Source organism: Ipomoea nil, unplaced genomic scaffold (genome assembly GCF_001879475.1).
Source record: "Ipomoea nil cultivar Tokyo-kokei standard unplaced genomic scaffold, Asagao_1.1 scaffold3030, whole genome shotgun sequence".
Classification (NCBI taxonomy): Eukaryota; Viridiplantae; Streptophyta; class Magnoliopsida; order Solanales; family Convolvulaceae; genus Ipomoea; species Ipomoea nil.
This window is the reverse complement of record NW_017619458.1, coordinates 144,164-195,000: the sequence shown is the minus strand read 5'-3', so window position 1 is coordinate 195,000 and position 50,837 is coordinate 144,164. Positions and strand designations below refer to the sequence as shown.

The 50,837-nt window shown below is 36.0% G+C and overlaps 2 protein-coding genes, 1 long non-coding RNA gene and 3 other non-coding genes across 6 annotated transcripts; all 6 read left to right on the top strand.

Annotated features, from left to right (window-relative positions):
* Positions 1-18,256: 18,256 nt before the first annotated feature.
* On the top strand, positions 18,257-18,739 carry LOC109163502 (uncharacterized protein At4g02000-like). The gene has a single exon (XM_019312252.1). It carries the CDS (start codon positions 18,257-18,259, stop codon positions 18,737-18,739), a length of 483 nt encoding a protein of 160 aa, XP_019167797.1.
* Positions 18,740-19,562: 823 nt separating this feature from the next.
* LOC109163478 lies at positions 19,563-21,921 on the top strand. Its single transcript, XR_002051278.1, has 4 exons — positions 19,563-20,438; positions 21,106-21,223; positions 21,465-21,600; positions 21,701-21,921. It is a non-coding gene; the product is annotated as an uncharacterized LOC109163478 (long non-coding RNA).
* A 4,667-nt stretch (positions 21,922-26,588) lies between these two features.
* LOC109163501 lies at positions 26,589-28,532 on the top strand. Its single transcript, XM_019312251.1, has one exon. It carries the CDS (start codon positions 26,589-26,591, stop codon positions 28,530-28,532), a length of 1,944 nt encoding a protein of 647 aa, XP_019167796.1.
* A 7,464-nt stretch (positions 28,533-35,996) lies between these two features.
* On the top strand, positions 35,997-36,069 carry TRNAH-AUG. Its single transcript has one exon. It is a non-coding gene; the product is annotated as a tRNA-His (tRNA).
* Positions 36,070-36,298: 229 nt separating this feature from the next.
* On the top strand, positions 36,299-36,371 carry TRNAR-ACG. Its single transcript has one exon. It is a non-coding gene; the product is annotated as a tRNA-Arg (tRNA).
* Positions 36,372-36,519: 148 nt separating this feature from the next.
* Positions 36,520-36,592, top strand: TRNAR-ACG. The gene has a single exon. It is a non-coding gene; the product is annotated as a tRNA-Arg (tRNA).
* Positions 36,593-50,837: the final 14,245 nt, after the last annotated feature.

Genomic DNA, 50,837 nt, shown 5'->3' with positions numbered 1-50,837 from the left:
TTTCAATAATGTGTAAATATAATTGGTGATCTTAATTTTTTTTTAAATGAAAAAATTGCTATATATCTAGACAAAAAGATATATTTTCCATACAAATGAATAAGGATAGCAATTCATTTCTATAACTGAGTTGTTAGAGAACGAGCACATTTGCCTAATGTATGAAAATACTAAACAATGATAAATAAAATCTTCAAAATTATAGGACCGCATGCGTACATCTAGACACTAGCTATTAATTTGAGCAACTATTTGCACAAATTCAAGCAATGATAACATCAAAATATATAAACGATTCAAATTATATCTTTAGTTGCACTATATAATATTTGATGTTCTAATTTAAATAATTATATATCGATTCATATTTTCTTAATATATTACAACAAATCTATTCCGTGCATCGCACGGGTGCAAATACTAGTAGATTCTAAAATCTATTCCTGAGCGTTCAGTAATAGGCTAATACCAGGGGCGCCCTAGTAATAGCTATTACCTTATTTGAGGTAATAGGCTATTACCAGGAATATTATTCCTGGTAATAGAAATGGTTACCAAACAAAGGAATAGGCCTATTACTGGGAATGCTATGCAATTCCCGGCCTATTCCGTGAACCAAACGGCCATTACGGAATTACAGGGAGAGAGTATATATCATTTAATAGAGGTTGGTGAGTATAAATCATGATATTATTTTATATTCTAATGATGTGGTGACACTCTATTATGGTAAATTAAAACTGCGAGTCTAATTTTCAAATGAGGTTATTTTACATTTATTACACATTATATTGGAGTCTTCTTATTACATAAAATTAAATATAGAAAAAATTTAAAATTTTTTCTTCAATATTAAATATTAATAAATTTATGAGGACATGTATTAGGTATTTCTAATTTCTTCTTATTTAATGGTATATACTAAGAGAAATATGTTAAATGTTAGGCAACATATATCAAATTATATTGTGGTTCATGGTCCAAAACGATGTCGTTTTGTTTAAATTAACACATCATTTTTTTTATTTTTTATTTTTTCATTTAGTTTGATCAACATTCACCTTTGCAGTAGGTCTATAATATGTTAACAAGTATTAAAAGCTAAAAGTGTTTGGAATTTGAAAAGGAAAATGAACTCCAAGGCTAATTTAAGGAGAAACCTAAAAATAACAAAAGCTCCTTTGAAATTTCTAACTCTCCCCTTTTATAATTCTCAGATTTTTCTGCGTTACAAGGCCTATTACGTGATTAATGAGCGTGCCTCATAACGTATAACAGGTACATGATTCTAATGATGGCTATTACGTGAACTATTACAAGCGTAATGCTGCTCATAATTGCAAAATCAAGTTTATGATTATCTCCTATAGTCCTACATGCGTAACTTCATTTGTAGTATCAAATTTGGCTTTATGATGATTCTTGCTACGAACCAAGCTGCGAGCATAATAGTGCTCGTAATAGCAAAAATGGGTTTCTGATCACGAGTGCTACAAGCCGAGTTATGAGCGTAATGAATGTGTTCTTGACTATAAAGTCTACATGCAGAAGCAATTTTTTTTAAAACCAACTTAACTTGGACCCAATCATCTAGAAAGGAACACCATTGAAAAAAAAAAAAAAAAAAAGCCTAAATAACTTCCATAGTCTTCACACTCGATCAATAACCCCTTCAAGTTTAAATGAATTTTGTTATTAAAATCTCAACACTAATAATAATATAATCTTTTTATATATTATTGAAAATTTCAATTCTATTGTTTTTATGAATGTATGCATGCAATTGTTTTTATCACTTTATGACTTCTGGAAAGTAGGAAAATGACTTCTGAAAAATGTTTTCTAGAAAAAGAGTCATTTTTCGGAAAACATTTTCCTTTCCCATGTTTAGCTACGTAACAGAAAACTGTTTTTGTGCGTTTCGTTCAATTTCGAGAAAATGACAAAATCCAAAAAAAAAAATAAAAAATCACAAACATAATGGAATATAAAAAACATACAAGTGTCCAAGTGTTATTCAGCGGCGAAGCCTCCGTCTTCTCTCTGGAGGCAACATAAAATGGTGAAATTGATTTCCGGTGTGGACAGCAGATTCAACGGTGAAGCAACAGCTCTCGAACCTCTGTCTCTCTCTCCGGTGGCAACAGAAATGGTGGACGCTGTGGCTAAGCAGATCGACGGTCTTCAACGGTGCAGCTTCCCTTTCTGCCTTTCTTCCTCAACAGCAGCGGCAATAGAAACGGTGATATTGATTTCCAGTGTGGACAGCAGATCCGGCGGTGAAGCAACAATCCTTGAACCTCCTTCTCTCTCTTTGGCGGCAACAGAAATGGTGGACGCAGCTGAGCAGTTCGACGGCGGCGGCAGTCTCTGGCGATGCAGCTTCCCTTCCTGCCTTTCTTCCTCACCAATGGTTTTGGTGGTGGTTGGTTCTTTATGGTTTCTTGGATGTTGGAAAAAGTGCTTGTAATCTGTAATACATTTGAGATACAACAATAATACAGAATACAACAGGGAACAAAAACTGGATCATTTGATATCTTCAGGCGTGTAATCACTTTCCTATAAGCTTTAAATCTCCCTCTATAAAAGCAACAAGGTTCAAGATTTAATCTTATGGGATACAAGAAGATGAATGAAATTCTCAAGTTGCTTTGTTTGAGAATTTCCTGTAGAGATGTAAGCCTGTGAAGTATCTTGGTTTCCTGCAAAATAATTGCTTGTAAAATGCATGTCCCTATCAGATGTTTCTCCAATATATTTATAGATGAAAATATATCTGTTTGGAGAAGTTACATGGAAGTTGCTGTGATTTGAAACTCAACTTCCATAAGATAAGATATATCTTGATTGATATATCTATCACTGGAGAAATAATAAAATTATTTTGAGTCAGTAACTGTATGCAAAATTATATATATATATATATATATATATATATATATATATATATATATATATATATATATATATATATATATATATATATAGGGAGGGCTTCAAGTGAGAACTCATGTTTAGGTAGGAACATAAGAACTAATCCAAGCCGTTGAATTCCATCCAGGTTTATATTAATTAATTAGTAATAAGGAGATCATTAGTATAAGTAATTTCAAGGGATACAAGGGTAATTTTCAGCACCCAATAATTAATAATTAATATTGCATTTGAAATTATCCCAAGAATATAGGAGAAGTAGATGATTCAGGACTCTATTCTTTCTGCTATTCCGCGAACGACACCACTGCGACAGGGACCTCTCCGACCAACGCCTGTGAATCTCTCCAAACATGTGCATCTTGAAGCAGCCAACGGTGTGGACCAATTGATTTTCCCCCGTCGGAATAATGGCAACAGAATACCATGACAATAAGTTCTATATTTGAATACGTAGCCATGGTTGTGTTCATAATTTAAATTCATAGGGACAGGTAATAGAGTGTGTAATCATGCACTAATAGGCCAGTTTAAATCCCATAACAATGTGTGGAATCGCATGCGGCAACAGTAACGTTCATGCCCTCCCCAACTGTGTTCGCCCTACTAAACGGCAGCCCCTACAATGCTGAATTGCACACACTAGCCTCGGCATATGTGACTGTGTGCACCCACGTTTACGGGGCAGTGCACATACGGCACAAACAACACAATCTAAGTGCACACCCCAATGTTAACCGTCTTTTCATACACACACTAATTCTGCATATAATGGCACACAGTGCTCCACCAAAGTGCACAAGCCCTCATGCCACATCCACCTAATTCATATGGGGTAATGAGTGTGCCGCACAAGCCACAAGACCCTGTGTACATTCACACATCCCCTTCTCTGTAGTCATGAATTTCGTGTGTGCACTTATGGGGTAATGAATGTGCCACAATGGCCAAGGAAGCCTTGAGCTCATGTACCTCGATTGGTCCTAATGTTTTTAGAGCTTAAAAACTCTTCTTTAGTGGTTATTTGAGAACTTCAAAACTCTCCTTTTGGTATCCATTTCTTCTAGACGCTATTATGGGCATTTTGAAAATATGAGAAGTTTGGTTAATTGATTACGAAATGCTTTTCTCATGTGGTGTGCACTTTCATGAAAATGGTTGTGCCATAACGGTTGGAAAGACGAAACTAAATTTGGTGTGCTCCTAAGTTATACTGTGTGTGCCAAAATGTACAGTGGTACTGACAGATTGTAGCCTCAAAAACTAGAATGAGGTGATGCACTATGGTGTGCACTTAGGTTTCCTTGTGTGTGCCATATTGGGCGTGTTGAGTTTCTGTACGAAAAGGCATAAAAGAAATTGGTGTGCATGTGCGTTACACCATGTGTGCCATAATGTGTAATATTAATTGGACCATGTTCTCGCGTGCACTTATGTTGATCTCGGTGAGCCATAATGTGTAAAATTATTCTAGTCTTGTACTGGCATGCACTTATGTTGTTCGTTGAGTGCCATACTGCCATTATATATTAAGATTGTAATAGATTGAATACACGTAAATCATGATGATTTTATACACTTCTTTGTTCACTTGCAAAAGAATGATGTAGCCATAACGTAGAATATGAGCGTGTCCTAACATACAGAAAGGGAAACACTTATGTGGATCTGTGTGTGCCATAATGTGTAGAACTAATTTGACCTTGAACTGGCATGCACTTCTGTTGATCTATATATGCCATTATGTGCACAAATTCAAATAGATTGAATACATGCAAACCATACATGATGATGTTTTACACTTCTGTGCGCACTTGGATCAAGATGACGGTGCCATAACATAGAACATGAGAGTGTCATAACGTACACAAGGAGCGTTTGGATGAACAAACGAAAAACAAATTAAAAGTGTAAATCAACCAAGGATTAGCTATCAAATATCATAATCAGAATACATAAATTTACCCAAGTGAACTAAAGTAAAGTACTTATCAACTAGCTCCAAATGAGCACACGTAGCTACGAATGATCTTGAAATGAGCACATGTAGCCAACATTGATAATCCGTCTCATAGTATTCAACTGCGCTACGGATGTTCTTGGCTATGTCATGCTAAAGGCCTCCTACGCCGAGCATGGCCACCATCCGTAGCTTGCGTCCCTTATTGCCCACCAACCTCAACATGAGGCTGCTCCCCTGAACAATACATTACAACAATAACTCAAAATAAGCAAACAAAGCCTAAACCAGGTTGATGTGACAAACCAGGGTGTGCACATAGGTTAGTCTGTGTGTGCCATAACGTGCATAATTAATTTGTGTATGAAAAATGATAATACAGTTATCAGATTCAAATACAGGAAAATATCAAATCAAAACTAATAATCTCTCTAAGGAATTATGTCGAACACATGATGGGTATTTGAAACATAGCATACCCCCTTCCCAAATCTGATGCTTTAATTCACCAAAGCCTATCTTAAGAAAATTAATAGTCACCCACTACTTGTAAAAACACCAACATCCGCCATAGATTCCGGCCACAAACAAAACCAAAACCCCTACACAACTACCCATCAACAAAACCGAATAGCACAATGAAATTCAAACCACAACAAAACAAAAACAAAATGGCAAATAACTCTAAGAAGCAAAAATCGAAAGGGAAACATATGAAAAAAAAAAAAAAAACAAGAAAGAAAAATCTGCCATTACCTCCGGCCACAAGCAACATCGACACCATACACATCTACACACCCACAACAAAATAGCGCATGGAATGCATTAAAATGCAAAGGAATTTTTTTTTTTTTTTTAGAAAAAAAAAAAGAAAGAAAAACCAACCTCAAACGGACGCCCTTGTGGCCAAACAGGAGCGTTTGGGATTCCGGCCAACTACCTGAGTATAGAAGCAATGAAACGATCGAGAGGATAGTGGGAATGGTCCGCAGCAGTCGAGGAGTCCGAATGAATTTGAAACTAGCGACTAACTGAGAGAGAAGACCGAGAATAACGCTGAAACACCACACGCCTTGTTAAAAACCTAAACTACCCCTAATTACCTTTAATAAAATTGTTCCAGCGTAAAATAACATTAAATAACTTATTAAGACTACTAAAAATATGGACCATTGATTGATCAAGATAAAAGGCTAAGATTAGTTCCTAAGTTCTCACCTAAAGATGGGTTCTTATATGATTCTAATTCTATATATATATATTCCTTACGCATGAAACCATGCAAAGGATAAATATAAATAATATACATATATGTAGTTCAATAATCTCAAGCATACATCTACATATAACAAGCATGTTAAGTGTAACTTTGAAGCATATAGCTTCAAAATGCATAAAACCTTACGCATGAAAATATCCAAACATGCATTAATACTCTTAAGCATATTAGTTATAACTCTCAAGCATATTAGCTATATATCACAAGCATATAGCTATATACTCACAAGCATATTAATACTCTCAAGCATATTAGCTATAACTCTCAAGCATATTAGCTATATATCTCAAGCATATAGCTATATATCACAAGCATATAGCTATATAAATTTCTCCCAGTATTTTAATTAACTTTCTACCAAACTAAAATATTATTTACAACTTCACAACTCCAAATATTATTTAAGCTTTCATGGTAGTTCATCTGAAACATTAATCTCCATTACTATATAAATTTCCAACATTCCTCCTCCATTTATATAGTAAAGACTAATACTTTACCAAGATAAATCCAAAACTCATGCATAAATGAAAGTGTCTTAGAGATTGAACTTTCACATAGTATTATAAGCGTTACATTAATTCGGATTGCAGTGATGGACGAACCTTGAATCACGCAGTCTCTTTGAAGAAACGTAGATATAACACACACAAGTTTTACAGTCATTACAACTCACTATAACTTGACACTATTATGGCCATGTGTCCGTATCCTTTAATGAGCACATACCAAGTAAAGCCCAAACTTGTTTGAAGTGGCCACACTTCATGCTCACAGAGGCTAATCTTTTATCTCATGCACTGCATCTTGCATTTTTTCAAAAGATCAGTTAAGAGTAAAAACTCATCCCTACAACAATGCAGAACCAAGCATCACCTTTTCTTTGGATACAATTTTAATTAAACTTTTAATGCTTGCAAATCACAAAATGAAGTACTCATCTACATTGAACTTAAGGTCTAACGTAATAACTTAGACGTGAGTTGAGCTTTCCTTCACTTGCAATTTTAATTTAGGCTTTCCGTATCCCTTCCGATGAACCATGTCCCTTGCAAAGACTCTTGCAAACGGATCCGTTAAAACCGGGACTGTACCAAGTCCAGTGCTACAACACTATTACCTAGGATTTTCCACATAGCTAAATCTCAAGCCCATGTGCCTTCACTTGCCATTATAAACACTTGTTTATATGATATGGCCAGTGTAGTAGCATTGTCATAATGTACTAAACTGTGGACATCAGTTTTGGCCAAACCGGAATCTAAATAATTAAATTCCTTAGCCAATAAAATTCTTTCATGTCAAAGCCAACACAAGAAATTCAGATGTCGTAGTTGAAAAAGAAACTTTGCTTTTAGAACCCATAAAACAACACCTCCTCCAAGTAGAAATATCCATCTACTAAATGAGGAACAAGTTTCATGATTACACATTCAACTGGCATTAGAATATCTTTCCAGGATGAAAATATCTATCAAATATACCAAACCATAATTAATGGTTTTTTTCAAGTACATCAAAATTCCTTTTAATCCGATCCACTTAGCCAACTGAACATGATGATAGATAGAATTTTAATATTCTATTAAAGAACTTGTGAAATAAAATATTTAATGGATTATACCGGAACCCACTTAATAAGTTCCTAGTCAATAAATATTTATATCCTGCAAATTCTTCAACCAAGAATTTCAATCATCATGTTGAACTTATTAGCAGCGAGGACTTCTTAAAATAAAAATTTAACCTCCTCCATTTGAGACATCATCAACTTTGGAGAATAAACCTCCTCCATTCAGAGAACATCAACTTTGGAGAATAAACCATTTTGATTTTAAGCTTTTAACTTTTCATGTTTCTTCTAAACTGAAGAATCATACCAACTTAAATCATAATCCATGATTTAAATTTGAACTTTCTTTTCACTGCTAACTGTCAGTCATACTAGATAAACTAGTAAACTTTTTGGCTTTCAGAATTTTAACACATTCACAATATGAGAAACTTTGTGTTAAAGGCATTCATAAATATTATGAATTTCATTATGCATATCTCATGCATAAAAATTTATGCATCCCTTCATATGAAATATAATAGAGTATTTCAAAGGCATTATGGCTTTATCAGAAATATTAATAACATAATATTTCAAAAGCTTTCACAAGGATAAAAATCATCTGTGTGCTTAAATAATCAATAATTCCATGCATGCCATTGAAATTATTTCCAACTTACAATCATTAAACATTGTAACCATGCATAGGAAAACAAGAAATTGACAATACCAAATTAATCCAAATTTGATAAAATTTACAGCACCCCAAGATTCAACATATTATATATGTATCTTGTATACTATGCATGCAACTGAGACAAAGTCACAATATAAAAATATTTATATACATGCATAAACATATCCTTGTATTTAGCAGGCTATGCAAAATTCAAAAGAATCTCATGCATATCTTCTAGACATAAACCAGAACTTAACCAGTAAACAAAATAAAACTTACAATCATGCCGAGGCCGAGACAAATAAAAAGTATTGTACCGATCTCATCCTGTAACTTGTATTTGCTTTAATGGTCATCACTTCCGGCCTTTGACACGCTGAAACCACACACCCACTCTAGGGAAGTACACATCTTCTCATGCTAATTAATCATGGCTAACAAAGTGATTTACTTAAATAAAATCATTTTACACATCTCACTAATTATCTTGGCATCACTTGATGCCCCATGACTTTAAGTGAAGATGAAAACAAAACTTGCATAACATGAATTTAATCCACATGTACAACATGTACCCAGCATGCCATGAATAACATGCAAAAATCGCATGAAAAACCTTCTTGTACAATAGAAAGTGATTTCTGTCATCCGTACCACCAAATTCGAAATTCTCATTCGGAAATATTTCCGTGATTGGAAACTGTTCACGCCTGGCATCTTGTCTTCAAAACATTCAAGACAAGACCATGATCACAGATTTAGAAAATTTTAAAGCTTATAGATTGTTGGAAAAAGTGTTTGTAATCTGTAATACATTTGAGATACAACAATAATACAGAATACAACAGGGAACAAAAGCTGGATCATTTGATATCTTCAGGCGTGTAATCACTTTCCTATAAGCTTTAAATCTCCCTCTATAAAAGCAACAAGGTTCAAGATTTAATCTTATGGGATACAAGAAGATGAATGAAATTCGGTTCAAGATTTAATCTTATGGGATACAAGAAGATGAATGAAATTCTCAAGTTGCTTTGTTTGAGAATTTCCTGTAGAGATGTAAGCCTGTGAAGTATCTTGGTTTCCAGCAAAATAATTGCTTGTAAAATGCCTGTCCCTATCAGATGTTTCTCCAATATATTTATAGATGAAAAATATATCTGTTTGGAGAAGTTACATGGAAGTTGCTGTGAATTAAAACTCAACTTCCATAAGATAAGATATATCCTGATTGATATATCTATCACTGGAGAAATAATAAAATTATTTTGAGTCAGTAACTGTATGCAAAATTATATACATATATATATATATATATATATATATATATATATATATATATATATATATATATATATATATATATTCCTTACGCATGAAACCATGCAAAGGATAAATATAAATAATATACATATATGTAGTTCAATAATCTCAAGCATACATCTACATATAACAAGCATGTTAAGTGTAACTTTGAAGCATATAGTTTCAAAATGCATAAAACCTTACGCATGAAAATATCCAAACATGCATTAATACTCTCAAGCATATTAGCTATAACTCTCAAGCATATTAGCTATATATTACAAGCATATAGCTATATACTCACAAGCATATTAATACTCTCAAGCATATTAGGTATAACTCTCAAGCATATTAGCTATATATCTCAAGCATATAGCTATATATCACAAGCATATAGCTATATAAATTTCTCCCAGTATTTTAATTAACTTTCTACCAAACTAAAATAATATTTACAACTTCACAACTCCAAATATTATTTAAGCTTTCATGGTAGTTAATCTGAAACATTAATCTCCATTACTATATAAATTTCCAACATTGGAGGCAGAGCTTCATTGATGAGAGAATGGAAAATGACATCCCCTCAAAAAAAGGGGAAGTCATTTCCCGAAAAAATGGACTTATTTTCCATTGACCAGAGTTGTTTTCCTTTGACTTCTCATTTTCCTGCTTAGCCAAACACCAGAAATCATTTTCCGGGTTTCCAAACAAACCAGCCAAAACAACAACTCATAGAAGGTGATTAAACTCCTTCCTTACAAGATACATGAACAAAGAGTCAAATAATGTATGTACTACTTTTAAACTTTTACGACACCACTTTTAAATTAAAATTTGCATACAAATTCTTAAATTGATTTTTTATTAGTAAATTTTGTGTATAATTTGAATCTTATTAAACGTTTTTGGTAGAACATTTATTGTTTGATATAAAATTAATTGAAATTATTAATTATACTTATTAAAATTTCTAAAGTCATATTATATCTCTTCTTTTTTTTTTTTTTTTGTTAATATTAAAATGGTTTTTTTTTTTGTTTTAAATAAAATATTTAAAAAGAAATATTGATTTTTTCTATATGCTCAATTATTAGTTTTGTTTAATTTTAAAACCCATTTTAATACTAGAGAACATTAGTTTCATAAGGAATATGAATAAAATCAGAATTTCATAAAAAAAAAAAAAAAACCTAAATATAATTTATGAATATATATATAAATTAACGAAATGTATTTGTAACTAAAACATTACCACAACAATAAATATATTCTAATATTACTAGTGTCTCCTATATAGGTTAAGTAGCTTATTAAAGATCTTGCATATCTAGTGATTAATATACAACATATTCTATAACTAGAAACTATTCCTCGATGACAACAACTCATGAAATCGCTTTTCACAAGCTCACATGTTTGCATACATCAAAATTTTATGCAATAAACAATTAATGGTAATTATCTAATTATTTATCTTTTAGAAGAAACGAATAGTCTGTTGATTAAAGTTTTTTGTTGACTCTTTTTTTTTATTTTTTTTTTATTTTTATGTAACAACAATTAAGAAAAATATGTGTGACTATTTTTCCAATCACTTATGAATGAAAATCTTTGTCAGAACTCCAAATCAAGTCATTCCTCAGTTGCACTGGTGTTTGTTGGTCATGAAAAGATGTGATCAAAAGTCAAGAATCCATCCCCAAACACCTAATCAATGTCAAACTTGAGGGTGAGGACCATAATTCTTGCCTTCATGTGCATTGATTTTGTAAACCTAGGCAAGCAAAACTCATATGTTTATGAAGAAAATAATCGCCCTATGGATATACTTGCTAAGTTAAACAACCCTTTACCTAAAAAGAAAATTTTCAAATTGTTGGTACTAGTAAATAGTAAAGGCCTATTATGCTTTTCTGATAATCTTTGCAGTTGTTATGATAATGTGATTGTTTGGAATCGAATCGTGGTAAAATCTATGTATATTCCACGGTCAAACATTACTTGCTATTCTTGTTACAATGGCCATTGATTTGGATTCAGTTATGATTCGATTTAGAAGTACAATAAAGTGGTTAGTATTATATGCATGGAGAATGATAAGCATGTGGTTTAGATTTTTAAAGGTAAGCACGTACGCATGGGAGAACATAAGTGACGGGATACTTGAGCGCTTTAATTTATTGACCAATGGCCAAGTATATTTAAGTGGGTCACTGCATTGGATTGGAAATGTTAAGGCTAATAACAACAATATTGTAAGAAATAAGATTGTATTATTTGATGTGCATGAGGAGAGCTTCCATGAGATTGAGTTACCTATAACGTTGACTACATATCCACATAAAATGCAAGTTGCGGTATACATGGGATCATTGGCTATTGTTTTGGATGAAGCTATGGAATTTCTATATGGACAATGACAGAGTATGGTAATGTGGAGTTATGGAACAAACAAATTTGTACTTATCGTTCCCCGATCTGGTGACTGTGATGTGAATTTAAGAATTTAAGAGGAATGGTGAGATTTTAAGTATGAGGATAAATGGGGATTTCTACCTTTTTAAACCCATAGCAGAACGATACACCTTGTTCAGACAACATGTATTGATAGTTCGCCAATTCTGGTTGTCATTCTATGCAACTCCTTATTTAGAAACTTTAGTTTTTATTGATAAGGGTCTTGAGTTTTCTGATATTGCTACTATAGAAGAACTTGTTTGCTACAATGTGTTCTTCTGCAGTAGCAATATCAGAAAACTTAGGACCCTTATCAATAAAAGCTAAATTTTCCAAATAAGGAGTAGCATAGAGGCGCATCCAGAATGGGCAAACTGAGAATACACATCTTGTCTAAAAAAAGTTGAATCTTTATGTTATGGAGTTATAATTGTACAAATCCTCATTTCTCATCATACTTAAAATCTCACCATTCCTCTTAAATCCACAACACGACGACTTGGTCAGGGAACAATAAATACAAATTTGTTCGTTCCAGGACTCCACACTACCATACTTTATCATTTTCCATATAGAAACTTTCATAACTTCATCCAAAACAATAGGCAATAATCCCATGTATGCTACAACATGCATTTTATGCGGATATATATGTAGTCAACGTTTAAGGTAACTCCATCCCACGGAAGCTCTACACATGCACATCAAATAAAAAATCGTATTTCTTGTAATACTATTGATATTAGCCTTAACCTTTCGAATCCAATGCATTGACCCACATAGATATACTTGGTCATCGGTCAAGAAATTAAAGTGTACAAGTGCCCTGTCACTTATGTTATCCCACGTGGGCGTGCTTACCTTTAAAATCTCAACCACATGGTTAGCATTCTCCATGCATATAATACTAACAACTTTATAGTCGTTCTCAACCAAATCATAACAAAACCCAAACCAATTGTTAGTGCAGTCGCATGAATATACCAAGTAATGTTTGGTGGTGGAAGGTGCATAGATTTTCCCACGAGTGGATTCCAAACAATCACATTATCATAATAACTTCGAAGAATATCAGGATGGCATAATAGGCCATTAAAAGTACCAAAAATTTAGATGTTAATTACTAGATATGTCAATTCTTTAAAAAGCTAGTTAACCTATAAAGGAAACACTAATAATACATTAGATTCTTCATTTTGTTGTGGTAGTGTTTTAATTACAAATACAATTCCTAATTTATTATATTTATAAACTATATCTAGATTCTTTTAAAGAAATTATGATTTTATTCGTATTCCTTCTGAAACTAATTTTTTAGTATTAAAATGGGTTTTTTAAATTAAACAAAATTAATAATTGAGCATATAAATCAAAAAAAATTGAATTTTCTTTTTTAATATTTAATTTTAAAAACAAATCATTTTATTAACAAAAAGAAAAGAGATAATAACGTGTTGGCCTTCCTTTAAGAAGCAAAATAACAATTTATAGAAGGGGAATAAACCACTTCTTTACAAGATATATACATGAACAAAAAGTCGAATCATGTACTTTTAAACTTTGAAATTGCACCTCTGTTAAATTTAAATTTGCATACAAAACTTTAAATTAATTTTTTATTAGTTAATTTTGTGTATAACTTGAATCTTATTAAACGTTTTTGGTAGAAAATTTATTATTTGATATATAATAATTAAAATTATTAATTGTATTAAAATATCTAAAGTTAGCTAGCATATTAAAATACTACGGGAGTAATATAGTAATGCAAATTATTGTATGCATACATCCCCAAAAATTATATATAGAATTGAAAACTTCAATTCAATAATATGTAAAAATATTCTAATATTAGTAGTGTTGAGTATTTAATAACAAAAATCGTTTAAACTTGAAGGGGCTATTGAGTGTGAAGATTACGGAAGGTATTAAGGCTCTTTTTTTTTTTTTTTTTTTTTTTTAATTGCTTTCATAGACTTTATATTGAATAACCTATATGTTTCATAACCCTTTTTTAAAAATGAAATCTGATTTCATATTAGTTTTCACAAATAACAAGTAATGAATAAATAATTTTACATCATAAAAAATATTAATAAAACATTTTAACTTGTAAATAAAAATAACATTTGAACATCAAAATTTCTTTCATAAAAAAAAAAAAAAAAAACAATTAACCATTAAACATTCTAACTTGTAACTAATAAAAAATAACAAATTAGCAATAAAAATTTCAAACATAAACAATTTTGTAATTGTAGTTGAAGTGGGTTGTGTGTTGTGGCACAAACAAAAACATATGAAATGTTCTTAAGGTTGGTTGTGTATATACACAAACATCAACTCTTAAACATATGAAATTTCATAATTGTGGGTGAAAATTTTTAAATTCAAAAATTTTACCTGTGCGAATCTAAGATTGTGCGACTTTTAATCTACCGACAGTCGCTAAGAGAGTTTAGAGCGGATGGCCATATGGCGCTGCTGGCGACAGGCAAAACACTGGCTCTTTACACGGCATGGGAATGGTACAACAATACAAATATGGGTTTAATTTCCAAGGGAAATTGAAGCTTAACACGAATGGGGTTAGAAAATGAGCTCAGGGTTAGCTAGTTATTCGGGATCATGAGGGGCGATGAATTTGTGGGTTTACTATAAAGATTGGGTCTCACATACGTTGAGAGAAGGGAATCAGTGTTTTGATTCCCGGCTAACTTGGACCAAACTAAAGATTGGGGTGCCACAATTTTGGAGCAACAAGTTGAGAAATCTTCTAGCAAGAGGCTAGGCAAGTGTGGCAACAAGAATAGTTAGATAGATATATATATATATAGGGACTTGAGCGCCCCTCCATATCATCTATGAAAAATGATATGATTTTACATTCTAATGGTGTGTTGACCCTCTATATGGTAAAATAAAATGGCTATTTTAATTTCCAAATGGGGTTATTTTAAATTGATGACACATTATAGTATTCTTCTTACATAAATTTAAATATAGAAAAATATAAAAATTTCTTCTTTAGCATTAATAAATTTAGGGGGCCCTAATTTCTTTTCATTTAATGCTATACACTAAGAGATTTTTTTTTTTAAATGTAAGGCTATATATATATATATATATATATATATATATATATATATATATCAAATTATATCGTGAACTCGGTTCCAAATTGATGTTGTTTTGTTTAAATTAGGGTCACTTTTTTTTTTTGACCAATATTAACCTTAGCAGTAAGCTCATAATTAGTTAACTATAAATATATCATGTGAAGTGTATGTAAATAAAGTATGAGACGTCGTTTTGGAGGTCCTCGTCCACAATATAACAATTGGCAACATATGCACCTCCCTTGGGTTTAAAGCTGTATAATAGTTCTTGAACGTAATATTCTAATTTTAAATTTTGTTTTATGCTTTAACTTCATATTAAATCTTATTTCATTTTTATGGTAGAATAAGTAACATAATTAAAATTAGTAATTGTATCAAATATTCTAAATTTAGGATATTTAAATATGGAGTAAAAAAGTCATTAATAAAACAGCTAGTATGCGTATATTCATAAAAAGTATTGAATTTAAATATTTAAAAAGGCACACCAATAGCCCTATATATTATTCACAAGTGTTTAATTAATTCCTTCTTTTAAAATAAGAACAAATCGGGCACATTTACTTCTAAAATTGTGTTCATTTAGTATTTTCTCCAGGTTTCCATCACGTAACCCTTCCATAATGCTGATATGGAATTTAAACAAAAATAATTTGATGACTTGTTTCATTTCTGACTCATTCATACCCAGAGAAAAATCGCTACTCTCTCCCTCCTCATCCTCACCACCATTATCGCGACTACCGATATGTAAACATAGTATACCAATAGTTTGTTCTGCTTTGATATTATCACTGAAAGTTCCCGAGTCTTGAATGCAGGAAATTTAGTTGGTTCCTACTTAATTTTAGACAAATTAATTATCTGGATTACAACATGTATCAGACACGGAGACGAACATAATATAAAAAAATAATTAAAAGCAGATAAATAAAGGAACTAGGAACACGCAATATGTTTACGCAATTTAGAGAAACTTTTTCCTACGTCTGCGGGGCCACTCACTCCAAATGTTTACGCAGAATTGTAGTCTGTTTTGATAGTAGAAATGTACAGAGTATGTTATTTTCAATCCAAGCAGGATTGTGTGTTCTTTGATGAGTTCACAGTGATATATAGATTTGAAGCATGTTGTACAGTAATTTACACTCCAAGCACACCATGTTTTATAAAGTGCATACATGGCCAACGTGAACCTAAGTATTATTTTCCAAAATTCATGAGCATGTGGTATGCCATTACCTTGTTGCATTGAGAAGTTGTTGAGATGTGACATGCATAAGTTTGGTGCATGAGATATATATATATATTATCTATCCATATAAGTGAGGTTTTGGAGGACCCGTTGGGACTATGTCCTTTCGGATGATGTTGACTGGGTATTGCGATCCGATGTGTTGTAACTCGGTGTATTCCTACGTTACGAGGTTGGAAACTACCCGCCAGGCTTGGAATCCTGGTCAGGGGGTGTGCATGCTAAAAGTTCGATACCTGATTCCACAGAATTGAGTTTAGAACCAAGAGAGTGGTTCAGTGGATGAGATTGAGCATAGGTCGGTTAGAGGCCGTACTGGGATAGGTTAGTTCACGCTACGGTGAAGTTCCTACCTCATCCATTTGTAAAGCGAGTCATTGCGACTCTAAGAAAGCGAGTCATTGCGACTCTAAGAAATGAAAGTAAGCGAGTCCTTGTGGCTCTAAGAAACCTCCACAGAAAAGTATTCTATTTACAAATGAGTGTATAAGTATACTTATCCTATAGCATCTTATCGCATTTGAGTAAAATATTGCACGAGATTTCATAATGAGAATGTTTGCACGAGATTGCATAATGAGAATGTTTGCACGAGATTGCATATTCAGAATGATTACCCGAGATTGTATATTGAGTATGAATGCCTTAGTTGCATATTGAAGTTGATATCTCTTAATTGCATGTCGAGAACTTGATAACATGAGATTGTTATGGAGTTTTTCTATAGAATTGAGTTGTGCTATGTTGATCATGTGTTAGTATGATTATGTTGATAAGTTGTTTATTGTTGAAGCATGTCTGTTGATATTATAGGTTGCGAGCATATAGAAAGCTTGTGGTTTATCTTAAGTTTGTCTAAGTGATTGAATTGCTTAATTTGAGAATGTGAACAAATGCTTTTCCAAAGTATATACTGTAGTATTTTACAGGGTTGAGTGTGGTTATACTTAGCTTCGTGCTAACGGATGTTTTCTACTTGTTTTCTTGTTGTTTTGCAAAACCCCTTTTAGGTGGGCCCAACGTTTGAGAGTTGTTCGAGTTAGACTAGTGTAGTTGATCTAGTAGTCTAAACTCTTGTTTTATTTTATGATATTATGGATTATGGTTGTAGACTTTTGTTTTTATGTTTGGTGATAGACACCGGGATACTTTTCCCAAGTTACCTTAATTTAGTATTATCGAATGTTAGTTTGACTTAATGTTTAGTTCTATCCTTAGCTTGTGCAATCACCGTGGGAAGGTGGTTGTGGCGGTGACATTCCCACTAGTTTGTTAATTAAGTTTGATTTTCCGTTGCTTGGTTTATCTTATATTGGTTTTAGAACTGTAATTAAGTTTAAGAAAAGTGGGGTGTTACATACTACCTCCACCAACAACATTCATTACTCAACAACCTCGTACCTTAAATGAAGCATGCTCCAACCATATCCACACCTCTTTGCTCTCCTGCGTACTATCCTCCTACCACCCACAAAACAACATCTCTCACTACCCTCCATAACCCCACAATGGTCTCCATCATCAAACAACCTTTTGACCTGGCGGAAGACTACTCGGCAATGTCTCTACAGGACGATGAGGAAGTGGAACACCCTATTGAAGATGGTGACAACTCCGACACTCTGTATGAAACTCCGCTTATCCTGTTAGGAAGGCGCGCTCCTCACAGAGAAGACAACACGTTTCAACTTTCTGAAAGATACCATGGCCTCGGTATGGAAACCTAAGAAAGGAATGATCGCGCGTGAAGTCTCAACTAACCTCTTCCTCTTCTATTTCGTTCATGAGCTTGATATTCAGAAAGTCCTCAACGAAGGCCCATGGTCCTACGAACAGAGCCTCCTCCTCCTCAAGCAGATTGAACCAAACACTCCTCCTCATGGAATCCATCTAACCCATGCAGATTTTTGGGTCCAAGCTTATAACATCCCCACCGGTATGCGAACTACGAAAACAGCAAAAATGGTAGGAGCCTTCATTGGATCTTTCATTTCGGCAAATATCAGCATTCTTGAAGGCCTCTGGAAAGATTTCATGCGCGTTCGTGTCAGAATGGACGTCTCAAAGCCCCTAAATAGGAAGATGAGGGTCAAACCCTCCTCTGGTTATCCTTTTTACATTGAGTTCAAATACGAACGCTTACCTACTTTCTGCTTCCTCTGTGGCCTAATTGGACAGAATGAGTAATCTTGTGACATCCTCTTTGAACCAAATCGAGGAACGATGGAAAAGAACTACAGTCCGGATCTTAGGGCTACCGGACGACGAACTCAGCCCTGTGTCGGTCAACGATGGATGCTCCCTGAATTACCTCGCCACCAGATAACTGGAGAAGCATGAAAGTCTACTTTCGCCCCTACGGACTGTACTAATCAGACAGACATTCCTTTTGAGGAACCTACAACTCAGAAGGAAAAGACCAACATGCAGTTTTCAGTCACACAGCCTGGAGCTATGCAAGGCATTAATGATATTCGACCACCGCATGGTAAGTATTTAATGCAATTCGACGAAATATCCACGGACACAGTTACAGAGGGCATGGATAATGGGCTTACCGTTTGGTCACCATGTAGTTCTAACTTTGATGCAGTTGGGCTTAAGAGAGAAAATGGATTTTGGGCCAATCCATGTCACAAATTTTACTATCCATCAAGAGGATGTTCCTTTATCCGACGGGCCAAAAAACTTGCTTGGGGTAGGTCCTGTGATGAAGGCCCACCAAAATCGATGAGTCTTCTAGCTTGGAATTGTCGTGGGTTCGAGAACCCGGCGACAGTTCAATTTCTTGTGGATTTGATCCACCACAAGAAGCCCATTCTTATTTTTCTTATGGAAACTCTTTTAACCTCTAATAAAGTTCTTGCTCTCAAATCCAAATTAGGCCTCCCAGGATCTTTTGTTGTAGACTGCGTTGGTCATAATGGTGGTCTTGCCCTCTTGTCGGCAGATAATATTTCGGTCTCGATTCAGAGTTACTCAACCAATCATATTGATGTTAACTTATCTCTTCCAAATGTGCCTAACCCATGGAGATTTACCGGGTTCTACGGTCACCTAGAAAGATCAAAGATGCGAGATTCGTGGCAGCTTCTCCGCGATCTTTCTACTCGCAGCAGTCTCCCCTGGGCTATTATGGGCGATTTCAACGACATCAGATGCCCAACCGAGAAGATAGGCCGTCATCCTCAACCACGTTGGCTTATGGAAGGCTTCAACTCCGCGATTGATAGTACAGGTCTTTCTGATCTTCATATTTACGGCTATACGTTTACTTGGGATAGAGGCAGAGGCACCCCAAACTGGGTCCAAGAATGTCTTGATAGGGTTCTGGTATCGCAACAATAGATGGATCTTTTCGACAAAGCAGTGGCCGAATCTTCGATTACCCCAGTTAGCAATCATCTGCCAATTTTCCTAAATCCAATTCCTTCTGTGAGGTCTAAAAGAAGATCTAAATTTAGATTTGAAAATTTATGGATCAAGGAAGCCAATTGTAGAACTCTCGTCACAGAGTTTTGGGTTGCTTCAAGAGGCGCTAATTTAATCTCAAGACTTGACTCGTGTAGCAAAGCGCTCTAGGACTGGGGAAAAAACTTACCACCGAATTCCAGCCAAGGATTGACCGATGCCTTAAGTAGATGGACACTCTTAGAAATCGTTTGGACCAATCTGGTTTGCTTGCTTTCTCTAATGCCCAATGAAGGTGCATCCATCAACAGAACACATACTGGAAACAACGAGCGAAGGCCTTTTGGCACATGCACGGGGACATAAATTCAAGTTTCTTTCACAAATCAGTCTCAAAGAGAAGAAGGCACATTGTGATTAATAAGCTCAGAAATTCGGCTGGTATTTGGTGCAAAAAGGTCCAGAGTTAAACGAGGTAATGCACAGATACTTGTATGATCTTTTCAATTCTGCCTCTAGTGACCTTAGTCCCGTTATCAACTGAATCAAGCCAAAAATTACTGATTCACAAAATCAGTATCTTTTAAGGCCTACTAATAGAGAAGAAGTCAAACGGGCAATTTTCTCTATGCACCCCGACAAATCCCCGGGGCCGGATGCCGGATGCCGGATGGCTTCAATCCCGGCTTCTATCAGGCTTTTTGGGACGTCCTGGGAAACGATATCACCTATTTGTGTAACAATTTTATTGCTTCTGGAAAGCTTCCTCAGGGGTTAAATAGCACTCACATTGTGCTCATCCCAAAAAATAGTTCCCTGGAGAATATGGGAGACCTTCGCCCCATTGCACTTTGCAATGTGGCGTATAAGATCATTGCAAAGAAAGCCGCGGGATCAGAGGGAGAAAAGGTAGATGTGCAGAGGATTTTCGGATATATTGGACTTTTTACTCTCCTTGGCATTTGGTGGCTTGATAAGGACCAAAATATTATTGCAAGTTCATGTCCACTAGGAAACCTATCATAACAATAACATTTATTAGTTGTTTTCCTTTAGGGTTCATATATTTTGTGCATAAATGGTGATAATGTTTTCTTCTGATCCAAATAAATGTTAATTCTTTTGATGTGGTTTTTATGCAGTATGGCCATTATATGTTCTTGGGATAGAACCTAAGTTCGGTTTCCCAAATTGTGTTTTTGTTGCCGAAGTCCTGCTACTGAATGGCTTTGTTGGAAGCGTTATTGCAGACTATTTATGGTAAGAGTAACATCTTAGCATTGTGCCTTCAATAAGACCTTAAAACAAGATTTGTTACTTTAGATATGTTAAGAGTCTCATATTTTGGAAATGATTAGATAGAACATATGGGTTTATAAGGTCATTACTTAGACGACAAATTACGATATGGATCAGGATTTATCTTGCATTGTGGACCCTGATCCTTCAGATGCGACCCTGACTAGCTAATTGGTTGGATTCAATTTAATGATGTTAACAGTGCATTGTCTGTAATTTGGACAACTCCGCTAGTAGCAACTCTAGGCATATCCTTGACCATACCTCTGGCTATGTTAGCAGACATGGTAGTCCACAGGCACCACTATTCTCCAGTGTACATTCTAGGATGCATTCAGGTGCACTTCCTTCGATTAAACTCTCTGTCGTTTTAGTTCTTTTGTTTCTTCTCATCTCTTTTAAGTATTGCGTTTCACCGAGTACTGCAATATTCTACAGGTTTTTGCTGGATTTGTTATGGCTAACCTTCATAACAAGACTTCCACTGAAGGTTAATATTTGAGCTAGAAAAAACCGATTGAACCCCTTGTGTGTAGTGTGTACTGGAGGATCTAAAAATGACTGATAAAATTTATTGTGAGTTTTTGTATTTGGAACAAATGGAAGAAACTAGTGTCAACCGGGTCATTATTGTTTTCACCATATTTTGGATTATTATTCTTGGATTCTTCTGGTGCTAACTTTCGCTAGTGTAGGGGAAAAAACTATGTTATGATTGATAATGGATCTTAGCGCTGTATTATACTTACTTCTCAGTAAGTCACCCATCCTGTAAACATGGAGATTTTGGTTATCTGGTTGTCAAATCTTTTTTAAAATCCATTGGTGATAAGTGGGTTGACATTAACCATTTAATCATATCTCTCTATGGTAAGTCACAGCGTGAATCGAGTAGGGGCTGAACTCAGTCAACCCAATCATGCCCAACAATTGAGATGATTCCAAAAATCTCCTGCGGTGTCCCAAAAATCTCCCATCTGCTTTTCGCAGATGATAGCTTTCTGTTTTGTAAAGCTACCATTCTAGAAATCCAATATGTGAAACTTCTACTTGATGACTATGCAAATGCTTCGGGGCAGCTTGTGAATTTCAACAAATCATCCCTGTTTTTCAGTCCAAATGTCTGTGATTCTTTGAGATCCTCTATTTCCTATATTTTGCAGGTTGAAGGAGTTGGGAATTCTGGTTCATATTGATATGTTGATTAAGAGAATATCTTTATTATTAGTACTGATTAATTATCTTTACTATTAGAATTGATTTATTTCCTTTAGAGATAGCAAATAATTAGGGTAAGGAGCTTTAATGATTCTCCTTTCCTTTTTATGTTTTTGTTAGCTTTCCTTTCCTTTTTATCTTTTACTAGTCTTTGTAACCCTCTTATATAAAGGGGATTTTCATTCTAATAAAAGGACAAGCAAGAAAGAAGTTAAGTTAAAATCAAGAGGTGGGAAAACTCTCAAAACGTTCCTATTTTCTTTGTTCCTTAAATTTATCTCTCAACATAGACAACCCCAATAACCTTAATCGCCCTTTGACGCGTGCTTTCGCCCGAGAACATAACATTTTGGTTCCGTTGCCGGACGTTAATGTGGGCGATATCAAGAAACTCCAGGACGAGGTCCGAGCTATCCAGGCATCCATCGAAAAACTGGAACACCTTCCTGCAGCTGTGGACTCTCTAACCGAAACAGTAGCCAATCTCTCACAGATGGTGCACTATTTCTTCACATCGCAGGCCACTACTTCTACAATTGTGACAGCCTCTCATGGCAACCAAGCCACTCCGGAGACCGCACTGCCACGGCCAGTTGCTCCCATTCCGGCTACACGATTCACCAAATTGGAGTTCCCCACTTTTGATGGCAAAGGGGACCCTCTTGTTTGGCTCCATCGCTGTGAGTTGTTCTTTGATAAATCACCGCATTTTGATCATGAGAAGGTTACCACAGCAGCGTATTTTCTGTTCGATAGCGCCCAACTGTGATACAAACGTCGCATGCAGGATGGTCAACAATTTTCTTGGAATCAATTCAAAGATGCATGCACCCTCCGTTTTGGACCACCCCAGAGCATCAACCCGTTAGGTGAACTGGCAAACCTCAAACAACATGGTCGGGATTTAGACGAATTCATAGATGATTTCCAAACCCGCCTCGCTAGAGCTGACAACGTCCTTTATTCTCAACAAGTCAATCTGTTCACGGCCGACCTTGATGAGGTTCTGCGAATAGATGTTGAAAGGATGCGGCCAGTTTCTCTTGATGAGGCCATTAACATAGCACGAGATTATGCTCGTAAAGGCCTCCTGCTTCACAATGCACCTCCCCGACAAACTTTTCCATCCCAAACACCCCCTAGTTGCGCCATAACAGTGCACTAACAGCCACAATCACGCCCTCAGTTCCATAAACTCTCCCCGACAGAAATGATAGAGCGCCAAAAGCGAGGCCTCTGCTATAATTCTGATGAACCATGGGTAAAGGGCCATCGTTGCAAACAACAACTATACATGTTTGGCTTTAATGGCGAAGGGGACGATGAGCCAATTGACGCAACGACCCCAGACTAATCCATTCCCACTTTTCTAGATTTCAAGCTTGAGGACAAGCTTGATGTCCAAGAGGGGAGTAATGATATGATGATTAAGGGAATATCTTTATTATTAGTACTGATTTATTATCTTTACTATTAGAATTGATTTATTTCCTTTAGAGATAGCAAATAATTAGGGTAAGAAGCTTTAATGATTCTCCTTTACTTTTTATGTTTTTGTTAGTCTTCCTTTCCTTTTTATGTTTTACTAGGGTAGAATGCCCCGGTAGAATGCCCACAACAAAGAGTCAGGCTCAACCACCAGCGACGGGTGGAGGTCATCCAGGCAACCGGTTCTCATACTGGAGGAGCAAGGGAAGGAGATCCCGATCGAAGAAGAATTCTGCAAGACGTGGTGGAGGGTAGCGAAGAGATTCCAGAACTTGGTCAGGGGAACCGAGATCGAGAGATGGCGGAACTCGCTAGGGAGGTGAGAGGCCTCCAAAGGAAGGTCGAGGGTAGGGGAGATCGACCAACCGCTCGATCTCTGTTGTCTGCCAGTCCATTCTCTATGAAAATCCAAGAATATCGCGCGCCAAGAGACTTCAAGTGTCCGACAATGCCTACTTACGCTGGAACAGGGGACCCCAGCGACCACTTAGTCGGCCTCCAGGCAAAGATGATGGTAATAGGGGTGGAGGACCCCATGTATTGTCGCGCCTTTTTCTCAACCCTGGGTGTGGCAGCGTAGCGTTGGTTCCTATCTCTACCGCCTGGGTCCATCGACCACTTCGAAACCCTAGCCGAACAATTCCTAACCTACTTTGCAGGAAGCATGAAAGCAAAGAAGCACTTCATGACCTTGACTGCAATACAACAAGGAGAAACTGAGACACTAAAAGAGTTCTTAAAAAGAGGACAGAAGGAGGTACAGGCTGTGGAAGATCTTGACGATCGAACGGCCCTCACTTTATTCCTGGAAGCCCTCCGGTCAGGGGATCTGTTCGCTAGTCTGCGAAGGGAGACCCACGACACATATGCATAGGCCATCCAGAGGGCCAATAAATATGCGGAAACAGAAGAAGCTTTGAGACAGAAAATAAGGCGAGAAGCGAAACGACCCCGTGACGAGACGAGAACGCGTCCGTTGGACCGACCGTCTAAACGGGAAGAGAGATCTAACGCCATACGGGGGCCACTTCCCCCTCAACACAGGCAGTCCCCGCCCTCGGGGCGAGGCACGTGCACGAAGTCCAACCACCCCGACCTACAGAGAACCTACCGCCAACACCTACAAAGGCGGAGGAACGGCCGGCCGCGGGAAGAGCCAGATACTGTCGATATCACAGGTCCACGGGACATTCTACCGAAGAATGTACTACCCTACAAAAAGAAATCGAGGAGCTTATCCAGAAAAGACAATCGACTACTCGCCCCAACCAATGGCGAAAACTTCCATGGGCACCAGCCCGGGACCCTCCCGGCGAACTTAGGGATAGGCCCCAACAGAAAGCACCTAACCAAGAAGAGTGGAATCCAGAAGAGCAAGACGATCGAAACTGGAAACACAAGCGTGTGATCCACATGATTTGCAGTGGGCCTGCGGTTAGAGACAGCTCTCACGTAAGGAAACGTTGGGCTAGACAATTATATGTAGGCGCAGTGCAACATAGACCCCCCATCAAGAAAGGCCGGAGGGACATCATCACCTTCTCTGATGAAGACCTCCCGGACGACCCAACACCACACCGCGATGCCCTTGTCATCACCGTGGACATCAACGGGACCACCGTCTGGAGAGTATTTGTAGACACTGGCAGCAGTGTCAATGTCATGTACCTCGAGACATTTAACAAACTGGGACTGTCCAGAGAACAGCTACACCAGGTGCAGACGCCACTTGCTGGGTTCACCGAAGATAGCGTAGAGGCTGAGGGGTGTCTCACCTTGCCCGTGGAAATAGGAGAATACCCAAGGGTCCGTTCCCTAGACATGGAGTTCGTGGTTGTTAACATCAATTCCGCGCACAACGTAATTCTAGGACGTCCGGGATTGGAGGACCTTGGGGCTGTGGTGTCACTCTAGCATCTGAGCTTAAAATTTCGAACACCCGAAGGAGTGGGGATCGCTAGATGCGATCGCCATGTGGCCCGGTCATGCTACTTCCTCTCTTGCCGACAAATTGGGAGACGCGACCTGCAGGTCCAAACTATCACCGAGAAAACCAAAGGAGAAGAGACTAAGGAAAGGCCGGAACCCGTAGCCGATTTAGAAGAAGTAGCTTTGGAAGACTCGAGACCAGATAGAACGATCAAGATAGGCAAAGGGTTAACAGAAGAGGTCCGCCTGAACATCTTACAGACACTGAAAGAGTACAAAATCCTGTTTGCTTAGGGACCCGAAGACATGCCCAGAATCAACCGATCGGTCATCACCCACTGCTTATCCATCAATCCGGCCACCCGACCAGTCATGCAACGGAAGAGGCACCTAGCGGCAGACCGAAGAGAATTCGTGAAAAAAAGAAGTTTCCACCCTACTAGAGATCGGTCACCTCAGGTAAGTCACCTATCCCGCTTGGGTGGCTAACGTTGTGCTAGTACCCAAGCCCCCAGCATGGAGAATGTGTGTTGATTATACTTACCTCAACAAGGCGTGTCCTAAGGACCCTTTCCCCTTACCACGAATAGACCAACTGGTAGACCAAACTGCCGGTTGCGCACTACTTAGCTTCATGGACGTCTTTCGGGGCTACCACCAAATATTTATGGAAGAACATGACGAAGAAAAAATGGCATTCCTAACACCTGATGGAGTCTATTGCTATAAGGTGATGTCGTTCGGCCTGAAAAATGCGGGGGCAACATTTACAAGGATGGTCTCCAAAATATTTCACAGCTTGCTTGGGAAAAGCGTGGAGGCCTATGTGGACGACCTGTTGGTAAAAAGCAAAGAAGCCCCCGAGAACTCTCGAGACCTTAAAGCATGCTTCCAGCTCATGGAAAGATACAAACTGAGATTGAATCCAAAGAAATGCGCATTCGCTGTCCGTGGGGGAAAATTCCTAGGATACATGGTCACACAGAGAGGGATAGAACCAAACCCCGAGAAAATAAAAGCCATACTGGATATGCAACCGCCAACCAACCTACTCGAAATCCAAAAACTGACGGGACGACTGGCAGCCCTTAGCCGTTTCCTCTCCAAATCAGCAAAGCGGTCTCTACCGTTCTTCGAAGTGATCAAAAGAAGAGAAGGGTTCGAATGGACCCCTGAATGTCAAGCATCGTTCGAGGAGTTAAAGAAATATCTGTTATCCCCACCCCTACTAGCCAAACCCAAAGAAGGTGAAACCTTATACCTTTACATGGCGGTATCGGAGCAGGCAGTGAGCTCCGTTTTGGTGCGGGAAGAAGAGAAGCTGCAACATCCAATATATTATATCAGCAAATTACTAAGAGGGGCAGAAAGCCGATATACACCCCTAGAAAAGATGGTCTACTCTCTGATCACCACAGTACGGAAGTTATTCCCATACTTCCAAGCCCACCCCGTAGAGGTGCTAACAGACCAACCACTCGCCGGCATCCTGAGGAGCCCAACTTCCTCCGGTCGAATGGTGAAATGGGCTATGGAGTTGACCCAATATGGGATTGAGTACAAGCCCCGACCCTCCATCAAGGCACAGGCCCTGGCAGATTTCATCGTGGAATGTACAGCAAGAGACCAAAGAGGGAGAGCAAGTGATTTCAGCCAGAATACATGGTGGGAAATGAGTGCAGATGGAGCAGCCAGCACCAAACACTGTGGAGGGGGAATCATGTTAACCTCACCAGAAGGGTTCAAAGTATACTACGCCCTAGACTACCAGTTCAAAGCATCAAACAATGAGGCAGAATATGAAGCGGTGATCGGAGGCATACGGCTTGCGACCGCCCTTGGAGCTCATAACCTTCGCATTCGAACAGACTCACGACTTGTTGTAGGACAAATCAAAGGCACCTTCGAGACCAGAGGGGAGAACTTGAGGATGTACAAGGATGTTACTGAAGGATTGCTAGGAAAGTTGGACGCTTACGAAATACAGCATGTGCCCCGCACAGAAAACATGAAAGCTGACCTACTCTCGAAGATCTCCCTGGGAGGTACCCCAGGACACTTAGCACACATATGGAAGAGAGAGTTCATCCACGCGCCCAGTACAGAATCCCTCCTGATCGCAATGCTAGCCCCAGCAGGCATCCGATCCCCGGATAGCTGGATAGGAGACCTAACCAGATACATCACATCAGCAGAACTTTCCTCTGATCCTGTACAGGCCGCAAAAGTCAAGCGAAGGGCCCCAGCCTACCAGCTGGTAGACAACCAACTGTACAAAAGATCCTTCGGAAGACCCCTACTAAAATGCCTCCCGCCAAGCGAAGCCAAGCAAATAATTGAGGAAGCCCACAGCGGGATATGTGCAGCTCACCAGGGAGCGAACACCCTGGCCAGAAAATTACTGGTCCAAGGATACTACTGGCTCAGCATGACACAAGATTGCATCCAAAGGATCCAAAGTTGCCATACTTGTCAAAAGTTTGCAGAAAAGCAAAACCGACCGGCCACCTTCTACATGCCGGTCACCACAGCCATACCCTTTGCTAAGTGGGGTGTAGACCTCCTGGGACCGCTACCCCAGGCGCCAGGGCGCCACAAGTTCTGCATAGTCGCCATTGACTACTTTACTAAGTAGATCGAAGCCGAACCATTGGTAACCATCACCGAATACCAGTGTCGCAAATTCCTGTGGAGGAAAGTGATCTGCCGTTTTGGCCTGCCTGAGCATCACATCACTGATATTGGCCGACAATTCAATTGCAAGAACTTTGCAGAATTCTGTGAAAATTATTCTATCAAGCACACCAAGGTATCGGTGGCTTACCCCCAGGCAAACGGGCAAGTAGAGAATGCGAACAGAACAATCATGGATGGACTAAAGAAACGAATAGAAGAAAAAGGCGGTGCATGGGTCGACCAACTCGACCACATCCTGTGGGCTCATTGAACCACACCGCGACGGGCAACCGGGGAAACCCCATTTAGCCTCACGTATGGGTTCGAAGCCAAAGTCCCTATCGAGGTCCTATGCCCCACGAGTAGGGTGCAACAATATGAGGATCAGGCCAATGAGCAAATGCTGCAACTAGAAAAGAATTTCCTCGAACAACGAAGAGACGCAACTCAACACCGAATGACAGAATATCAACGAGCTGTGAAAAGATACCACGATGCGCGCGTAAAGCCTAGGTACTTCGACATAGGGGACCTAGTGCTCAGAGATAGACAAGCCGCCCTACCAAATCAAGGCGAGAAAATAGCCAAGAACTGGGAGGGCCCTTACAAAGTCTCGGCAATCATCAGACCAGGCACCTACAAGTTGGAAACTATGGAGGGCAAGCTGATCGAGCGTATTTGGAATTCCAATCGCCTCAAGAGGTTTTACCAGTAGCCCACATGACAGTTTCATAACAAATCTCTTTATGTACTACTTACCTTTACTAGTTTCGCAATAAAATGTCTTTATTTTGGATTACACACCTCATGATTCGCGAAAATAGAACACATTACGACATCTCAAAGACGCTAGGTCATAGCTAGCCCCGCAAGGGGCTAACAAACTCACACCCTATTCAAACCAACCTGAACCTCCCTAGAGTTCTTACGGTCGATCACTCCGACTAGTCACCCCAACTGGTCATTTCGACAAATCAATAGCCAATTCATCTTACGACAAATCAGCGGTCCACCCAACGCTTGGTGGACAAATATACAACAAGGTCACGCATGAAGCAATAATCAGATCACAGTGAAACAAAATGAATGGGGCTACTAGGATAAAGAGCCCTACAATATCAGGTGGTGGAGAATCTAATAATGGGGAGTTAAGGGTGAAGGGTTTAGTGTAGTATCTAGAGGCTCTAGGAGAATAATCTGGGCGTCATAGGACATAGGACTGAGTCTAGAAGTCACTAGAGTATTAAACAACGCCAGTAGAAAGCATTCAAATAGAGTACATACTGACAGAGAACGGGAGACGTTCTCAAAAGTTTTTTATGGATGGGCATACTGGCAGAGAACGGGACACGTTCTCAATAGCCACTGGAGAATGGGCATACTGGCAGAGAACGGGAGACGTTCTCAATAGCCACTGGAGAATGGGCATACTGGCAAAGAACGGGAGACGTTCTCAATAGCCACTAGAGGATGGGCATACTAGCAGAGAACGAGAGACGTTCTCAATAGCCACTGGTGGATGGGCATACTGACAGAGAACGGGAGACGTTCTCAATAGCCATTGGTGGAACGGTATACTGACAGAGAACGGGAGACGTTCTTAAAAGCCATTGGTGGAATGGCATAATAACAGAGAACGGGAGACGTTCTCCAAAGCCATTAGTGGAATGGCATAATAACAGAGAACGGGAGACGTTCTCAAAAGTTTTTTTTGATGGATGGGCATACTGGCAGAGAATGGTAGACGTTCTCAATAGCCACTGGTGGATGGGCATACTAGCAGAGAACGGGAGACGTTCTCAATAGCCACTGGTGGAGGGGCATACTGTCAGAGAACGGGAGACGTTCTTAATAAGCCTTTGGTGGAACAACATACTGACAAAGAACGGAAGATGCTCTCGAAAGTTGAGCAGGGTGGCCAAAAAGTTGTTGAGTTAAAACTAAAATCAGCATATACAGAACAGAGCGACCAAGGTACCAACTATCCGGTGTACATGCAAAATAAACAAAATAGAGCGACCAAGGCACCAACTATCCGGTGTACAGGCAAAATAAACAAAATAGAGTGACCAAGACACCAACTATCCGGTGTACAGACAAAATAGAGCGACCAAGGCACCAACTATCCGGTGTACAGGCAAAATAAACAAAATAGAGCGACCAAGACACCAACTATCTGGTGTACAGACAAAATAGAGCGACTAAGGCACCAACCATCCGGTGTACAGACAAAAATAACAAAATAAAAGGACGAAATCATCAACTACCCGGCGTATGAGCAAAAGTAACAAAGCAAGAATGTCGAAGTCGCCACAACCACCAGAAGCAGGCCACATGTACCCTAAGGAGCGGAAGCATAACCTGAGGCATCCCCCTGCTCAGCTTCGCCTGGGTCCAACTCCCCAAAGGAAACGCCAACGAGTTCCTGAAAGTCGACAGATGAAGTAAGGAAATCAGGATCCAAAGGGTTCTCTCCTCCTCCGCCCGCACTCGGCAATGGCTCGAATCCAGGAGGAGGCACAACAGGGGCAACACCCATCGGCGCAGAAGGCTCCCCGTTCAAATGACGATCAACCCAGGGATGGTAAGGAGGTGGGAAACCCAAGTCTATCGGCTTAAAATGGGGATTAGCGGACTTCATAACACCATAGATATCCTCCTGCATATGCCGCATCCCCTCATAATAGTCCTTCGACGTCATGACACTAGCATACTGAACACCTGCAGGAGTAGACAGCCACTCCTTGCTGATTATCGCCAAATCCTCAAGAGTCTGACGAATCGCCTCCAATGCATCCTGCCTAAAAAGCTCCGAACCACGATAATCCTCTACGGCAGAACGAAGCAACTCCTCCGCCCTTCGACGACCCTCCTCGGAAGCCCGCTGCGCCCGAGCCGCAGCTCTGGCCGCCAAGCCAAGTTCCACCTCGCGCACCTGACCCTGGTAACGGGAAGAAAGATCAGTCAACTGGGCAGACAACTCATCTACTTGGGCACGGAGATCCCCTGCCTCCGAAGAACACGCTCGATAACGCTCGAAGGTTTCCATGCCAACCGAAGCAGCCTAGTCACAAGAAAAATACCCAGAAAGTTAAAAAGAAGAGCATAATAAAAGAAAGCTTAGCAACCAAAGGAAGGCTATGACAATTATGAACGCACCCGATAAAGCTGAGCAATCAACCGCTTATGAAGATCGTCAATTCCAAGAGATTTTAGAGCCTGCCGATCGAGAGGGAAGATAACACAATTTCCCCACTCTACGGGATTAAAGTTATGCCGCTTGCCACTCATGGTGGAATCCTCCCAACCATCCACAGTCAGGGTCAAAGGTTGCGACTCCGACTCCGGTGGCGCCTGCCCACCCTGGTCGGACTCCTCTCGAGCCCTCTTCCGCAAAACCCGTCGACGAACCTGGCCCCCATCTGACGGGGCCACCGCGGCCTCGGAGGAACCTAAACTGAGCCCCGCGCCAACATCATTAACTGAGGAAGGAGGGAATAAACCTGAAGACCCCCCCTCGGGTCTTTTACCCTTATCTTGAGAATTTGCTGCTGAGGGGTACGGGGGAACTGGAGGCTGAAAGGTCTGTGACCGAGTCTAGCAACGAAACTGTGCACAAAGAAGTTCCCCACGGGTGGCCATCACTGTATCCACTATCCAGTCGGCGAGTCAATGGAATAGGAAGAGTATCCGCCTCTGAATCCGATCCCGCGCCAGGGCTAGCTGAAAAATAGAGAAATAATTAGCAAGGCGGATGATAAAAAAAAATTAAAAAAAAAAAAAAAAGGTTCTCGAGGATGAAGAAGATGAGGCGCACCGGAACTCTCCGTAATCACCGCTAAGGCCACGCTTCACCGTAAAAAGAAAAAAAAAGGGGGGGGGGGGGGGGGGGGGGGGAGGAGGGATGGTTGAGAGATGCAAAGAAGGGGTGTGGAATGACTTGAGAAGGTAAATTTGTTAAGATTTGAGAAAACAAATGCAGAGCACCACAGCCACACTCTACGCACCTTAGGAGAGCGGGAGCAGAGAAGGGATGTGATATTTGAAAATGGTTTTGTCTTGACAGCCAAACTTGGAAGAAGAAGAAAGAGGGCATGCTTCACTGAAGGGAGTACTTAGCCATTTATTCCTTAATATTGAGGTTCTGTGAGTTCCAACACCTGACAGGGCAGGACATAGTTAGGAAGAAAAGGAATTTGCATAGGGCTTGACTTCCTTGTGCTTAGCTCTAGTTTTCCTTATTTACAGAAAGCTTATAATAAGTGTATGAGCCAACGTACAACACATGGGCTCACCCTTCGGATAAAGAGTAAACCCCCTTTAGCCGCATATTCTGATCACTTAAAATAGTGCAATGGTTGAGATTCCTCTTGCCTGTATTTACTCGCCTCATAAAATCAGATGCACAGAGCCACGTTTTCCTTTGCGCAGCTACTGAGAACTGACGTGGATATATGCACATGCGTATTAGCTTTCATAATCCATTGGTATAAACTGTCTTACAAGACAATCGTTATACCCTACACCACGGCGCACATAGCACTGTGCGCCACGCGCCTCCCAAAACGACGTCGTTTTGGGGTCGTTTTAGGAGGCGCGGTAGGAAGTTGCTGGGGATTATGTGTATTTGTTCACACAGTTATGTGTATTTGTTCATACAGTTATGTGTATTGGTTCATACAGTTATGTACATTTTTTATACAATTATGTACATTCTTTTTATACAATTATGTACATCCAAATCAGAAAATTTGTGTGTATTATGTTAATAGTTGATGTGTATTATGTTAAAAGTTTATGTTTATTATGTATTATGTTAGATTATGTGTATTCTCTTTTAAAAAGAGTATGTATATTTTGTTATATAATTATGTACATTCATGTATACAATTATGTGTATTCTAGTATAACATTATGTACATTCTTGAACAGCGAGTTTTTTTTTTAAAGAAAAAACTACTGCCATTCACTGGAGTGGAAAATTTCAAAAAAAAATAATAAAACGACGTCGTTTTGCATCTGGGCGTACAGTGCAACGCGCGCCGTGGTGTAGGATATAAATTGCCCTTACAAGAGGGGTTTATGAATGTATAAAGTATATACGCAGGGCCCACTTATTACTTTGCATATGTTGTGCGCTTATCTACATAAAACATATGTATATATGCATTAAATAGACAAATAAATAATAATAATCATAACTAAAGAAATCCACCATTTTTCTATTCATGTTAGGTGTTATTGCCGTCATATCACTATTATTATTATTATTATTATTATTATTATTATTGTTATTGTTATTGTTATTGTTATTGTTATTGTTATTATTATTATTATTATTATTATTATTATTATTATTATTATTGTTATTATTATTATTATTGTTATTATTATTATTATTATTATTATTATTATTAGACTAGAGAATAGTTCAAGATACTTTTCTGAGACACTGACTTCGCGAAATCTCAAGAAAGTGGGGGACTGGATGATGGATAGCATACTAGACCTGGGCCATGTTGACCGGCCCAAGAAAGCGACCGGATCAAGAAAACCCAATAAAGATACACGATCCGAAGCAACTCAAGAGTATGTCAAGGATTGGGTCTTTTATTCCCAATATAATTAGAATTGGACCCGTTATTTCAAGTATAATAGAATTAGGTCTTATTGTGTAACTAAGACTCCCAATATGAGACAGTCTAGAATTCTTATTCTTGGTAGGGCTCTAGGCCCAAAATACGTATAAATAGACCCCTCACATAGAGGAGAGGGGACAACTCTCAGCAATTCACGAGCAATACTCATCAATACAACATTCCTATATTTTCGCCATATATTTCTCCTATATTCTCATTATTATAACGGTAGTGTTGGCCTGCCGTTGACTGTCCAAAAGTCATAAAACCAACAGGTTCGATCCCCGTGAACTGCCCTTATCTAACACATCATTTAACTTTCTTCTTTTTTTATTTATTTTTTTTTTTTTTGAGAGGACATCATCTAACTTTCTAGTTGTTCACAAATTAAAGTAACCATTCGCCGATCGCTTCTTCCGTGAATTGTAAGAGTACGTGTCTAGAGATCGATCATTTCAATGATTTAATACAAATCATTTCCAATGTAATAATTAATTGCAATTAAAACTACATAATAACTAATGGCTTCATGGCCCAATGGATATGGCGTTGGTTTACAGAACTAGAGATTTTGGGTTCGATCCCCGGTGAAGTTGATTTACTATTTAACTAATTAATTAATGGTTCAGCATTAACTCTAGCCTACACTTTCATTAACTATCTATAGTGAACCCAACCTCTAGCCTACACTTTCATTAACTATCTATAGTGAACCCAACCTCTTTTTCAACAAGTTAATACAAATCATTTCCAATGTTATAAGGCCCAATGGATAAATCATTTCCAATGTTAGGTCAAAGTACCTGATAGGTCCTTGTACTGTAGCGTTTTGTTTATTTTAGTCCTTGTATGTTAATTTTGTTCAATTCAATCCCTGTACTTTAAAATTTAGAACAATTAAGGACAAAACTTAACACCGTTTATTTTTTCCGTTAAGTTTGCTCACGTGGCGTTCGATTTGCCATGTCAACTTTTGTGGTGTGACATAAAACAATATTATTTTTGGACAAAATCTGACATGGCAAATCGAACGCCATGTGGACAAACTTAACGAAAAAAATAAACGGTGTTAAGTTTTGTTCTTAATTGTTCTAAATTTTAAAGTACAAGGATTGGATTGAACAAAATTAAGGTACAGGGACTAAAATGAACAAAATACTATAATACAGGGACTTAACATGTACTTTAACCCCAATGTTATAAGGCCCAATGGATAAGGCGCTGGTCTACGAAATCAGAGAGATTCTGGGTTCGATCCCAGTGAAGTCGATTTACTATTTAACTAATTAATGGTTCAGCATTAACTCTAGCCTATACTTTCCTTAACTAAGATAGTGAACCTAACCACTTGGGTTGAGGTTGAAAATAGAGTTAATACAAATCATTCAAATGTTATAATTAATTGCAATTAAAACTACATAATGGCTAAGGACTTCATGGCCTAATGGATAAGGCCTTGGTCTATGAAACTAGAGATTCTGGGTTCAATCCCCAGTGAAATCGATTTATTATTTGGGTTGAGGTCGAAAACCATTCGCCGGGAGATAGTGAACCCAACCACTTGGGTTAAGGTCGAAAACCATTCGCCGATTGCTTCTCCCATGGATTGTAAGAGTGTCATGCACCGACCTCTTTTTCAAACTCCAAAGATGCAGCCTATACTTTCGAGTAGTGAACCTAACCACTTGGGTTGAGGTTGAAAATCAAACCTCTTTTTCAACGAGTTAAAACAAATCATTTCCAATGTTATAATTAATTGCAATTAAAACTACATAACAACTAAGGACTTTATGGCCCAATGGATAAGGCGCTGGTCTATGAAACCAGAGATTCTGGGTTCGATCCCCAGTGAAGTCGATTTATTATTTAACTAATTAATGGTTCAGCATTAACTCTAGCCTATACTTTCCTTAACTAAGATAGTGAATCTAACCACTTGGGTTATTTGTTAATACAAATCAAACTACATGGCCCAATGGATAAGGTGGTTCAGCATTAACTCTAGCCTATACTTTCCTTAACTAAGATAGTGAACCTAACGACTTGGGTTATTTGTTAATACAAATCAAACTACATAACGACTAAGGATTTAATGGCCCAATGGATAAGGTGCTGGTTTACGAAACCAGAGATTCTGGGTTCGATCCCCAGTGAACCCAACCACTTCAGTTAAGGTTGAAAACCATTTGTCGATTGCTTCTCTCATGAATTGTAAGAGTGTCCTGCGTCGACCTCTTTTTCAACGAGTTAATACAAATCATTTCCAATGTTATAATTAATTGTAATTAAAACTACATAATGGCTAAGGACTTCGTGGCCCAATGGATAAGGCGCTGGTCTACGAAACCAGAGATTCTGGGTTTGAACCCCAGTGAAGTCGATTTATTATTTAACTAATTAATAGTTCAGCATTAACTCTAGCTTATACTTTCCTTAAGTAGTGAACCTAACCACTTGGGTTGAGGTTGAAAACCACGCCCGACCTCTTTTTCAACGAGTTAATACAAATCATTTCCAATGTTATAATTAATTGCAATTAAAACTACATAACGGCTAAGGACTTCATGGCCAAATTGATAAAGCGCTGGTCTACGAAACCCGAGATTCTAGGTTTGATCCCTAGTGAAGTCGATTTACTATTTAAACCGCTTTTTACTATTTAACTAATTAATGGTTCAGCATTAACTCTAGCCTATACTTTCCTTAACCCAACCACTTGGGTTGAGGTCAAAAACCATTTGCCGATCGCTTTTCCCATGGATTGTGAGAGTATCTTGCATCGACCTCTTTTCCAACGAGTTAGGACTTCATGGGCCAACGGAACCAGATTGTGAGAGTATCTTGCATCGGTGTCTTTTCCAACGAGTTAGGACTTCATGGGCCAACGGACAAAGTACCTGCTAGGTCCTTGTACTGTAGCATTTTGTTCAATTTAGTCCCTGTACCTTAATTTTTTTCAATTTAATCCCTGTACTTTAAGATTTAGAACAATTAAGGACAATATTTAACACCTTTAACTTTTTCCGTTAAGTTTGTCCACGCGGCGTTGAATTTGCCATGTCAAATTGTGTGATGTGGCATAAAATAATATAATTTGGACCAAAAAGTTGTAAAGACTCGAACCTAGAACCTTTGCTTTATTAGAAGATGAGTTTTACACCACTAAGCCACACACAATATTTAGTTAATATTAGTTATAATTATTTAATAATAGTTCTTATTTTGAAGTACTAAAGAATAAAAAAGGAAAGAAGAAGGGAAGAATTAGAAGGTCGTAAAAAGGTTAAAATGTCTAGGATCGGAAGAAAAATGAAGTGTAGCATATGCCGACAAGAAGGACATAATAGGCTAAGATGTCCAAAAGTGGTAGATCCTTACTATCAAAGGCCTAATATTCAGGTACTACTGTTACATTTCTTCATTTATTCTTTGTTTGTTTGTTTGATTTTGTATTTTTTTTGTTTGTTTTTTTTTACTAATATAACTCGTATTATTATGTGTTTAGAAAACAAAAAAAAAAAAAATGAAGAATGATGCGAGTAGACAGACAAGGCCTGAGCCATCTCACCCTACTCCAGTTCCATGCCAAACTAGTTCATATGAACCTTCACAAAATGCAAATATGCAAGCTGGTTCATTGCACCTTACTCAAGCTGGTTCATTGCACTTTATTCAAGCTGGTTCATCTCATCATACACAAAATGCAACAAGCAGACATTCAAAAAAAATTTCAATTGTTAATGTAAGCAAACAAGTTTTGTCTTTTATATATATATATATATATATATATATATATATATATATATATATATATATATATTACAGTACTAATTCACTTTTTATTTAGCACATAGAACTAATTTTCTTTTTCATAAAACTAGCCAAGAAAATCTAATAAATACGTAGTTGCAACATCTAATACTGAACGATATATTTCACTTGGTAAACTACAGGTGAGTGACAATTTTAATTTTCCAACCAAAGTAAATGTGTTCATAAGTTTTTATAACTTAACATTTTCTTTGCTTGTGATATAGGAAATACAGCGTGAAAAAGCTAAGGACAAACTACAATCTTTAATTCGTGCAAGAGATTCTACACCGTTTCCAACCCAAGAAAGCATCAATTACTCATTGGATTCATGAATTATTTTTATTATTGTGTATTAGTGCTTAATATGGTTTGGGTACATGTGTTTTTAGACAATCAAAAATTTGGTGGCTTGTATAAAATTAGTACATTGTGATGTTATTTAAGATGTTATGTGATGAATGAATATTTGTCTTACTATTTAAGATGTTATGTTAAACAGTCATTTTTAGCCCATAAATTGTTTAAAAGGTCATGATTTTATTATTATTATTACAAATTTTAACTATTACATATTTTACTATTATTAAAAATTTTAACTAATATGTAACAAGGTTAATATGTAGCTTAGTGGTAGAGCTTTCATTCTTTAACTTAGAGGTCATAGGTTTGAAACTTTACTCTTTTTTGGTTTGAAAAAAATATTGTTTTATGCCTAAGTATTGTCCTTAATTGTTTTAAATCTTAAAGTACAGAGATTAAATTGAACAAAATTAAGGTACAGGGACTAAATTGAACAAAATGTTACAGTACAAGAACCTACCAAGTACTTTGACCTGGGCCAACGAAACCAGAGACTCTGGATTCATTCCCCAGTGAAGTCAAGTCCACCTACTTTGGTTGAGGTTGAAAGCCAATCGCTTCTCTCATGGATTATCTTGCGTTGACCTCTTATTCAATTCTGTTGAAATTTATTTCCTATTTGTATATATTAACTTCATAAGTTTTTTTTTTATAGTGATGGTATATATAAACATTTTAACTCAAATTTTGCGATAATTAAAAGAAAATTTAATATTTCATTTTCTTTTATTTTATGAATTCAACAAAACGAAGTAATTTATTTTCAATTATATATAATTACTAGTTTTACATGCGCATTGCGTAAATGAGTTAATGTCTAATGTTTATAATTAAATAAATATTTAAAAGTATATCAATGCAAGATTATATATGAGAAATTCATACATAAATAATTTAATGTCGGATTTGTTTATTTAAATATGTAACTCATAGTATATGAATATAATGTAATATAGGAGATTCATTATAATTGTTACTAAAAAAATTTTAAAATAGTAACCAAGTATTTTTTGTTGCAAAGGGTTCTAATATATTTAATAAATGTACAAATTTAAGGAATTTAGATGTAGTAAAATTTTAAAATTTTTAATTATAATGTAACCCAAAGATATTAGACGTACGATTGGTAAATATGATGTAACCCAAATATCAAAATGCTAAAGAAAGTGTTTGGTTATTCAACAATTTGAAACAACAATTTGTTCCAAACTACTGAAAATACAAACATTGCAATTTACAATATTTTCACTTAGCATTTTTGAAAATGATTTCTCCAAAACACCTCTATATATTAAAAAAAAAAATTACTGTAAAACCATTCCTACTCATCGAATAACAAGAGTTAGTTTCGCTGGCTCACTGCTTGCCCATCAACGGATGGGCAAGCTTAATTTTTAAATTGGAGCCTTAAGGCTCCTTTTATAGGAGCCTCAAGGCTCTCATGCCACATTTCCCACCGATGTGGGAAAAATAGCAAAACTAAGGGGAGCCGAAGGTTCGGCTCCCATATGTTTTTTTTTTTAATTTTATTTCTTTTATTAAATTATTTTTTTTATATTTTTATTTTTTTAAAAAAAAACAATTATTATTATTATTATTATTATTATTATTATTATTATTATTATTATTATTATTATTATTATTATTATTATTATTATTATTATTATTATTATTATTATTATTATTATATACCCTTAGGTCATTTACATGTTAAACTAAACAGCTAATTTTTTAAATATTTTTTTATCCACCGTTGATATAATTCGCTGGTCAAATCCGCTAATATAATTTGCTAACGCTAACCACTAGCTGTTGATTGTCAAACAAGGACATTACGAGGTAGTTTCCCGCTTCAATTTGTTGTTCGATTTGAATACTCTCTTTGCCAACAAATCCTCATGTAGTTAATATGATTGACTTTATTAATTATATATTTTTTAATTTTTTTCATGGTATTAATAAAATACTTGGTAAATAAATATATAACATTATTTTGTATTATAGTGCACAAAAAAGATAATAGACAATGTAGTGAATATAATCAATTGATGAATTTGAATTTAAAGAATTTTTACATTGGAGAAAAATAAAGACAATATAAGTAATGAAATTATTTCTCTTAATTAATTTATTGATAATGAATTTTTTTTTTTAAATAAAGACATTGTAGGGACAAATTTAGCAAATATAATCAATTGATGAATTTGAATATAAAGAATTGTTATATTGGAGAAAAATAAAGACAATATAACTAATGAAATTATTTCTCTTATTTAATTTATTGATAATGAATATTTTTTTTTAATAAAGGCATTGTAGACACATAATTCTAAATTAAAGAAATGTATATGTATTATTTTTTGTTGTAGCTACTAAATTATTATAATTTAATATAAGTAAAATAGAATATTAATTATGCCAACTTTGATTGGGATGTGGTTCGAACCTAAGAGCTTTCTTATTGAAATCAATGAGTAAGTTAACGGTGAATTAACAAAAATTAACGAAAAAGATAATATTTAACGGAAAAGTTAACGGATAATCATATAATTAAGGATAAATTAGAAAATCTCATGGAAAAATTAATATATGATAAATCTGAGCCATTCATTTGATTAAAAAATTTGACCGTCATTTTTTCTACCTATTATAGGCCTAACTCCTCTTTCGCTCTTATTAGTGTATATATATATATATATATATATATATATATATATATATATATATATATATATATATATATATATATATATATATATAGTAAATAGTAGATATATTTGATAGTGTAAATTGTTGAATGTTGAATATAATTGATGATGATTTCAATTATTTAAAATATTATACGAATACTTTGTTAGAATAAAATCTAAACTATAATAAAGCTATATGGTTTGGGAAGTAATTAATGTTACTTCCCAAACCATATAGTTAAGATTAATGTTACAATTAATTACCAACAGTATTATTATTACTAGCTATAAATATAAAATAGCCACAACATCTTTTACTATAAAAAAAATTAAAAAAAAATAAAAAATAAAAAAAGCACAACATTTGAAAAATAAAATAGCTATTTTTTTCTCGCCCATAACAAAGGATTACCTTTATTGAATTAATGGAGTTATTAAATGTTATGATATTAGGATTAAGGATTCCAATTTCCGATAAATAGAAAATATGAAACGATGCAATACCAATTAAATCTCTGACTTTACAATGAAAGTTTATTTGATATGCTTTTGTTATTTATGGTACTTCTTGGGATTACAATATTAATTAAATTTTCGATGAAAGCCTATTCGATATCTGAAACAGTGCAATTAATGCAAGTCTCTACATATAATTTTTCTCCCTCTCAAATGCTTCAAAGAAATGGCAGAAGCAAGAAGGGATGAAGAAAGCAAATGCTGCGGGCCGTGGATCAATTATTGGATTTCAGAATAACAAAATAATCATTTGAGCCATAAATAAAAATTTAAATATATATAAATGTATATATCGTATGGGTCTTTAATGTTTTTTCTGGATTTCTAAACTTAGGACTTTTAAAAGAAAAACAAAATATATTTGAATGATCTCCACAAAAAGTGGTCTTGGACTTATAGAATGACATTTGGGTTTATGGAATGACATGTGCATAAAGAATATATTATATAATCATATAAAAGAATGTGTTCAATTAGAGTTTAAATTTACTCATACAAAATTTGAAATTTACTTTCTAAATGTAATTATCTTAGTTATTATTCGTATTGTGAAAATTATAATATAGATGAAATACAATTAAGAATAAATCAATGTAATTATGTAAATTCTCTCTATAAGTTTATTTGAATATGTACATAATTAGAGATTATATTAACCATACAAAATTTTAATTGTAATTTTGTATTCTATAAAAATAATAAATACTTGACCAATGGAAGCTCAAAAATATTATTATAATAAATAATTTAAAATATTTTTATTTTTTCTATTTTTTTATTTATATTTATAATAACATAATTTTTTCCCCATGCATCGCGCGGGTAATAATTATTAAATAACAAAAATTTTATATATAAATAAACCTCATATAGGGTATATTTTTATAACATATTTCCCGTGCATCGCACGGGACAAATACTAGTATGATAAATAGATATAAAATTTTAAACAAATTAACAATCTAATTAGGAATTGTATGTGAAATTATTGTAAATATATATACTTAGTGGACATTATTATGTAACGGACGTAACGGTCCGGTAATTAAGCATACCATTATTGTATCCGTTATACTTGTATTGTATATATACTTACATATGTTGTATTGTTTGGTAGCTAATGAAATGGAGATTACCCCCTATACTATTGTCTATCATTCTCCCTTCTCTCTTTACACCTTACTTGCAATGTTAATCAGTTCATCGGTTAGGAGTTAATGGCCACGGGCATCTCACTTTACAACATGTTATCCGCCTTCGATCTGCGTCCCGGGTGGTCGAGCTCGGTTGGAGAAGGCAGGCGGCGGCGCTTTGGCGGAGGACAAGAAGCGACGACGCTCCTCCGCGCGGTTGTCGCTACCGTTCACGATCTTGCGGCTCAGGGAGGCTGTGGAGACGGTGGATCCCGCCCACGTTTTCTGTCCCCGATCTGCTCCGATCTGTGTTCTGGGGACGGTGGCGCTATTCTCTCTGTCTTTGCCCTTATCTGGCTGCGAAGCTCCGGCGACGGGTGTAGCAGCTAGGTTTTGATGGAGTTGACTGATGAGGCTTTTTGAGATGGAATTGTGTTGGGTCGGGTCTGGCCCAATTCTGCCAGACCTGGTCCACTATAAAAATTTAAAAAAAAAATGTTAGGCCTATTTTGTTGGACCATCTTTATTACAATGGACTAAAATCATATACATGTTTTATTTGGGCTTGATTTATTCTGATTTATATGTTTAAATTGTTTTGGGCCAGCAATTTGTTTCTTTAAAAGCATTGAGAACTATATTGCGTTCAAATTGCCATTCAATTTATTGTTGAATATGTTTATATATTAAATTGCTATTTTGTGCAATTTATTTTGGATAATATGATGAATTCATATGCATATTCTATCCATGGTTACAATAGGCTCTAGTCGGGCGGTAGAGTAGCGCCTAGCGCCTAGACGGCCTAAGCGGCCTAGGCAGTCGCCTAGGCGGCTAACTGAAAAAAAAAAAGAAAAACAGTGCACGTGTGTAGGTGCATATATATATATATATATATATATATATATATATATATATATATATATATATATATATATATATATATATATATATATATATATATATATATATATATATATATATATATATATATATATACATACACATGTATGTATATATATATATATATATATATATATATATAGAGAGCAAGGCCGAGTCGGCCGGGTTAACTCGGCTAACTCGACAGAAATTGACGAGTTAACTCGGTGTAATCGATAGGCGCTAGGCGGCTGAATTAGGCGCTAGGCGGGAGCCTAGGGAGAAAATCGCCACGGTTTAGGGGCGCCTAGGCGATTACTCGGTGCCTAGGCGGGATTTTTACAACCCTGATTCTATCTTATTAGCATAATATATAGTTTTATTATTATGCGAATTATTCTTTAGAGGTGGACCTTCGTTTTTAGCTAGCCTTAGTATATATAGATTTTTTGAAAAATCTCGATCTTGGCTGCTATCACCAAGTGTGAATCCACCGAGCTTGTTTTCAATGGGAGCAATTACTCAGAAGTCCACGAGCGATGAGGCCTTGAAAGCTAAAAGCCCTAATTTTTTTTTTTTTTCCCTAGCCACCATCTGAAAAATGAATACCTTTCTGAAAAAGGACCGCTATGCCTTATTGAAATCCATGGAGGATAGTTTTAACTAGCAAATATCCCTAGCCCTTCCTCAGACACAATATTACAGCCTTAACTTGAGTTTTCAAGATTTTAAAGTCAGTGACGGATTATAATTTGGGGCTATTACCCAATTTAACTCTGCACTAGTGCCCGAAGCACACAATGTTGCTCAGTCATGCAACGCCAAGAGGTGCTGAGGAAGAGGTTGCGCTATGAATCAAGGCAAAGGTGGCAACAATAACTCTCGAAATCAGAATAAACAACGAAGTGATCCATCTCGAAAACCACATTCATATGATCATAAATCTGGCCCAGCAACAAATATGCTTCAATTGTTGGTGAAAAAGACACTGATCACGTGCGTGTCACACCCCGAAGCATTTTGTTGAAACCTACATGAACATCACAATGTTGAATCCAACCAAGTTGCCTTGCCTGAAGCAAATGCTCTTGTTGGTCATATTGATGACCTACTTTTTCATTCAACATATTTTCAGTGATGTTTTATTTTGGAAGATCTTTATACAAATATCTAACTTCTTCCTGCAATTATTGATAAGGTTTCCTTTGTGGGTTCGGGTAGAGCTTCACTTTTACTCCTTCAATTTTTTTTATAAATTGAAATGCCTTCATCCGATCAAATATCATACTTTGATCAAATATCATTCATCTGATGAGTAGACATATGTTACTCATTCTTCATAATCTAAAAAGACGGATATGATCTAGCATCTTATGGATAATAATGCCTAATTTTCGGATTATCCTATGAACTTCGTCCATTTTTCGACGATTATTATATGACATTAAGCATTAAGGCGGAGTATCAAGTACCTTATGCTCATACCCAAATGGTTTAGCTAATTAATAAAGTTATGACTTATTACTAAACCATTATTTTTCAAAATTTCAATGTGCCGGATACTTGGTGGGGAAATGCAATATTTATGCTAAAAATTTCGGCACACTGCATATCCTTATTCCCTCTTACACCTAATACGTGGTTTTCAAACAAACATTTTCCAAATCTGCGTTTCTATTCTTATGAATGCAGTCCAATCTATTACATAACCACCATAGCGTATCCATCTAAACCTCCATCTATTATCTCCAATATTTAAAGCCCCTGAGAGAGACGCGATGGATACGCTGACTGCATGAAGATCGGTTCACGGCATTAGGGGGGAGATATGATCAAAATTGAAATGGAATGCCGAGAAATTTCATGAAATGATCTTCAAAAATTAAATCCACCTACCAATTAGACTGAACTGGAAGTTCAGAAAGAAATCAAACATATCTGCCAAATAATCTATTTCATAAAAAGAGTGACTAGGTCCCATACATATTCCCCAAAATTGGACCATAGATATCTATCAATACTCCTTGATGCCAGAAGTGCGGGAGATTCATTTGGATAGAAAAATAAAGAATCCACAAACAACTAGATCTAGTAAAGTTTTTTTGCCACTCTTGAAAATCTTAGAGCTCTTGAAAAATCTTAAAAAGTTATATATTTATGACGATCGTCCAGACGGCGAGAAAACCTAGTAAATTTGTAGGTGCACCAAATAATCATAATACTGGGTTGCGGAACAACCAGATATAAATATCCTTGGAAATGACTATAATCTGGTTAACTTTGAAAATTACTTTTATATATATGGGATAAATTCTTGAAAATATTATAAGTTGTCGACAACACAGTTGCATTCAAATTGCTCATATTATATGACAATCTGGATCTAGAACTAGGTGACAGAAGCGCCTAGATTGATTAACGTATAAAGAAAGTAATTAAAGGCATATATAGCTCAACTCGCTAATATATTCCGTTTATACACCATTGAAGTATTAACCCTGCAGGTTACAAATGGTGTTTGTATAAAGGAAAAACAAGAATGATAAGGTGGTGAGATATAAAGCGAGTCTGTAGCCTAAGGGTTCATGCAGAAACCCACAATCAAGTATACTCTCCCATGATGAATATCATTAAAAGTTTCGCTACATAATTGGCAGAATAATAAATTTAGATATGCAGCTTATTAAAGTCATGACCAAGAAATTATGGGTCATTAGCCACTAATGTTTATCTGAAAATCCTTGATGGATTTATAATTCTCAAAAATGAAAGAAAGTAAATATCACAACATGTTTGTTGTTAAAGTACAAATGCTTTACCTAACTTAAAATAGTGAAGCAATTGATTGAGTAATTTAATTTCCTCTTAAAATAAGGAAATTATAGAAATGAATATGTACCATTAGGTACTTATTAAGGGGCTTATTGTAAAATAAAGGAGATGAAAAATCAAATATTATCTCGACCTGTAGATCGAACATTTCCTTTAAAGGAATTTCACATACTAATTAGTCTATGTCCAAATAATCTCCCGAAGTAGATAAAGGACCATTTTAACCTAAAAGGATAATTCAGGACCAGAAGTCCGTTTGCTTCAAAACATCTCTGAATACCTTTTCTTTGAGACATAAAATTCCCAAATTCACATCTTATTTTTGTAATTTGTAAAGAGTGATTTGGTGATTCTCCTAGAAAGAAAAGGAATTAATGTTAAATAATATCCATTAATATCCTTAAGGTATAAAATACATCTTTCGAGAAGTCATTTGAATATTGGCATTATGTTAAACGCCATGACTTGGATTGCTATATTATAAATCAATTTAAGCTTTAAGCATCTTAAAGCCTAAGGGATAATACTTGTTCTTATAGATGTATTTTGTATATTATCACCTCATTATTACTTTCTCGCTTTGTCATAGCGACTGTTAAGTTATGACATGAAATGAGGAATAGCAAATCAAGGTACACATATTCATATTGATGCTTTTGACATGAAGTCATCATACTTCGGACAAATAAAAACGTATATAGTTTTTCATGATATAAAATGTCTTAATCCACATGAACTCCATAATAGTGATAAAATATTTGTCCAGAAGATTTGCTCCAATGACAAGTTGGTAAATGTATACCTACAAAATATCTATGAGAAATCCCTGATGGATTTATAATTTCTGAATGAGGATTTATTTAGTATTATTAAGTGTCATTATTTACTCTTTAAAGAGTTGCGAATGGGGTTATTATCCTCGTGTAGAAGGAATAATATGTACCATTATGTGCTCAATAAAGAGTTGATAATGGACTTATTTATTATCTTAGTCAATATTGATGGTGTAAACATCAATGAAATATATAAAGAGCTTGATGATGTCAGTTCATGTTTAAAGACTGAGATCGATTTTTGAAATAAAAAGCTTGTGAAAGCTATAAGTATTATCTCGACTTGAAGATCGAGTTTTTCCTTGAAGAATTTTTATACACCAGTCAGCCTACATCTAAAAATGCTTTTCACATGTCTATATGCATAAGTGTCATGTTTTTTTTTTTAATCAAACTAAAGGTTGCCTAATAATCTCTTGAAGCAGATAAGGAACCATTTGGACTCGAAGTCCCTTACTTCATTATCGTTGGAGCACCATTTTAGAACCAGAAGTTCCATAATCGCAATAGGCATGATATTTGCGATAAAATTGTTAGCAAAATCTAGTGCTCCTCCTACAATGAAGTACTTGAATAATGATTAACATATCCTCCGGTATCTTCAAGATACAAAGACATGATATTTATGTAAGAAACTATGATACAGTTTTAATAGGCTACTTGGGTACTGACTATTTTGTTTGATCCCCGTAATGCCAAGTCCAAACTGGTTATACAGTGAATTTCCCTAAATGATCAAAATGAGGACAATAACACTTGTGTTGCACAAATGTTATATGAGTTCTAGAAGAGCCATAAGATTATTGTACAAGATATTTACTCCAGTGGCAATCCAGAAGATTTGTCCAACCCATTTCTTCAAATTTTGAAATACATTTTATCATGTAGAACTTGAAGATTGTTATCTTCAGGGGGAGACGGGAAGTACATTTATTCGAATCAATCCGGAAGATTGGACATAAAATCCTGAAGATTAAGTCATAAAAGACTAACAGTTGCGCACTATTTGCAACACATAAATACATAAATATCATGTACTCTTTTCTTCACTAGTTTTCTCCCATTGAGTTTTTCTAGTGTGGTTTTTAACGAGGCATGAATATGATATCATAATGTAAATGGGAAATGTTGCAAAATAATTGCTTCAGAAGACAAACTCCAAAATCCAGAAGATTATGTCGATTATGCCTGAAGGCTCACGGTTGTACTCTTTTTCCCTTAACTGAGTTTTTCCCACAGGGTTTTCTTAAGTTAAGGTTTTTAATGAGGCGACCAATACAATATATGAGTTTACAAATATCATATACTCTTTTCTTCAACTAGATTTTTCCCACGTGGTTTTCCTAGTGAAGTTTTTAACGAGGCATGAATGTATTCAAATATATCATATCCATATACCTTGTACTCTTTTCTTGTTTAGGTTTTTCCCACAGGGTTTTCCTAGCAAGTTTTTAACGAGTCAAGATTGTGGACAAATAATGTCCAAGGGGGAGTGTTATAAATATATATACTTAGTGGACATTATTATGTAACGGACGTAACGGTCCGGTAATTAAGCATACCATTATTGTATCCGTTATACTTGTATTGTATATATACTTACATATGTTGTATTGTTTGGTAGCTAATGAAATGGAGATTACCCCCTATACTATTGTCTATCATTCTCCCTTCTCTCTTTACACCTTACTTGCAATGTTAATCAGTTCATCGGTTAGGAGCTAATGACCACGGGCATCTCACTTTACAACAGGTTTTTATTTATTATGATAATATAATTATAAAATTAGTTTTTAATACTGAATATTTATTTAGTTGTGCAATGCATTTCATTTAACTAGTGTTATGAGAAGGATGGGATATCTCATCATCCGCATGATGGTTTCTTCTTGTACCTAAAAAATCTAATTGCAAAATGGAATTCGTAACTTCCAAATGAATCAATTTGGACGCGTGTCAAAAGAAGAAACCCAAGACCGTTACACGTAATTCAAAAAAGCTCCAACAATTATACCGTGGACCATGGTCCAAAATGACAGACACTATAATGTATCTAAATTGACATTTTTTGGTGGTAACATAGATGGATTCATTGTGTAATGCGATTATGATATAAGAAGCTTTAGATTTGCCTTGTTATGTATATGATGGGATTTTAGTTGTACTATTAACTCTTTATCTTACAAACACCTATTGATATTTGATAGTGGTAGTTTTTCCTCTACATGTTTCATGCGTTGTGAGATGTGTATCGCGCTTTGCGCGGATAGAATAATGACCAATGATGATTTTTAAATAAGTATTTCAAAGTATATCGATGCAATATTATATTTGAGATGTTCATGCATAGATAAATAAATATTGAATTTGTTTATTTAAATCGATAATTTAAAGTATATAAATACAAGATAATATATGAGAGATTGATTATAATTGTCACTAAAATAAATGTTTGCAACTTTGTAATAACGCTAGTCCTCTTTTTTCTTAATTCTCTTTTGGGTAACATTGTCATTGTCCTCATTTTTCAGTACATGTCTTTTTTTTTTATTGATAGTGTGTCATGTGCAATTGGGTCACTGGTGGTAGCATAGATGGATTCATCGCGCAATGAGATTATAGTGTATGAAGCTTTAGATTTGCCTTGTTGTGTATACCTAAGACATTTCTTATAGAAATTAATGAGTAAGTTAAAAATAATAAATAGTTAACGAAATATTCCGTTACTAAAGTTTATAGTAACGGAATTTAGGTTATTTAAGGAAAAAAATTAATATAATAGAGGGTAAATAAGAAAAATCATTAAAAAAAATACTAAAATCAAAATAATATGAACCATTCATTTTAAGAAATAATACTACCGACATTTTTTTTGTTCCAGTTAAGGGCCTAGCATTATTGGCTCTTATTAGAATTGTAGATATTATCAAATGAAACTGCAATTGAATTGAAATGAAACTATATTTGTATTGAAATAAAACTGCATTGTATACAAAATGAAACTGAATAACAATTTCACATATTTGAATGTACATTGTCCATTAAAATAGTAGTTATATCAAAATGATACTGTTGTTGTGTCGAAATAAAATTGCAGTGCATATTTAATGCCTAGACCACAATGCATTGTGAACCCGGTCCACAGTATAATTTGCCAAAAAGCTCCCCATGCTTGCGGCACAGGTACGCTGTCCGCTCCGGTTGGACAATTTTGGAAGTTTGTTTTTGTTTTTTGTTTATTTTTTGTTTATTTTTTTGTTTTTTTGATTTTTTGTTTTTTTTTTTTTTTTGTTTTTTGTTTTTGTTTTTTTTTTTTTTTTTGCATCTCGTTAGCTTGCAATTAATTTGTGTAGGTTTTTTTTTTTAATTTTAAAGAAATTGTTAAATTTTTTAATAAAAGTTTAATAAATATATTAATAAATTTATTACAAAAAATTATTTTTAGGAAAATAAATAATTAACAATTTAAAATAAAAAGAAACTTATTATAAATTATTATATTATGAATTTAAATTTATGAATTGTTTTTATTTTAAAAATTTTAAATAAAAAAATTTATTTATATA

Coding starts and splice junctions, on each gene's coding strand:
- LOC109163501 (XM_019312251.1), top strand. CDS start 26,589: ATGGCATTCCTAACACCTGATGGAGTCTATTGCTATAAGGTGATGTCG.
- LOC109163502 (XM_019312252.1), top strand. CDS start 18,257: ATGGCCTCGGTATGGAAACCTAAGAAAGGAATGATCGCGCGTGAAGTC.